General features: G+C 39.2%; 4 protein-coding genes across 4 annotated transcripts; 1 reads left to right on the top strand and 3 right to left on the bottom strand.

Annotated features, from left to right (window-relative positions):
• Nucleotides 1–722: 722 nt before the first annotated feature.
• On the bottom strand, nt 723–2,383 carry LOC100693658 (homeobox protein HMX3-A). The gene is made up of 2 exons (XM_005464460.2): nt 2,083–2,383; nt 723–1,804 (listed from the first exon to the last, which is right to left on the bottom strand). Exons 1-2 carry the CDS (start codon nt 2,276–2,278, stop codon nt 1,248–1,250), a joined length of 753 nt encoding a protein of 250 aa, XP_005464517.1. The 5' UTR covers nt 2,279–2,383; the 3' UTR covers nt 723–1,247.
• An 843-nt stretch (nt 2,384–3,226) lies between these two features.
• LOC100693395 (homeobox protein HMX1) lies at nt 3,227–6,516 on the bottom strand. The gene is made up of 3 exons (XM_005464459.4): nt 5,884–6,516; nt 5,163–5,360; nt 3,227–4,475 (listed from the first exon to the last, which is right to left on the bottom strand). Exons 1-3 carry the CDS (start codon nt 6,131–6,133, stop codon nt 4,048–4,050), a joined length of 876 nt encoding a protein of 291 aa, XP_005464516.1. The 5' UTR covers nt 6,134–6,516; the 3' UTR covers nt 3,227–4,047.
• Nucleotides 6,517–20,514: 13,998 nt separating this feature from the next.
• Nucleotides 20,515–29,216, top strand: LOC109194573 (uncharacterized). Its single transcript, XM_025900771.1, has 5 exons — nt 20,515–20,524; nt 20,936–20,989; nt 27,606–27,761; nt 27,887–27,982; nt 28,220–29,216. Exons 1-5 carry the CDS (start codon nt 20,516–20,518, stop codon nt 28,535–28,537), a joined length of 633 nt encoding a protein of 210 aa, XP_025756556.1. The 5' UTR covers nt 20,515; the 3' UTR covers nt 28,538–29,216.
• Nucleotides 29,217–48,797: 19,581 nt separating this feature from the next.
• Nucleotides 48,798–52,677, bottom strand: adra2c (adrenoceptor alpha 2C). Its single transcript, XM_005464458.2, has one exon. The coding sequence runs from the start codon at nt 52,350–52,352 to the stop codon at nt 51,051–51,053; it is 1,302 nt and encodes a 433-aa protein (XP_005464515.1). The 5' UTR covers nt 52,353–52,677; the 3' UTR covers nt 48,798–51,050.
• Between the last annotated feature and the right edge of the window lie 19,412 nt (nt 52,678–72,089).

The following is a 72,089-nucleotide window of genomic DNA, read 5'->3' as shown; positions in this document are numbered from 1 at the left end:
TTTTTTTTATATATTTAGGATTTTTCAATGGAGAGTTGTTACAGAGCCTTTAGTTAAACACCAAGAAGTTCTCATCTGTTTAAACACATTTAAGAGACAAAATGAGCGTCCTGCGGTATAACAGGGGGAATGAACGAGATGGTCCACACACACACAAAAAGGCACTAACAGAGACTGTAAAGCTTCCGCAGGCTTTAAAATACTTTTAGCAGCATGTCAACACAGAGGTGATAACTGGTGATCATTATTCAGCTTCTTATGGTCTCTGCTTTTAATATAGGGATAGCAAAAGAAAACACTAAGCAGCTAATTTACTTAATGAGCAAGAAAAACAGCCGATTATTTTGTTTTTTGTTTTTTTGTGGTACATTAGTTAACTCAGTTCAAAATGTATAATCATGAGTTGGTTTAACTACTAAATTTACAATTCGTTCACTGTAAAGCAAATAATGTGCCCCGGATTTCTCAGCTCTCCGTAATGTGTATCTTATTGAACTTTAGACTTTCAGGACTTTATCACTGCAGGGAGAAAAATAAGCTTCAAATACGATCTGACGCTGAATAAATCATGCGAAAATGAAGGAAAAGTAGGAGTATGAGTTAATAAATAAATAAAGGATTATTAAAAATGCAATCTGGGCGTGTTTTGGTGTTATCTTTTTTTGTTGCTGTTCCTGATACAAGTCAACACACATTTAAAACTGCAAATATTACACGTTTTATTGCAAAATATGATCGTCGTAGAATAACCGTCTTCACAGTTTAACTGTCTTATGAAAGTGAAAACAAAAGATAAAAGTTGTTTTAAAAAACAAAACAAAACAATGATAAGGCCATATAAATACAAACCAAGTGTTGCTCCACAGGAAAAACAATGAACACACACACACAAAGTATTATTGCAGGGTAGTAAGGCTGATGCAGCATCAGGAGTTTAACGTATGGTACATTCTTTAAGATGACATTACTGCGCAAAGGAAAACTGCTCCGAGGATTTGAACGCATGCACAATTCAAGATGATAAACTCTGTATATAAAATTCAATAATAATAATAATAATAATAATAATAATAATAATAATAATAATAATAATAATAATTAACCAAAAAGTGGCGCATGCACGTTGAATTAGTTGATATGTTGACAACTCATTTAAAAAAAGTTAAAAATGAAAAAAGGATGAGACGTATCATGCAAAATATTTGGGCTGACTGTAAGTCGGAGTGTCCACGCACCCAAGAGAGAACTCAACAGTCTGCATCAAAGAGGCCAAAGTATTTGCCAGTGTTAGAGAAGTAAATGTAAGGCGCGGCGTTTGCCGTCGGGTACACTACAGGGAACGGCATGGGTAACAAACATCCGCCCAGCAGGCTGCTGTCTTTGTAAAAAGTTGGTAATTGCACGTTTTTTCCTGCCTCTGTGAAGTGATCGGCGGCCAGCGGCCCCTCCATGTCCGTGGACAGCTGTCTCTTGAGTTTGTTGCGGCGGTTCTGGAACCAGATTTTCACCTGGGTCTCCGTGAGCTGCAGGGAGCTCGCGAGGCACGCTCTCTCCGAGCTGCTCAGATAGCGCTTCATGTCAAAAGTCGCCTCGAGCTGAAATATCTGTCGCTTGGAGAAGATGGTGCGCGTTTTCTTCTTTACCATGGCTTTGGAGTTCACAGTCTGCTGCTGTTGTTGTTGGTGGTGGTGGTGCTGATGGTGCTGCTGCTGTGGCTCCTCAGCGCGGCACTCATTTTGCGCCCCGGGACAGGATCCAGCGGTGAGCGGCGGTGCGTTTCCCCCGCGCTGAACTCTGGGCTTCACTGTGAACGGAGCGACAAGATGTGCTTTGGTGCAGCGGTAAAGGCAAACGTAAAAACACCTGCGAACAAGCTGAGCAACATTCCAGTAAACCAGACAGAAAGCGACGTCCTGCAAGCGCTTTTGCATTTTCCCACTAATAATTTGAACTTTGAGCGTGTTTTATTTAAATTTATTTGGATCTTTATCGTTGTGCTTCTAAACAGATTAATTAGCCTAAAATTCCCTTTCTTTCTATGAAATTTACAGATATGGTACTTGGTATATCCGGCAGAGTTACCTGTCTCCTCTGTCCTTCGGACGTCCCATACATCCTCACGCTCCTCCAAAACATTCTTACATCCACCGTCTTTCTGCCCGTTTGAACAGTCCAAATCTCCACTTCCTTGCGGCCTCAGGTTGAGGATGTTGTCAATTGTGAAGGTCAAACAAGTGCTCCGACTGGGGGCATCCTCTTTGCTCATATTCCCCGGCATTTCATTTGCTCCTCCGAGATTCCCGAAACACCGACGTCTCCGGACTCTCCGAGCACCATTGCTCCTCGGCTGCCACTAGAGCACAGAGGAGCCGGTGCGCAGTAAATCAACGACCCGGAAGACTGCGGTTTAGCAGCTTTTGATTGGCGAGGTTGAGGGGGCAGATGAGGGCGGGATGCAGATTTACGTCTGGCTGCCATATTGGAGGTTTGTGCGCTTTCTTTCTGTCCAGCCTGCTTTCCCGGGAAGTATGCAAAAACTAAGAGTTTGGAAGTCTCGCCAGTTACTTTATTTTATTTATTTATTTATTTATTTATTTAGATGCTAAATACTTTTTTTTAAGTACCTCTTAAAGAACATTAACATGTCATTTTGACAGCATTTTAACTACTGGCACCATGAGAATTATGTAACCCGACTATGGGTTAAGGGGGCGCATAACATAGCCAAGTTTAACACAATAAGCTGCTCTAATCTCGCCTCCAACATTGTGCATATCTCAGCTTAACCTCATTGTTCTTTTTTATTTTCTTTGAAAATGTTACTCACACTATTAAAAACTATTCATCTCATGTTATGCCCTCTTTTCTTTCTTAATTGCCCCTTGGGCATAAATAAGTTTTTTTTTTTTATTTTGAAACCCACATACAACCTAAATTCCAAATAAAGATGCCAAATAAACAGCTGATGACCAAGAAACAGGAAAGAAACCACAAAACGCCCTGTGCATAAAATTTTATTCACATGTGAACATAGAAGTGTACAAAACTCTGTATTAAAATCGTCTTAAATTAACAACAAAAAAACAAACGTGTCAGTCAATCAGTGTTGCTAATAGCCTACCCCTGATCACAGCTATCAAAAGTCACAATATCACAAACACCAAACTGGTTTCATTTCATAAATGAGCTACATTTTAGTACTCATAGGTCAGGTGTGTGGGTTCAAATTTCTGAAAGAATTCAACAGTCTAAAGCCACATGAGAAGTTGAGTGTGATGGGAAACTCAGCAGTGCAAAGAAAAACTTTTTCTGTAGCACATGAATACAAGTTGAAAGCATAAAGTATAGAAAAAAGTATATAAAAATGAGCTTTTGTCCCTGATTTTTGTCCTCAGAGCATTTTTCTATGTGTAACCTTATTGTTTACAGTAATTTGTGTTTTCATGTCCAGATTTTTCTTATACATTTACAAATTAATGAATTCCCAAAGTGTCGTTTTCTTTGTTTTAATTTTTTCACATTGCTTTACAAGCCACAAACATACTGACCCTTCCAAGTATGTGGACCAGCTACATTTTCCAGTGACAGAAATCTTCACAAAATAAAGCTTTAGTTGGAAACTACGTGACTATGTGTGTGAAATATCCTCAGTAAAGCACACAGGACAGGATGGTGGGCAGCTTGAATGGTCCAAAAATATCCATCACAATTTCCATATTTCTAGTAATACTAATTTATTCCTGATAGTGCTAAATTTGGTACTAAAACTTAAAAAATGACCTTTGCTTACAATAAATTGATAAAGGTTCTGCTAATGATGAGGAATTTTATTGCTGAAAGTAGACATCGGCACCTTGATGTAAATTTGCTTGTATTTGTCTATATTACTTCCAGAAAACATCCAAATGAAACATTTCAACAGAGGATGACAATCCTCAGTGCACTGCAGGGATTAACTTTACTGAATATTCTAACATGAACATTTTGCAGCATCATTATTTGATTCATGTGAGTCACAGGTATACGAGATCTCTTCCGCTCTTTAAATCACACCAGCCCGGTCATCTGTGGCGTTATGAATGACACTGGATGGGTGAAGTGGCCAGTCAGCGGATAGTTAACAGAGTTAGAGAAGCCAACTACTGGAGGTGACACGTGGGGCAGGTTTGTCAGTGTCAGCGGGGTGGTGACGCTCTCGCGATACAACACGGGAACTCTAACCACCCTCTGGGCGGCGTACGGTGCAGTGGCGCTGCTGGCTTCTATATCTGCCGTGATCTGCCGTTTCCACTTGTTCCTGCGATTTTGGAACCAGATCTTTACTTGGGTCTCGGTGAGCTGCAGCGACGCAGCCAGCCCAGCTCGCTCCGAGCTGCTCAGGTAACGCTTCAGGTCGAAGGTGGACTCCAGCTGGAACACCTGGCTTCGGCTGAACACAGTGCGCGTCTTCTTCTTTCGCACCACTGTGATGTCACCTGAGGCCAAGAAGAAGCAGCGTCTTCATTAAAAAGTTTCTTAACACACATCGTAAACGGTAAAAATGTTATATATATCTTTAGCGTTGCATTAAACAAACCATGTGGCTGTTAATTGATCAAATTCATGCTAACGAGTCTCCAGGTGAATATCTCCAAATAGGCAGTACTGCTTTGCAATCCAATGAACTATGCAGTGCTATTAAGCAATCTGCAATATTTAAGCTAATTTTATGTTCATATAGCATTTAGATATAAAGATTCATATTTTTATTTTAACCCATTATGTAATGTCTCCATTCAGTTACTAAATGTATAATCCTTTGCTTTTATCTAATTTGTACAACAAAATAAAAATATAATCAAATAAAACATGTTGCCCACTTCTGCTGTAACAGGCAGAGAGGGTATGGCCCTCAGACCCAAGAAATGCTAACTGCACCCCTGCTCTTTGGTCACTGCTGCTGTCAATGCACCTTATCAGAAAGAAAATGCACGTAAACCAAGAAGCTCTGCAAATGCTGCTTTTTTAAAATCGAAAAAAAAAAAAGTTCTACTTGAGTGAGTGTGTACTAGAACGGCGCATGCGTGTCTCAAATTCCGGTTGTGCTTATAGCAGAGCACAAGACATTATTTGGGGGTTTTGTGTGTGTCTTTTTTAATGAATTACGTGTACTTTGAGCTCACCTGTGTCACAGCTGTCCCCTAGAGAGACGCAAGAGGAGCGCGTGTCTTCCTCTTCCTTCTCATCTGGCAGACCGTCGCCTTCCTTCTCGGCCGGTTTGTCATTCTCCTCCGCCTGTCCCGTTAAAGTTGGGGAATCCCGTTCGCTGTTTAGCACGGAGTCTACATGTTCGTGCGAGCGGCTGGTCTTGCAAAGAAGACCTGCGAAGGATGTCGTGAAAAAGAAAAAAAAAAAGTTACTTTAAATCATCCTACACACTGTCAGATTTGTGCACAGCGGGGAATTGCGCACATTCATGCTGTCTGTCCTCTCCAAGATTATAAATACGCATCAGCTCTTCGCTGCTGGTCTATTTAAAGAACAAGAGGGAGATTGTTGTGAGATCGTTGTGTGGATGCCAAATACTGTTGGCTTCTACAAGGCTGATAATCGGAGAGTCGGGATGTTTTACGCACGGGGGAAGGGACAGTGAACCGCATTATGGACCATGTGTCATGTCCACTTTTGCCCCATTGAGACCCCAAAGCGAGATGCATAAATCATAAATGTTAGATGTGGAGGTTTGGGTGATGTTTGTTTATTAATAATAAAATGAGTTATATATATTTAACCCGAATCTTGTAAACGATAAACAAGGAACAAATCGTCGAAACAAAAACGATCATTTGTTATTTTCAGTAACCTTTTCGATGGGACGAAAAGGACTATCAGGAGCAAACTCACTTCTTGAGCTGCCATTCGCTGTGTTTGCAAATGTTCCGCTCCTGTCCGACCCGTCAGTGTCGCTCAGACGTCTCGTTTCCAGACCCGGACACATCCCCGGGTCGTGACCAGTAAGTTTGAAGCTCCGAGTCTCCGCTCGCTCCTCGGCTGAAGAACGTCTTCCTGTAGTTCCCAGCAAATTCTCAATGTAAAAAGATGAACCTCTCGATGGAGGACCGGATTTCAGTCTCGGTGTTTTATCATCCAGCATGCTGACTTTTTGAGTCCGCCCGTTACAAAAATCCCTTTTAAAATCCCCCAGACGTAAATTTTATACTGTCATTCCCGGGAAGGCGTCTTATCTCGGGCCAGAAGCGTCTTCTGCGCGCAGACCATCCCGACGCAGTCCATGTGAGGACAGCCTGCTGCAGTTACGAGAGATCCACAAAGCAAATTCGTTTCGGGTTTGAGCTGAGGGCAAAAGGCGAAGAGGAATTACTCCAGGAAAATACCCGGACACGGTCTCGTTGTTTGTAGGCTCTCGTGTGGGCTGTGCGATAGTCTGCCTTGAGGGACCGCAGAGATGCTGTATTTAGGTCAATTAGGGAGCAAACCAAGGCAGAGATACGGTGTTGTCCTCAGGGCTGGAGATGGAGAAAGCTCCATGAAGAATGGCACAGCGCACAGTACCGCCTATTGGTTACATTTGTCCATGCACACTTTATATTTACTATTCACAAAAGAACTCTGTTACACTCAGGTTTCACTTTCTTGTCCATAAATACACAGCAAAGCAAACATTTCCCACAGAAATGCTATTTTTATATTTTATTTCATTGGTTACTCACATCCAGTTATTTGGCTTTAGAAAAAACAGGGATAAACATGAACAAACCGTAGTAAAACATTTCTTTTTCTTCTTAAAATACCAAAAAACACAAGACTGAGCATGATATATAATGTATGAATACTTTTATAGGAGGAGTATGAATCGTTATTAATAGTATCATTGTGCGCTAATGCTAATAAAAAGCAGATGTTGCTGATGTGGCATTCATGCCAAATAAACAACGCGCGTGAGTGAAAAAAAAAACTCTTACTGCGCTCAATGAACCGTGTACTTCTACCATACTGTGACAAAGCGGAATCTCTAGTCAAGTGAAAAGTTTAGTTTATCTTAAATTAGTTTGCTTGTTTAAATCAGTTCTCAGTAGGTTTGCGGGTCATCTCCCCTTTTAAAAATAAAAACAAAAGAAAAAAAAAACTTTTTTCCCGAGACACCCTCATTCAAAACGTCAGTCTATGGATACAAAAATGTTTTTCACTAAAAAAAACAAAATAACAAAGTACCTACTGGACACAAAAAGCAGCCTGCTTCTTTGAAAAGTCATTTTTTGTGTGTTGTAACACCAGTGAGATGCGTAACCCGATGACGTGTCGCTGGCAAGTTAGAAAGTTGTAATGTGACAAAGTTTTACAAGCCCATCTTTTAACCTCAGCTAAACTAAGCTAACCTCAGCTTAAGGTAGGCACAGGAAACATCCAGTCTTCAAAATATGGGTAAAATGTAAAATCAGCGTTTCTATGTCCAACTCAGTGAACCTAAAAAACTGAAACAAAGTGACAATAAGAAAAACAGATTTCTGAGCAGGAGAGGCCTTTAAAGTTTCATCCCTGAAAACCACAAATTCTTAGAGAGACTTAGACTTAGAGGCTTAGAGCTTTTTATTTTCATTGTGCGGTTTCTTGCACAGCGAAATTGGGTAGCTGCACCACAAAGGTGCAAAAGTAAAGAAAACAATATACAACGAGGGGGGGAAAAGTAATATATATGTATACATATGTGTGAGTGAACTATATACATGTTGCATGCATAGAAACATTGAAACAGAAACATTGTGGGCTGTAAACAAGAGCAGTTATATAATAGTATAAATAAATAAATAAATAAGGCTGGAGGGGCTATGGTCATTTAGGGTGGGGATGGTAATTCCACTGAGACCAAAAATATTGCACATGGGCCAAAAATATTCTGTATTTCTCAATGCGGTTTGATCTGAAGTATAACTTGTACGTTTGTTTACAATCACTTATTTTCTATTTACCCATAGATCTCTCTCTTGGACATGGAAACAGGCTTTTCCTCCTCTAGCATAACCAGCTTAACCTCACCCTAACTGCATAAAAAATACAGTTTTTGTTTGTCTGCTATAATATTTTGTGTGTGTGTGTGTGTGTGTGTGTGGTGGTGGGGGGGGGCTGATTGCCCTGTGTTAGAGTTTTAGAGTTACATTTGGGGCATGATGACTTTGATTGGTGGGCAACTAATTTTCCCAATTGGTTACATGAAAAACTGGGACTGTTGTGGAGGGCTGCACCAATACACTTATAATGAGAACAAATTAGTATTGAGCAGAACTGAGTTCAGCTGATTCATGCGGCCCTCGACAACAGTCCCAGTTTCCTGCCTCAGAGGCTTAAAAGTCAGATCAGTGAGTAGCTTTATATCAAGTTCAGTAACAGGGAAACTTCACACATGACAAAAATTACTTCTCACCTACAAACTAATTGATAGGATGAGGCAGAAGTATTTGACCACGGTTAAGAACTCTTTCCAAATCCTATGAACATTCGATTATTCAAGGGGAAATAATTTATCTTTTATTGAGAGAAGCCCTGCATCACCTTGGGTGCCCATAGATGGACTGGCAGTGTGCTGTAACTTAAAATGAGTTAATTAATGCTGAAAGTGGAAAATATTTAGTCAGCTATGAAACTGTGAACAACGGAGTCAAACACGGCCGTGTTTGGAGTTGTAATAGGATTTAAACACTGTGAAAAGCTTACTTTCATCTGTAAGGAGCCTTGAACTAATGCTCAGAACATTCCAGGCTGCAGGATTTTTTTCAGGCTGCGTGCTGATCAACTTTGTCGTACTTACCCTTATTTTCTACATATTTTTGCTTTTGAAAGAATCACGCCAGAATACAGCAGATATTCAGAAACATAAATAAAGAATGTGAACATAGAAATGGAAACAAATCTTCAAATCTCTGATCAGACTTTAGAGAAGAGAAGCAAAGAGCAACAAACACTTCTCAGAGAAAAGTGTGTAACACCCCCCACCAACATTTTTAAATCTTCATAATACAGCCCAACACTTATGGTGCAGTTTCCCAGCATTTACCATGTAATGCTTTTGATTTTAGTATATCAATCTAAAATAAGACAAGTATCTAAAATACTTAGTGGTTCTTAGTGAAACAAATATAAGTAGTTTACATTTAATAATATATATATGCGGTGTTTTAATGGCCAGGACAAGCCATGTTTCCTATTCTTACCTTGTAATTACACTGTTGCAATTGGGGGTGCTGGCTGCACTATAGAGTAGCCTTCATTTTTATGTAATAGAAGAGTGCAATGGCAAAGCGTATTCTCCCGCCATCACCCAAAAATGTATCTGGAAGGTACTCATTAAATTAAAAAAAAAAAATGATTTATTTATTTATTCATTCATTCATTTATTTGTGTCTCCTTCATCTAAATATACTGTGTTGGTAAACACCAATGGAAAAAAATACAGTTTATTTTTATGTCCTTTTTAAACTCCCAGTTATTATTTATCTGGTCCTTCTTACATTTTACATATCATCAGGAACTGATAAGTATCTTTAGGGCAAAAGGTAAACCAGAAATTCTGGTAAATGTTATGAAGTTACATCTTAATTTCCATGAAGTACTACTTTAATTACCAATTTACAGTTTAAAAAATGTTATTAAATTAATGTAACAGAATGCCAGAAATGCATTTGGCTTTCTGATGATGTTCATTTACTGCTAGCAGTTGTGATGGTAACATGTCAAATCTCACAACTGTGTTCACAGTTTGAAACTGTTGTTATTAAATACATCTTAGTTTTAACATGAAAAATGTCCAATGGTATAAAAAATTCACATCCATTCAAGGAGTTACTGGATAAAGAGACATATTTCTTTGTTAATGGGAAGTTTTAAAACACCAGTCTCCAATATTTGGGATTTCCATCTCTATAAAATTCTGAAAAAAAAAATATAATTTATTAATGAGGACTCTGGTTTTTTAACATTTCATTTAAAGTAACCAAAACCCTTCACAAATGTTGCCACCTTCACATTCAAATGTTTATAAACTGGATTCTGATTGGTCCACAGGACCATGACATCATGAAGTTGTAATGAGGTCCAGCCCACTGCAAGCAGTCACAAAAACACAAGAAATGAGAAAGGAGCCTGATTTTCGTGTGAAATAACGAAAACTTTTACAACAGTCACAGAAAATGTGGCGCTCACGTGGGACTGTTTCACGTCTACCAAGCTGAAAATTTCCTTTCACTGTAACCAGTTGGTATGTTTTTCATTTCAATATCCTTTTAACCTCAACTATTCAATATTAATAAATAACATATTCAACAAATAAGCATTTTTATGTTTTATAAGTTTTATTTTTATGTTTTTATGTATGTTTGGTGAAACATTATTTTTCTACGTATTTCCACCCTTTTCATGCATGAATTCATTTAGTTATTTATTTATGACATTTTACTTACTTTGCACTTGACGGATGAGTGAATGAGATCTTATCCCTTGTCTTGTTTTGATGAGGACCCTTAATAGTGTGGCTTTGCTGTTTATATTAGGCAATTTAGAAAGATGCTGTTTTATTATGAACCTCTAGGTCAGTAGTTCAAAAGCACACGTGGAGGCTTGTCAGAGAGCATAATCTGCCTTCATCCCATTGTTCTTGACCTCCTTCCTGAGCTATGAAAATATGGAGGGCCCAAGTAATTGTGCTGATGCTTATATGAGTCTACAGGAGGAGTTGACGTATCTGGGTACCTCTACTGTTTTTCCCCAACAATGGTTCAGCCAGGTGTTTTTGTGCCAGCTTGAAAAATGACCTCTCGCCGGAACATTAACATAACACTTCCTGTCCTGTCTCGCCCCATTTTGAGGAACAGCACAGAGGTACGGTCAAGATCACTTAATTAGGGCTGGCATAAGGTAGAGATTATACAATGAAGAACCCAACCTCTAGATCACATTCTGTACTAAAAAAGATAAACAACGCCTTTTCCTGCTTCCTATATAAAGCAACATTTTGAATTTATTAATTTAGGATTGTGGAAATTTATTAGACTATTATTTGCAGTGTGAGAAGACACCTAAAAGATTTAATGCTATAATTTAATGATGTGCGATTACATGTCCTGTACTAATAATTTTACAAAACAAAACTGTTATCAATGAACTTGAAGTATCAGAAGTATTGTGGTGAAGGGCCCCTGTCTTAACATATTTAACATAGCCTATGTTAAATAGCATTTGCTTCTTGCTGTCTGATAGCTTGTGCTGCCAATATTTTACACGTCCATTGCTTTTTTATATGAAGTATTAAAAGTGACAAAAGCTGCCTGATAAATGTAGCCAAGTATAGAAAAAAATAAAAGCTTAGCATTTATCTGGCGTGAAATGTAAGCACCCAAATCCCCTTAAACTGCACTCTGGGGCTGCACTTTGCCAGTTTTTCTCTCTCTCTTTTTTCACACAAATGACCTTTTGCTGCTTGAGCAAGTTTTCAATTAAACAATAAGAAATCCAGTCCTCAAGATTGCTTTGATTTCCCCAGCACAGCCTGTCCAGAAATAAATCATCATAAAGCGTATTCAGATGATATTCCAATGCTGTATCTTTACTGCTAGTTACGTTTGTCTTTCAGTATACATCATCAGAATCAGTGCATTAATAGTCTGCTGCTGGGGGATCCTCCACATCATTATTTCTGGCACTATAATGGGCCACTGTGTCAATGCAAACTGTTGAGGTCAAAGCCATGGCCCAGAATGCAGGAGTGTATATGAGGTCAGTAAGGTCCAGACATCTTAGGTCGGCCTTAAAAGAGCCAGTCAACCAGAAGGCCCCTTTATGCCACATGGAGCGTAGAGTTATTGACGACGTTGTCTGGTCTTTCAGGCTCTCCTGCAGCAATCGCCGTCGACTGTTGATTTATTTCACCTTCGGGTTTTTTTTCATCTTTCATTCTTAAAGAACCAAATTTCTACCCATCAGATGAGATTTAAAGCATGCCGTTTCTCTGGCAGTTTGTGTCAAATGGGTCAGCGCTGGGCCCTGCATGAAAACAGACTTCCAGGCTCCCGCTGTCACTTATCAGAAATGCTTCCTAATCTGCGTTTTATACCTGCTCAGAAACTCCAAAAAGAACACTCCAGATTACAACCATCGAAACTGACACATACTTCTCCTGCTTAATCCCTATTAGCCTTCACCTCACTGCACCCTGAGCCCGATTCATTGGAACAAACCAAAAGGCATTCTGGGAGTTGTTTGTTTTATTGCAAAAGCTTTTACGCTCTCACACAAAAGTCCGTTAGGAACAATTAGTTTGCTGTCTTTAGTTTCGCTTGTTTGAATTTTTCTTGGCAGAAGCCCGAACGCAAAACAAATCCAAGACTTGGTTGAAATAAACTAGCGATGCCTGTTTGTTTAACCCTTGGACGGCAAATTAACCCCTGTTAGAGCCAGTTTGTCAGTTCAGCACAAAGGAACGAAATGCTTGATATTTTAAGCACATTGTGGGCTATTGCCACATATCCCCACCCATCAGTGCAAATATAAATGCATGAAATCTTCAGAAAAAATGCCCATCAGGACTGTTTGAGAGGTTTGTTTATGCTCAGACATGACACATTTAGGGACTATCCACACACTTCCTGTGCAAGATAAAGTAACCTAAGATAAATGCAGCCACTGGAGACGTGTTTCATCCCTCTGGGCTGGGGTGGAAATCAACCGAGCACTTCTTGTGGAGTACAAGTATCTCAGCTGATGGGACATTAGATCAATGAGAAAACATCAGCTTAACTGTAACACCACTAATGTCTTTAGCTGTAATAGGACGTGGGATATGTTTACGCCAATGGTTTATACCTGATTAGTAAATGTTTATATCTTTATCTTCAGAGTTAGTAATAAAGTAATAAAGTACAAATACTTTTTTTTAACTTTAATAAAATTTTCAAGTATCCTGTGCTATAATTGAATATTTATTTATTTTCTCACAAATTTTTACTTTTATTCCCAAATATTTTAAAACAAAAGTTTTTAGGTTCTACATTTTACATTTCAAAAAAAGCCTCATCATTTTGGATTTAATGCAAGTGAGTCGATGTATTATTTCACGTCTGTGCACCTTCCAGACATCAAACTGGTTTGAACTTACACAGAGGGAACAACGACACATAAGCGACAATCCCTAATAGGGCGGTGAAATCACCCTACCTCACACGATGAGAGGACATAGACAAAAATCTGTAATTATGCATCATTTAAAGTGATAAGACAATGAAGAGGTGATGCACTGTGATGCTAGCTGAAGTTACAGCTGCTGTATTTCTAAGGGAGAAAAAAAGAACGAGAGCTAACTTCAGCCTGGAGAAAGATGTAAGAAAGACAAGAGACAGAAGAGGAAGGTGAAAGCTTATTTGTAAATATAAGGACCGTTAGATTTAAATTTCCAGTTTGATAAATTGGAAATTTAAAGCTACCTGTTCCATAATACACTATAACGGACTTGGTGCAGAGTGGCCGTGGTGTTCATGGTCAGTGTGAGGTTACATCAAGGGTAGCAGACATCGATTTAAATTTAAGCTGATTAGCGTCGCTCACTGAAGTCCACCTTTGTACCACCCATGATAGCTCATGTAACATCTGCTATCCTGTTGAAATCAGCAAGCTAAATCCACAAGGAGCAGCAGCACAGCTCGTCTGATCACAGCTTGTACACAAAATCTGTTGGAGCTCACAACAGAAATGTGTGAGGCTTGTTCCTAAGTGCTTCTTATTCCTCACACTACACCAGTTGTAACCCATCTTAGACTTCCTCCACCCCCTGAATCCCAGTTAAAAGCCCTGACTGTATGCATTTTCATGTTTTTGGGTGCAGAGGAAGAATCACCAGTGTAGAAAGGTAGAGCTGATATTTTTATTCCCTTTAATTTTTCTTTGCCTGTGTTCTATGTCACAGATGTTCAAGCTTTGTGATTTCACTAAAATTAGAATTTTGGTTGAAATAAAATTTATATTCCCTTTTAATAATATTGTTTTTATTATTATAATAATATGGAAAGTTCTGGTTCAGTTAACTCGGCACAAAATAGCTTGTACCAGATTTAGTTTTTAATTTTATACTTTGGAAACACTTCAGAAGGTAAATTTCATCCACTTTTTTTTTTATTTTTGCTTGAGTAAAAATGTTGACTCACAACTTCAACCTTTATTTTAAGTATCTTTTTACACAAGTATCTGTACTTCTGCTTAAGTAGAAACAAAATCAAATCCCCACTGACTTGGTTGCACCAGTGTGTTGAAACAGAGCCTGTGTTTGGCGTACTTAACCGAGTGGTGATGATGGACCTTTCTGGGAGGCTGAGTAATTTAGAAAGTAGGTTACTACTGCTCAGTCTGAGCTTTTATTGGAGGAGACAGTATGTGATGTCAGTGCAGGCTCATCCATACACAACCTGATTTAGGCACTCTGTTTGAAAATAGATGTTGGCAGTTTCCTGATACTTTTGTTTATTTATTTGTTTAACTTTTCTTATCTGAATTAAACGCCTTACAGTTTTAGGGGAAGGAGACTTGACTATCTTTGTTTCATGAAAATCGCAGAAGTGTAGAAAAAAGTGCAAAAATGAGCGAATAACTCATTAACCTTAAGAAAAACCATAAGAAAAAAATGTCGACATAAAATATAAATAGAATAAAAAAGACTGTATTTAGTTTTTTGTAGTTGGGAAATCGGTGAAACGCATAAAAAGGACCTGTAAAGTTTTACGAAGACAGAAAATGTTAAATTGTCCTCTTTATTTCCTGAAAAGGACAATCAAGGAACACTTGTTGAAAACGCTCAAATTTGAATACTTTTAAAGGATCCTGAAAATAGAGCTTTCTGTCCATGTTTGTCTGCTCTTTTTGAGCAGTGCCCTGGTTGCACTCGATGTGACCCCGGGGTCTGAGCTTTGTTTTCACATGCAAACTTTAATAAATCAGTTATAAAAGCAATGGGAAAAAACCCGAAGATGAAAACCTTCAAACAGAGAAATCGCGTGAGAAAGAAGCCGAGCGCGCTCAAGGTAGCAGCTGACTGCCGTGGAGAGTGCACTGCCCCCCGAGGTCAAAGCACTTCTGTCATATTAGCTTATACACAGGGTCCATATTTTTCAATAAATCATGGCCCTGAAGGATAGCTGGGAGTGCTCAGGCTATTAGAGCTGCAGTCAGTGCAGCCTGCCGGCGATCCCCAAACCACACACTGCGGAATTACACCTAATGAGGAAGCTTACTGTGAGTGCCCGATTTTAATAGAACTATTAACTTTTATTAAAAATGTTCAAATGTTTCCAGTGATTTTATGACGTTTTCATGTAATGGAAATTAAAATGAATTTATATCAGGATCATTAAAAGAGCACACTGACAGAGATGACAGTATTTGGATAGGTAGTTATACAGTTAGAACAGGAACAGTTATATACATAATCTACAAACTTTACAGTAAATAAATAAATAAATACATTAAAAATAATAATAATAGTTTATTTTTTCCCTTTAAAAATAAATAAAGTAGAAAATTCATGTCCACTGTCTGTTTCTCTAAAATTGGGGTCGAGCTCGGTCTCCTCGCAGTCTGACGGCCGTCTGATTAAACATACATGCCGAGGGGCACAGCAAGAAAAACCAGAAGCGGTATGAAAGATGAAAGAAGTCCATAATGCGTGTCTACAGGACAGATTTCCACAGAAAGTCTCGTTTTCTCTCCTCTTATCACGCAAGTCCTCTTGGTGACCTCACTGCTGCTGCCCGGGGAATCAGACCCACAACCTGGACTCCAGTCACCGCCCAAACATGATGACGGAGGCTAATTTATTTATTTTATTGCTCTGTTTTTGGTTAGTAAGAGGATTTTTTTTCCTCAGCAAAAAAACCAATTTATCCGTGTAACATTCACAGTGTCATCAAGGCCCAACAAACAACAAGTTGAACTGAGGAGCAAAGAAGCAAAGAGCAGAGCTGGCGGCATTTAACCATTTACAGATACCGCTGATTACTTTTAGGTTTGATTTGTCCTGCAAGTGTTTGTGTGTGTTAAATGTTTGTGTGTTGGCCTTTGTGTAAGCCGCTTGACCCTACAGGTTATAAGACCAGCATCAAACTGCTACATATATGAAAAAATATTTTATTTATTTAATTTGTTCCATGGGAAAGATTTTTATTTTTATGTACTGTTTATTGTTCAAGTTGGTCCAACTTTAAAAACGTCACTCAAACGCAAAATTACAAGTGAAGCGAAGCAGAGCAGGTCAGCATTTTTACATAATACAGCACAGTACTTACTAATTTACTGCAGTGAGCATGTGGTATTACAGCGGATTGGTTTGTCGGCTCTGATTGGCTAAACAGGAAACATTGTAGCTGAAAAAGCAACAAACACTCTCTTTGATCCTAAAAAATAAATAATTAAATAAATATTCACAAGTACTCGAAAGGGGAGATTTTTAATTTGACAAAAACAACATTAAGATTTTTTAAGACTGACAAAAGCAGGTGTTATGAATTCCGTGAGGAAAATAGAAAGAAATATAAAATAACGAAAAGAAAAACAAAGAAACTAGCAAGCAGTTAATAATAATGATGATAATAATAATAATAATAATAATAATAATAATAATAATAATAATAATAATAATAATAATTTATGTACCTTTTGAAACAAGACAAATACACTGAGAAAAGAATCGAGATCAGACTTTTTATTTATTTACATTATTGGGCTTTTCTGCATTTTTTGCCTCGTATTTTATGTGTTTTTGCTAGTTTTATACGGAACAATTTACCCTAATTTATTCCCCCCACGAACACACACACAAAACAAACAAAACAAAAAAACCCCAGTGCTTTTCTCCAGTCTTATCCTAAATACGGATTTTATAGTAGCTACTATGTGGAAAGAACATAATTGCAAATAAAATAAATTAATAATAAATATTATAATAAAACTAAAAGGAATCTGAAATCCTCTTCTAGTTCACTCTAAGATTTAAAATAAATGTTTAAACTTGTGGTTAATATTTTTTAGATCGCTTAGAGAGACGTGGGTTTTTCTGCTGCTCCCTCACACCGTCAGCGCTCAACACCAGGTTGTGAAGAAAAGCTGTGAGCACATCAGTGTGTTTCATGTTGTTTGAATGAATTCCCAACATATTTAACAGATGGGACAGTTATTATGAATCTCATCGACAGTCCAACTGTGTTTTTAAAAGTTTATCAGAACTTGCTTTTCTGTCCCCACAAACACGGCTGATTCGCAAAGTTCATCGCAGCTGAACAAAAGCGCTTATTTAGCGCCCATGTGTTCCTCCTTACAGAAATCGATGAGGCCAACACCTTCACTTTGGGAATCTGTGCTAATAATTTGGATTCTGGGACATGAAAGCAATGAGCTAATTTGAGGCTGTTTCAGAGGGAGTTAGTGAGGGAGGTCGCTACAGCGCCTGGAGCCTTCTCAAGGCTGGGAGGCCGAAATCTTACTGTAATCTGCTGTTTCGAGTTATTCCGCAGTGCAGTGGGGAAAAGAAAAGAGACGCCTTCAGCTGAAAGTGTTGAAGACGAATGTTATTCTGGTTTGTGTCACTTCACGAGTTGAAGAGAAACAGAAAATCCTGATCACGCAACCCGAACCTTGCTTGGCTGCAGAGTTCAGTTTGATTAGTGTAAGTGGTGCCAGCACAGTGAGTCCTTGGAATAAAACAAAAAACGGGGGAGCAAAGAAACATGACTACAGCTGAAAAGCATTCATTGAAAAAAACAGATAAGTAACTGCTCAAGCATCGTATTACACTACACTAAACAAACAAACAAGTAAACAAAAATGCAATAAAGAAGTGATTGCGTTGTTGTCTTATTGACAGTACCGCTGTCTGCCGGATGGGGGCAGTAAAGCCCAATGTGATGTGAATATGGGGGGAAAAATAGATTATAAGCTAAGGATAATAGAAGAGAGCGATTGAAATTCTGTTTAATGTTTATCTTTCCTTTTCTGAAATAAAATTTGAATGCGCTCTAAATTTAACTACTCAATCCAGTAGCTTTTTTCCCAACACCTGATAGGAAAACTGCACGTGTGGAAAAAATAAAGGGGGAAAAAAGCAACATGTGCTGCTTGATCAGCAGACTGCCCGAGCTGATTGGATGACCAGCATTTTCCCAAAGAGAAGCTGGTGTTTTAATGAAGCTGGGGGCAAAGCAACTTCTAACACTCCAGCCCAGTCAAAGATCATGTCATATGATTTACACCCATCAGAGAACCCTGTGGATTGGTTGATGAGCAAACAGGATAGGATAGATTTTACTTTTACAGTTAAGGTGACCTCAGCTGTCTTTCTTGCATGCTCATTTATTTCATTTCAAGACATTTAGAGATCTGTTTAAAGGACAAAGATGCTGCTCGTCATCTTTACAGCAGCGATCAATCTCCAAGCAGAGTGCAGGACAGTACTCCACCGATTCATCCAGACGATGAGCCGAGTTCAGGTTTGTAATGCCAGCCTTATGTCGCAAGGTGGCAGTGTGACACTTACTGAGTCACAGCTCCTCTCGGCTCCTGCTCAAACTACATAATGCATAAAATATGTTACTGCTAAACTATAATGAGAAACTATTTTAAATTGATAGGCTGTGCACACACAGTGTTTTATTATTACTTGACCACCCAATCAGCTTTTGTATTATTACAGTGTGAAGGTGTGCTTGTTTGTTAGACTGGCTGTAGGTGTGAATGGGTGTGTTAGCCTTATCCCGGGGTAAACAGAAAATAAATGGATGGGGTTTTCACTACTGAGCAATACCAGTCTGTTTCTGTTCTTATTTCAACAAATGACATACTTTAAATGCTGGAACATAACATTTGAGCAATGCCAGTGATGGAAATTGTGCATATTTAGGAAAAAATGAAATAAGTGCTTGTTTATAAAAAAAAACAAAAACAACTTGACTTTTTAACACAATTTAAAGGTGGAACATAAATGAAACAGCATGTTGGTGACTCGACGTTTGCAGTGGCTGGGTACAGAAGCGCAGTGATTTCATGAGTACCTACAGGACTAAGAACAGGACCGGAATTAAATTTTCAAGGGGCCCGAGGGTAAAACTTGTCGCTGGGCACAGGCTAACTCACCATTATGCAACATCCATAATAAATGCACAGTGAGAGAGAGGTCAGTGATTGACTTCTGAAAAGTTTGGAAGTGGTGTTTAAACTCAGATTAGCATAGATTCACTTTTTATTACGGCATGAAAATACAAAGTAAATAAATAAAACACATGTAGCATTTTTACTTTAACTACAGTTCATAAAGCAACGAGAAGATCTAAAGGTGTTCAAACGTGTGATTAACACAGCAACACAATAAATTTAGTGAAATGTACAATATTTTATTCAGAATGAGTAAGCCACAAAGGACTTCCTTCTATAAATTTGAAACCTGTGACCCTGTATTCCACCATTAACATGCACAGTTCTATATTTAGGTCTGTACTTACATCTGGATGTGGGTCATTTCTTATGTGCTGAGATAAGAAATGACCCACTGAGAGGCTATAAAGCCCCGCTGCCATCCAAGAGTCAATCAATGAGAAGCTCCATAATGGTTCATTTACTACACCCTAAAAAATTATTCAGGGGCTTAGTAAATATCATTATAATTCTAAGTTAGATGGCCTTGATTAAATCTTTGAAAATCACAAAAGTGTTATCTTGAGTTGAAAATACTGAAAAGAATGCTTAAATTTTCAACACCAGTTTTTGAGTTGAACTGAGCTCTTTTGTTCAAGTTTATTTAAAAGAAAAAAATCTGTATTTGAAACACAGGGTGCATTATGTAAATCTACTCAATATATCTCATAGAAAGTACTCAAAATAACTGAGACACTGGTATTCATTCTTATCATTGTCTTGAACTTTAATTATTAATGGTTCAAAATCAATATAATTTTGTCCCCCAGTACTAACTTAAAACTTTGAGTAAGACTAATGACCTTTGGCATGTACCGCGCGCGAGGAGCATGGCCTCATGGGAGATTTTCTGCACGTTGAACGAGACAGACACATATCCACTGCAGACTTGGTAACGTTTTCAGGTAAGTGACCAATTCTTACATTAGCTGTCTTTATCCACACCGTTCTTTTATAACATGTTCTGAAGAAAACGTTTGTCATGGTGGCTCACTTTTCGCAGCGTGTTTGTGCACGTTAATTTAAGTTTTCAACCCGTCTTCCAGTCAAGGCGGCGGGAAACCGCGCCCTTTTATCCTTTTACGTTCTGAGTCGCTATCTGCGTTCCAGGTAATTTGACCGGAATGTCCCGGTACCAGCGACCTGACCGTTTAATCGGGGGCATTTTAGGAACCACGTGAAAGCAGGTGTGCTCAGACATGTCTATAATAATGGCCCTGTTGAGTCGCGGTGCGGGAGCTGCGGTAGTCACGCGGCCTGACTCACTCTGTCAGGTTGTTCAGGAGGAGATGAACAGATGTCATCAATGGCTTTGGTAACTAAGACCTGCCCGCGGAACAGTTCATAGCAGCAACCATGCTGCTTAGCTTTCTTGTTCTATGTGGGGTCTTTCCCGAACAGGGCCAGTTTTTGAGAGAACGCTGAGAGGACCGCCCGGGTCAGCAGATTACCTCATCCAGGGCCGGTCCAAAGTACTATGGGGCCTTAAGTAAATTTAGACTCGGGCCCCTACTTCCTTTCAGATCCCAGAAAATAATAATAAAAAAAGCTTTGGTCCTTTGGGTCAAGCCAAAAGTACCATTATTTCCAGTATAGTTACTCCCAATTTACATAAATAAATGTTTATTTCAATCCAAGCTAAAATTTCTAATAAGAGATTGATGTTATGGCAGATTACTCAGTGACATGTTTTGTAATGACAAAGTTTTGATTTGTATTTTTTCAGCACCATCTTCACCACCAGGAGAAAAAAATCTGCATCAACTACAAAGTAAAGCAGGTAATTTTACTCAGAGGACTTGATGTGTTAAATTTTGGAATGATATGATATTGTTTTATACAAGCTGAGTAGTGATGGTGATACCACCTAAATATTTATACTGGTTTTGTGGTGGGTTATTTTAGTCATACAAATGCCAAATCTAAATTTTGAGAATTTTTCAGTTCGGTAAATATATTAATGAGTAGGGCTGTTCGATATAACGATATATATCGGATGACGATATAAAAACGTCTATCGTTTCATTTTATGCTATCGTTTGTTTCGTGGTGTCGCAAAATAAACTGTTTACGGCAATATTTTTTCATCATTTTGATGGTCACTGTAGTGGCTATATTAATTTCTTAAAGTTCTCTCTTTCTCTTATATTTAATATAACCACACTACGGATGGACAAGCGCTTGTTTTTATGCTTTGTCGTTAGCAACAACGACGGTAAAACCACGGCGTGTCCGCTTGTTTATTTTCCACATAAACCTTTCACAATAAAGCTCAAGATCCTGTTGAGGCTTTTCAAAATAAAATGAGTCACGTGAAAGATGCAGAGTATTAACGGATGAGAAGCAAAAAAAGAGCCGTCAGGTGCTAAAAAATAAACCTTAGACTCAAACGTTAGAACAGGCTTTTCTCTGCAGCACGTTGTGTAATAAATACTCACAAAGAAAACGGCGGCCGTTACAACCTATGTCTAAAAATGTGTAGTTTCATGCATCAGTTAAAACACTCGACTCCAGGTACACGACGCCCAGCTGGAAACACTTCACGCAAGTCGAGCTGCCCGAGATTCACAGAATTTACAGAAAATGTTACATTTTTGTGATTTATATCGTTATCGGACGATAGATGTCTTAATATCGGGATATGAGATTTTGGTCATATCGCACAGCCCTATTAATGAGTTCATGGTCTGTCATCTAGTGTCACCATGCTATCTTTTTATTTATACAGCATGGTGATGTGATTCAGATTATTTCAATGTGGTTAAGTATTGTACTTTGTTCCATGTTGACTTATTTGTAAGTTGTATCCTCCACCTGAATTGGTAGTGAGTATTGGTTATTCAATCAGTTAATCATACAAAAACTGTGTAAATATGGTTATACACCATTCTGTCATCTTCATACTGTGAGACATATTTTCTCACAATTTTTTAGGTCACAGGTGATGAGATGGCAGTGTAAACTCTGCAAACATGAGGAGTCATCAAAAGTGTCAATACTCAAACATTATCGAGTGAAACATGGTACATTTGGTCATGGCTATTCCATACCCTGTCTTCATTTGAATTGTCCTTGCTCTTTTAAGACATGGGGTGCCTTACGCTCACACTTGTCTAGGTCTCACAGTTCGCATGAAACGGAAGAGTGTGAGGTCCTTCCAACTATTAGATGTAAAATCTGTGACTCTTTTTACCCAAACACAAAAGACTATTTTCAACATATAAATTCCCATTTGAAAAGCCATGAAACCATAGAGTGTGTTTTTGATGGTTGTGAGTTTAAGACAAACATTTGTGGGACTTATGCGACTCACAGAAGTCGAAAGCACAGATTTTGTTCATGGAAGCACTTTAAAACTAACTTGATTTCAAAGCAAACTGTCAGTACATCTAATGAAATCTTCTTACCAGCACTGGAATTAGAAGATCACGAGGACTTGGATGTCACCATTGAACTTGGTTGTGAAAGGGAAACAACAAATGAAATTTTGAAAAATATTGGTGTGCTCTTGTTAAAACTGGAAAGCATCTATAATGTTTCTGGTAAATGTGTGGATGACTTGGTGGAACAGCTCAATTATATCTGCACATTATCACTTCAGTATATTCCAAAGTCAATAAGTGATATTCTTATTAAGAATAACTGTAATATTGATCAGTCTTTTGTCAGTGAATTGGCTGAAAAAATATGTCACTGTAGTCCTTTATGTGCAGCCCTTAGTCCTGATGGTCCCTTTGCCTCAAGATATAAGAGACAGAAATATTTCAAGGAAAACTTCTGTGTTATTGAACCAGTAGAATACTGTTTGGATCCAGAAAAGAATTCCACTTTTCAGTATGTGCCTATTCTTCAGTCCTTGCAGCTGTTACTGAGTAAAGAAGATGTTAACAGTATATTAACTAGACATTTGAACACTTCACAGTTATCCTCTTTCCATGATGGACAATATTTCAAGCAAAACCAACTTTGTGCTATTGAGGACTTAAGTATTTCCCTTGTTCTCTATGTGGATGACTTTGAAATTTGTAATCCACTTGGGACTTCAAGAAAAAAACACAAAGTCACAGCTGTGTACTGGGTACTTGCTGATATACCAACTGAACTGAGATCACAGCTAACATCAATTCAATTGGCTCTTCTGTGTAAGGCAAGTGATGTTAAAACTTTTAGCTATGAAACTGTTCTCGAGCCACTTTTAAAGGATCTCATAACATTAGAGAGAGACGGGATTTTTTGTTCACAGCTTGGTAGATATATCAGGGGCACTGTTTTTTGTGTTTGTGCTGACAATCTTGGCGCTCATTCTCTTAGTGGACTCGTGGAAAGCTTTTCTGGACATTACATCTGTAGATTTTGCCTTGGAGACCATTCAGACTTTCAGCAAAAAGAAGTTCGTTCAGGAGCTTTTCCACCAAGAACAAAAGAGAACTACGATCTACATGTCCAAACCATAAAGGAAAATCCCTCCTCGGTTCATTTTTGTGGTGTGAAGAAAGGTTGTCCATTAACAGGGAAATTAAAATATTTCCATTTTGTCACAGGGTATCCTCCAGATCTTTTGCACGACCTTTTTGAAGGCATAATTCCACTAGAATTAGCATTATGCCTTCATGTGTTTATCCGTAAACATTACTTTTCCTTAACTGAACTCAATAACTTCATAACAGAATTTCCTTACAAATGGACCGATAAAACAGATCGCCCCCAAATCATCCCCCTAAATTTTTCCACTCGCAAGAGCATTGGTGGCAACGCACATGAAAATTGGACGTTATTGAGACTATTACCTTTTATTATTGGGGAAAAGATTCCCAAAAATGATGAAGCATGGCAAGTTCTTATGACTCTAAAAGATATAACTGAACTTGTTGTGTCCCCTATTCACAGAGAGGAAAGTATTTGCTACTTGGACACACTTATATCTGAACATCGCAACAGGCTATTGGAGGTTTTCCCAGAGCAAAAACTAACTCCAAAACACCATTTTTTGGAGCATTATCCTGACTTGATCAGAGGATTTGGTCCATTAGTATGCCTCTGGACTATGCGCTTTGAGGCTAAACATAGTTTCTTTAAGAAGGTTGTTAAACACACAAACAGCTTCAGAAATGTACTATTGTCACTTGCCTCAAAGCACCAGATGATGATGGCATACTATTCAGATGGTGATGCATTGAAGCCATCAGTGTGTGTCACTAAAGTATCATCTCTTCCATTGGAACTGCTTGATGTAGAAATACAGCAGTGTCTCAAGGAACTTTATCCAACACAAGCCTATGTGAATTTGACCAACTCTCTGACTCATCATGGAACTAAATATGCCTCAGGAATGGTTTTGCCTCATGGATCTACTTGTGGCTTACCTGACTTTGTGGAGATTTTACAGATTGTTGTCTTAAGCAATGAATTTCTTTTCATTGTGAAGTTGCTCAACAGCTGGTATGATGAACATTTTAGGGCATTTATTCTGGATCCTTCTGGGAAAATGACCTTAATACATCCCAGAGTACTTGGTGACACTTACCCCTTAACACCATATCGTGTTGAAGGCAAGCAAATGGTGTCACTAAAACGTCACATTGTTTGTTAGTGTAAGGGGAAAGACTCAGATACCCCCTTTCTTTTTCTTTTTTCTTGTTGTTTTTATTCTGCAGATGGACTCAGTTGCCTTGAAAGTAATTTTTGGACAACAGAGTGAGAAGCTTGTGCTCTCTTCAGGAATACCCAGGACTGTTGAGGAGTTGCACGAGACAGTGAGAGAGACATTTGGGCTAGTTGAGGATTTCACATTGCACTATTATGATGACTCATTTGGAGATTTCTTTACACTTCATTCTCCCAACCAAATCAAAGATAGGGGTACAGTCAAAGCTGTGGTCATTCCATCAGTAGTGCTTACGTTGATTCCTCAGTGTGAAAATCCCTCAGATGTAAGTTCACTGAATGAAAGTTCAAGCTCTTCAACCTATAAAACCACAGAGGACCAAACAGATGGATCATCTCTGTCTTCAGACAACACTGTCATACTCTCCCCTCTTCAAAGTCCTCTGAAGACTGCATGGCCAGATGAAATTGTCATTCCACTTTTCTCTGTGGCAACAGAGACTGTACTGAAAAATGCCAATGAAGTCTTTGTTCAAAATGGCACTGTGCTGAACAATACTTTAGTCAAGTCAGATATAATGGAAAAATTAGCTGATTATATGTACAGCTACACAGCCTACCCTACTGGCCTTCAGATTGGAGAAGTGGCAGAGGCTCTGGTCAAAAAGCACCCATGTCTGACAGAGCCAGGCAGTCGTAATGGATGGATGGGATGGATGTATAGTCTTAAATACAAGATGGGAAATTACAGGTCAAAGTTACGAAGTCTTGGAGTTCCAGAGGTTACTTGCAACTCACTGAAGAACAAGCACCCTGATGACAAGGCTCCAGCGAAGAACATAAAGAAGGCGCGAAAAGGAGAAGTGCTGTTTCTGCCACACTATCCAGGACAAGATGGTAAAGAACAGCAAGAGCTGGAGCGACAACGACTGATTGATGAGTGTAAGAAGAAAAACAGCACAGCCATCAAGGATTTAATGTGCAAAACCTTTGCACATAGAAGACATGATATTATCAGCCAACAGCTGAGTGTCAGCGACATCAAGGACAGATGGCCGGCATTGTTTGACGTCTCCCAAGTAAGTGAACATTTAAAGGGATATCCACTTGTAAATAAAATTTGGTCTGTTAGATCCCCCATCATAAGATAAGTGAGGAAAAACATGTTGCTACCATCCTAGTGATTTTGATGATGTTGCAGCAGCCAGGTTGCTTTAATTTGTCATAAGACTCTAGAATCGCTAGGAATTTGAATCAAAATGAGGAATCTGAATCAAAACCAGAATGGTTCTAATCGAAACCATTCCCAAGCCTAGGGAACAATAAATGCTAGTAATTTCCATTCACTTAACTTGTTTTAGGCTAAGCTAATGTAACCTGACTGAAGAATGACTGGGCTGATTGCAAAGTGCTTTTGTCTCACTTATCTAACTCTGGAGCACATAACGACAGACTAGATTTTACTGAAGAGTAAAGAGTGAAGAGTAATTTAATATTTTTATGAAACGTTGGTTACGTATTGTAACCCCAGATTCTATGAGTATAGGCGCAGCCCTTTAAGTGGGTATTCCCCTTTTGCACGCAGCACGCAGCACTGAAGTCCACGCTCACCTGCTGTGTGGGCCTCACCCTGGTCTAGTATAAGTTACGGTGAGACCAGGAAATCGGCTCTACCGTTTTTCTTCAGCCAGCCAGAAGCTGTCCAGCGAGACCATCCGTCTGTGTCCATCCTGCCAGACCGGCTACATCATGTCGTATGACCGACATGCCGTCTGCGTGGGCTGCCTCGGTCCTCACCATGCGGACCTCACCCGCACACCTTAATCCTATTGCCGCTCCTGTTAGCTCCTCCCGCCAGAGGAAAAGCAGCGGAGGTCAGCCTTTTTCAAGGCCACTCCCAGTTGTTGGTGCGCTGCTCCTGGATCTGCCTGGCATCATCCAGGAGGCAACTGGTGAGAAGGGACTTCCCGTCCCTCAGCCTGCTCCACCCCCATCGGATGATCTGACGGGAAGGTATGGCTCCGCTCACTCTCGTTGCCTAGATCCCATCTGGCCTCAGTTCCCGGCGGTGATGACCTAGTGCTGAGGCAGCAGCAGAGCCAGCGAAGATTAGAGCGCCGGTCTCTACCTAGGGCTTCACAGACCGGAGTTTTCCGCCTGTTCCCCCTCTAGAGCCTCGCCTCGCTTCAGTTTTTGGCACCAAAATGACCAAGGTCGTTGGACAGCGACCGGCCCATCCCGCCAAACTTGACCAGCTGATAGCAAGGTTCACTGATCGCGCACATCAATGCACTGTTCAGTCAGCTGCAGTGACTAACAACACTGCCTTGCTAGCATTTGTTATCTCCAGGAAGGTGGAGGAAGCAGAGCTGCCAGAGGAGCTGAAAGGCTTTCTCTGTAAAGCCGCTGACGCCATTCTGAATATGTGCGCCACTTCAGCGGTGTGTTCCTCTCGCATCGCTGCCTGGCAGACGATGGTTCAGAGGGCAACCTGGCTCCGCCTCTTCCCTCCAAGATTATACAATCTCACAGGGAAATGGTGCAAGCAATTCATAACATAAAATTTAGAAGCTTAGTGGAAGATAATACTTTATGTTAAGGCTTTAGTCTGCATACTGAACAACTCCACTTATATGGATTTATGTCTGGATGAGTAAATTAATTTTTTGCATGTTAGAAAATAAGGTCCAGGTTGCAAAAAATGGTAGTTCCACTTACAGATTTTTTTTGATTGAATCAGAATTTTGGCCTTTGGATTTTTTGTCCTTGGTCTTTTGTCCTCTCCCATCCAGGTCAGTGCAGAGTTTCATAGGATCACGACCCTAAACCTTGAACCAAAGTTCATGGCATCGTTGGACTTGTATTCATCCAAACTCCTGTCCTTGTTTCAAGCCAAGAAAGGTGCTGCTGGACAACGCCACAGGGCACAGTTAAACCTTCTGCTTCAGGTAAGGGAGGGTGGGTGTGAAAACAGGTCAGCAACAGAAAAAAAATAGTTATGTTTAAGCTAGAAATGGTAAGTCATGTTTTAAATGTGCAAATTTTGCCTCAGTTGAGACTTCCTGTTTTACAGAGTGGAAATTCCATCGAGAAAAAACGAGAAGTCATCATCAGATGTCTCATTGACCATCTGGGAGAGGATCCAAGTGCCTTAATCAAAACCTTTGAGGTTGGTGCAATAAATCTGTTTTAGGAATATTAGTAGTTTATTTTAGCTTGTGAGATCATAGAAAAGTTTTAAGATACTGTTCTAAAGAAAAAAAAACCCACTTCAAAGCATACAAAAGAATAGCATTTGCTCAAAGAGTTTGGAGCACAGTGTCCACATATTATGAGTACAAATGAAACTTTTTGTTTCAATGTTTGGAAATATGTGAGCTTAAAACAGTTGTTTCTCTTTTTAAAGGGCGGTGCTGATGCTGTCTTTGTTGAAGAGGCTTTGGCTGAGGAGGTGATGAAGATTTACCTGCTGCAGAATCAAGACAGGTCAGGCGAACCTACTGATGTGGGTATTGTTATTGAAGGCGTTACTGTTCTGGGCAAACTTGGGAATCTGAGCAAAGCCTGTTGCTATCTTTTGGGACTGTGCTATGCTCTGGATCTGAAATACCCCAAGAATCTCAAATGCACATTTGAAGCATTTCAAAAAGTGTTCATGGAGCTGGATCCAGGAAACCTTTCTGTCAAGGTTCAAAGACTGAAAAATGACCTCTGTTCATTGTAGACAAAATTCCACAGGACTGTTCTTAGTGTTAGACTTGTTAAGTGACATGTAATGCTCATCAAAAGGTTCAGTTGCGGCATTACATTGTGCTGACATTCCTGTTCATAAATAATGTTTTTACCATAAACTGTGTTTTTGTATTAACTTTCCAGATTCACATTAAGGTGTAAATGGGAGAGTATCTTCTGTATGGTTTTTTTTTTTTAGCGCAATCCTTTTTGAAACCTTTTTATTTAAATTATGGAAGTTTTTTGGTCACTCTTTAGTTATAATCTTCCCAATTTTTTGGAATCAAAATAAGATGTTCAAAAACTATGTCACAGTGCAAATGTTTTTTTTTTCAGGATTTAAATTTTTTTGGGATCTTAATTTTATTTTTGTCATTTGACCTTTTCTGAAAAGGTAAAGCACTGCGTTCACTTGAGCCACTTTTATTCTTTGTATGGCAGGTACATTTTTCTTGTTGTTAGCATCAATAGGCCAGTTTTACAGAGTTTTATCAAGCATGCCAATTTGGATGCAATTTTATTATATAAGGCTGTTGTGACTGAAATTTTATCCAAGTTTTATCTACTGAATGTAGAACAGATTTCAGCTCACTGTGTTCAGAGAAGGAATCTGCTAAATGTGTGATTCACAAAAAAGCTGGTTAAAATAAATCATTGTGAACAATGTTGAACTGACGTGGTTCTTTTTTCCTGTGTGTGTGTATATGTGTGTGTATTTGTGTGTATATATATATGTATGTGTATGTATGTATATATATATATATATATATATATATATATATATATATATATATATATATAATAAACACTTAATTATAATTAACGTTTTAGCTTAAGTTAACTTAAAAATATTAAGTAAATTGAACCATTATTTAAAAATAAATAATTGTAATGGTGTATGTTAAATGTACCAAGCATTTCAGCATTTCCCAATTAATATTTTATGTATTTTGAACTTTTGGTTACTGTTGTTTTAACTTACATTTTCAATTGTATTTACTCAATTTCCTATGTTGCTGTAACATCTTTAATTGTTCATAACAACTTATTCCATTTTAGTTGGATTTACTCAATTAATAAGGTGTATTTAAGAGATGTGATTGTTTTTGCATTTACTCATTATTTTTGAGTGTAAAAGTGTTGCACCAAAATATTTAAGTAATTATCAGTTTTATTTCTTAGAGTGTAGAAGATGATGGGAGAGCCTCATCGCTCACAATGTTTGTCTGAGCCACCAAAGTAACATTATCATCTGTTACCTGAGACCGCTGTGCCTGTGTGCGGTAAATGTGATCCAGGTGTATTGCATGAGAGAGGACAAACGCTCAGATAATCTTCTCAATCTCCTAATGATGAACAAGGTAACAGGGACTTCCAGGTGTCTTTTTTGGAAATCAGTCTGCAAACTACAGTGGATAGATTGATGCTATGTGGCATTTACAGGGAATGAGCACTGCTGAGTTAAGATCTTTGCCTTTAATACATTATAAAGGATGTAAATCACCAAGGTTCTTTTTTTAATCACATTTTAAATCAGCATTTCAGAAAGCAAATTGCTTTAGAGTTGGAGATTTTGGAGTCTCATATCTGAATAATCCATCACTTGACATCTCATGAACCGGTGAGAGTTATCCAGCTGCTCCGTGGCACAATAAAGTGAGCAGTAAGTGTCTAGTGCAGTGAGCTCTCACTGAAATCACCAGACAAAGGCAAATAGAGCTGTTTGGACTCTGAACAAACATGCTTTTTTTTCCCCAGCTGAATCACAAGTACCTGGGCTGAAAATTAAGACGAAAATGAGCCTGTGGCAATTATGCACGGCCGTCTGGAGGAAAGGAGAGCGAACGTCTGACACCGAGGCTGTGTTTAGGCTGCTGTGCATGATGTGCAGCTTAATTCATTACAAGGAGACAGAGAGCTCCTTCGCATGCACGCAGCACGTCTTTTGTCTCCACAGCCTATCAAATCAAATTAGTCCTTCAGAAGAGCTTGGGCGGGGAATCTCTCCTGTCATGAGGTTCTCGTGCACAGAGAGGAAGAGAGAGACAGAGAGGGGGAAAAAATAAGTAAGTGCAAGAAGCCTTGTAGGAATAAAACACTTCCATCATAATGCAAATTAGTGTTACTGGGTTTTCATATCAACAAGTTCTTTTTCTTTCTTTTCTTTTTTTTAATCAGTGTGCGGGTGGGATCGGCTGTGCTAGGCATTTCCTAGGAGTCCAGTAAGACTCGGTCATTTGCATTGCCTCCATCTGCCTTTTTCTCCAGCAGCCTCAGCACCACCATGCATAAGAAAATCTTTTTTTTATTCTCTAAAACAGAACATCTTATTCAAGCAGACACAGACCAGCACAGACTCTGCAGATTTTCCGGCCTTGATACATGAGCTGTCGTCACGTTTCTGAAGTGGCACGCAGTATGTGCTGTACTACTGAGTATCCACACTGAAAACTACTGAAGTGACAGCTGATAAAACTGATTTTCCTTGCACTCTAACTACAGTTAGAGTGCAGGATGAGTAGAATCTGCAGGTTATGAAAAAACTTCTTAACAAAAAGACTCAATAATGCACATAAATGTCCAGTTTTAGGATTTATGTTTCTAGTTTCTCCTGCCTTTTCCCCCGCTTCCTCTCTCCCTCATCAGTCTAGTTTGCAGTTACAGCATTGACTGTATCACATGCCCAACTATGGTGTCCCCACGACCCTTCATTGTTTATGCTAGTACTTTAGGGTGACCTGGACTTACTACTTTCTAAAAAGCAGATGTTGCCACTCAGGCAAAAATTCTGCATCAGTGATGGTATAGATGTAAAAGGAAAGAAACCAGGAAGCGATGCAACCACAGCATCTCCCGCTGTATAATGTGGGAATCCCTGATCTCTGTCGCTCTGCGTGTTTTTGCTGGGCACAGCGGCGACTTTGGCAAGGGGCTCAGTGTGGAGCTGCTACTGCTGCTCCTCCATATTGAAAGTTGACAGTTCAGGTGCTTCAGGCATCTGACTAGGATGCCTCCAGGGCACCTCCGAGGTGGGCATGTCCTACCTGGAGGAGGCCCTGGAGCAGACCCAGGACATGCTGGAGAGATCACATACCTTGGCTGGTTTGGGGATGCTGTAGTAGAGCGGGAGGTCTGAGGGTCTGTGCTTAGAGTGCTGCCCCCGACCTGGACACAGATAAGTGGCAGGATGGATGCTTTAATGTTTTAATTCTTTGTTCTTTACTATTTATTGCATAAGATATGACAAATATGTCAAATATTCTCCTTAAGGGTCTGAAAGATTGGAAGGAGACCTGCACCTTTGCCATAATTCATCCCTGTGTATTATTTGCCTTCTGTGCAGCTAAATTGGAAGCTTCTCACAATGCATCACAGCACCTTCCTACACTCTCTGGCTTCAGGGAACATATACAACAATGGATTTTCCCACCTTATCAGCTTCCCAGATGGTGCAGAGACTCGCCACCTGACTGTGCGCCGTCTCCTCGCTTTGCCCGGCTCTTTATTGAGGGACTTGCTCTGCCAGCTGCAGATGCGCACCCCCGCTTATCCCCGCCTCCCCAACCCCCCACCTGGCTCTGACAGAGCGCGGAGGCCTCAGGTGGCCAGCGTACCTGTCGCAGACCTAAAAGTTAATCACAGGCTCACACTAAGTCTTCGCTTTCCACTCTGCCTGGAGCAGCATTGACTGCAGTGTCTGTGTGTGTGTTGGTATGGAGGACAAGTCATCCACGATTAAAGAGCAGAAAATGTCATTTTGATTAATGATGTAGGTAAACTCCCTCCCTCGCTGCTCTAATATTACTGTATGTCATCTTGAGGATCGGAAGAAGTTTTTCTGTTTTCAATTTGTACTCTGGGTACTGACATCTCTTATCACACTCAGTGACCTCTTTTTCTTTGTTGGAAACATCTGAGAACTGCGTCCCCTCACTTAAAATTCAAATCCCGTATCTCGTGGCATTGTTGCACTTCTGAGTCTCCTCCTGTTAGCAGAGACGTTGGTATGTGTGCGTTTCTTCTCTCGAGTAGTCTGCGCAGTGTGATTGTGCAAAAATGGCGAGTCTAGGCAGAGATGACTTTGTTCTGTTCGCCTGATATTAAGAGCCTGATGTTTACCTCTCCTATTGTTGTGGACTTCGTGAAACTCTTCCTGCCATTAAACGTCATTTCAAGCCGTGCTGTGAATATGTTAATTTAATGCTTGTCATTAACATTTCCTTCATATTAAAGACCGAATATAATAATATAAAAGTGCCTTGATTTCCGCTGACTAAAGCATTTTGTAATTTTTCAATTATAATTATGCTGCATTTGCAGTTTAAATCTGTAGAAAATCTGCAAAACCCTTATCAGCGATAGATCATTTTAATGCATAATAGTAGCGTTTTAGCAGATTATCATATTTTTTTGCCATCCACTCAATCAGTCCATCCCTGCCGAGACCTTGACTTGTTCTTATCCATGCTGCTAAATTATTCATCACTGCCCTCCTATCCTGACACTGCCTGTGCGAGTGTAGGGATTATATTATGCATGAGGTAAAGAAATTGGTTTTCTTTGAGAAATGACAACAGTGTGGGAAAAAAATGGCACCAGAATCAAGTGCTTCAAATTGCTGAGCACAAAAAACAAAAAAGTTGCCTCTGATCTGGACTCTATACCTTCTATCATCTATCTTTTTTTTTTTTTTGTTAAACTAACCCCATCCTCCTTATTTGACCTTAGCAGGAAGCACTCAGTGAGGAGTGCAGAGATAACATCCACATCTGATGCAGGTGCAGGAATAATAGCTGTTCTCCAGAGGCTATGAACAAAATGAAATCCCTGACAATAGACTTTTTTTTTCTTTTACTGCTGCACTGAACAGGCACACAGCTCTTAAAGAGAGGCTGTCCTTTCCTTAGAACTAGGAGGACTTTGATTTAAGGAGTGTACACAAAAAGACGACTAAATCACCTCACTAAGAAACAGAAAGGTTTTGAGAGCTGTGATGCTAAAGTTTGAGCCTAATTATCCAAATCACCCGAATCAGCTTGCAGACACCACAAATTGACATTCACTTTATTGACTGTGAAAAACAGCACAATTACCTGATAACATCAACGATAGCAGGAACAACATGCCGCCATCAGCAGCCGCATTGAAAGTCTAATGAAGACAATTCATTCCAGCTGAGAGGGTGTCATAAATCAAAGAACGGAGCTGTAAACTGAGTCAGACCGTCCTCACAGATCCTCCGAATAGTGAAAGAGACACACTGAACACGGTGATTCTCTTTGTATTATATAACTGATATTATGTTTCCCCAGAAGTAACTGTGTTATCGAAGCAGGAGCTGCTGAGCCACGGGATGCCGTTGAGTGTTCACCAACTCTGGGGTGGGTTTTCCATCATCCTCCGCTCTCAGCGTGTAACACAATAGCCGGTGTTTTCTTTGCTGTTTATGGTCCCGTCAATTTTTAGGTGAATTATTGCGATGTAATGGTTTACAGGAGCGGTAACTGGAGACGCCGTCAGAAAGGTTTTAAAGGAGGAAAATGTAATTTCACTCGCTATTCCAGGTAATATAAAGGCTGTTTGTTGCTCTCGCTTTGTTCAGTGCCTGACCTGTACTTTATCATCAGCCGTTCCAGAAAGACTCCCAAGGTCTTGCTTTAACTTTGACACCTCAGGGTAGGGCTAAGCTATTTATGATCCGGTGTGCACATACATGCACTCAGAAGGGTAATTACTAGGAGAGAGTGTGTGATGTTAAACATTTTCTGTCTCTTACATCTGTTTCTTGAAGTAGCACCCCATTTGTGTATCTATTTTTGTGTGTAAACTTTCGCATTTGGTGCAAAATTAAGTATGCCAGTGTGAAAAAGTATCTAATTTAAATGATTTTTTTCAAAGATGTCTCTTCATAACTGCAGCAGGCCATCACCTTTGACTGTAACTGTGCTATATATCCAAAATAAAGGAACCGTCAGTGTGGTTCAGACACATGAAGCTACTCAAGTAAGCCTTAAAATTGCCTTAAGCTTTATAAATGTAAAGAAAGGACACACCAGCATTATTACAAAGATTTCTTACTGCCACAACTTTGTGTGCTCATTGGCTCAAAATTGAGATTGAACAATAATCAACTAAATTAATTAGTTTTTATTTATTCAGGATTTTGGCAGTTTTGTTACTCCATACTATGTACAGTTTCTTCCCTGTTTTTTTTTTTTCTCTGTGCGTCATAAGAGATTTGAAATGAAACAATCCAGGTGCAGTTAGAGACATTTCTTATAAATGCACGTCCTTTTGAAAGCGAGGCTCACCACTCTGCTGCTATGGTGCCAACTCCTCTCAGCAGCTGTTTTGAATGAACCAAGAACTATAACTTCAAGACGATACAATACAATACAACTTTATTGATACAGCACATTTAAAACCGAAGATACACCAAAGTGCTTCACAAGAAGGTTAAACATAACAGATATAAGACCATAACAGGGTACAAATAGGCTAACACATGAGAAACAATGGTTAAACAAAAAATACAGATAAAAAAAGAAATAAAACATCAGAGCATTTTGAAAGATAAAATTACTGAGTATTCATAAATATAAAGTGGGGATATTTATACAGTGGTACATCAATTGAAGATCAATAACATAGGGATAAAATATACAAATATAGGGAATGTGCACTAACTAACCGAAAACGCTCGGTCAAACAGGTAAGTTTTTAACTTAATTTAAATTAATAGATGGAATCAGAGGCGCGAATAGCAGCAGGAAGATTGTTCCAGAGACTCGGGGCTGCCAGGGCAAAAAGCACAGTCACCTCTGGTCTTTAGCAGGGATCAAGGCTGCTCTAAGAGTAATTGTCCTGATGATCTTAGGGCTCTCTTGGGGATATACGGACTAAGGAGTTCAATGAGGTAGCACGGTGCAGTATTGTTTATGATTTTAAAGGTAAGCAACAGAATTTTAAACTCAATGCGGTATTTGACAGGGAGCCAATGCAGGTTGGCAAGGACTGGGGTAATAGAGGCAAACCTTCCAGTTCCAGTCAAAAGGCGTGCCGCAGCATTCTGGACAAGCTGCATCATATGAAGAAGGGCGGAGTGGAGACCAAAGTAAAGGGAATTACAGTAGTCTAATCTAGAGGTCACAAAAGCATGGATAAGTTTCTATGTAGTGCTTGGCCTTGGAGATTTGACACAATTGGTAGAAACTAGATTTAACTACCTAGGATACGTCTTTATCAAACTTCAACTTAAGAGGTCACCAGAACCCAAATAATACACGTGTAGAATCACCAATCAAACCTGATGTTAAACAAATAAATAAAAATAAGGTTTCACACACAAGTAGCATTTCTATGCATGTTCTATGCTCTGTTTTCACTGCTCTGAGGTCAGATATATAGTATGGAAACATAGCAAGTAAACACCATCTGAAAAGATAAGTTTCCTCTTACTTCTGGGCAAACAAATGTGATGTAGAGGCGTTACAGTGCTGTGCGAAGAGGTTTTTAATAACTCCTTTAGCACATTAGCATAGAAAGGTTTGACGATGGCAATGGGAACTCCTGTCATGTTCACTTTAATGAAACAGGTAAATTAAACAGGTACACACTCAGCCAGCGTTTTCAGATTATCATCAGTGACAAATCACTTCTTTGACTCAATGTGCAGCTGTGTTGCTAGAGACTAGCTACAGAACATTTGCTCACCATCAGAAGTCCACACAAATAAAAGCATGAAAGCACAGCTGCTAAACAACTCAAACACCCTGTGATAAAAACTCCATCTTGTTAAAATATTAAGCGAACAATTTCCCATTTCTTGAACATGACCGTGTTGCTCCCAGCATCATCGTCGGCGAGCTTCTCTACTGATAAACAGAGCTTTGTAGGTCTTGATTAAGAGATCCATTTGTCTCACTCCGTCTGCTAAGTTTCAGCCTTCCAAGTAATTAAGGAGCCGTGGAGCACTGGATGGCCTCGAGGGTTTTCACTCTTACTTTCATGCATCCATTAACGACGTAGCCAATGCCTTCCATATGTACGTTCATGCTTGATCACTTGTTACTTCCTGCATGGGAGTCCTCATGTAAATCGCAACTGATGTTGCAATTACCCTTTCAGGATAGGTTTAAAAGTAAAAGCAGCACTATAATTATTACCTGATATGGTTAATATTGTTGTTAATGAGGGCTCACGTACAGCCTGAGGGCTGCATCACATTTAACATCTCATTAAAGTAACACAGAGGACGTGGTTTAGTCTTATTTATCAAATCTTGCAATACATTTGCCACAAAAATATCAAGAGAAGTCACTTTTAATCAAATTAGGTTTTTAGCCATTTTGATCAGCTCGGCTTTGACTGAATTTGTGTAAAAAATGAGCTTTCAGACATCAAAAGGCTCCTGCAACGAACACAGATGTCACAAACTTGGAAGTTTGGCATGCCGCTGAGCGAGTCATCTTAGTGAGCAGGTGCAATGTGAATATGCAAGAAGATTGGATGGATGTGCCCAAACTTTTAAGACCGGGACCACAAATGTCTCGATAGATTTGCATTGAAGAGACGCAGCAGGGGACCCCTTGAATTCTTCGCTGACTGACAGCTCATCAGAAGTCCACAAATGACATTCAAAAGCAAGAGAAAGTTGTCTTTCTTCTTCTCAGAGATTCAGAAATACAATTATTATCTTTGCTGCCTTATGCTGCAGCGTGGGAGAAATGAGGAAATGCTGCGCACGGAATTACAACAGATACGGGGTCTTTGGGGGAGAGCCTGGATTTCTTTTTATTATTCAATATTAAAATGTGAAAATACGCATACTGCAATATGCAGCCCAGTATGAAAGAGCTATGGTTATGTTAGCCCTAATAAATCCCAGGGGATATTCATATTGCTATAAACACAATATTAGTAAGTGCAATAAAAATAATATTAAGATTAGTAACATAATAAAATAGATGTATGAAACAGCTGAATACCAGTGTGAATATTATCCATCTTTGCATGTGCTTCGCTTCCGTCTGGTTTCTTTTTTGCAGATCCTTGTTTAACAGATGCAAACAGCTGCATTAAAGACTGAACATTAGTAACAATATAACCAATAACATAACGACAGTTTTCACTCAAAAACATTAAAACTTGCGAGAGAATTTTTGAAAACCTCCATGCACTTTACTTTCAGTCTCCCACATCGTTGTTCTCTTATTATTTTTTAAAGTCCAAGGTTGGTTCCAAACATATTAAAGTGTTATATAGAAATAAAAAGCTTTGTGTTTCTTTCCTGACACACTTTAAAGTGTAATCAAGGAAAAAACTCCTTTTGATTTTGTAATGACTCCGCTGACATCTGCGTTCATTCACTTTCATTGTTTTTCAGTAACTGATGCTTGAGAACTTCTTGTTTTCTTGTAGGTAAAACAAGGAGCTTTCTGGGCCCCTTTATTCTTTTGCTTTTCTCTCTCTCATTTGCTCTCTCTCTTTCTTTTTTAGTAGCACTAATAGCGTTGAATGACCAGCTTGACAAATGGTTCACTTATTTACTTGTTCAGCAGCTTTCAGCCTTGTCACCCAGGCTTTTATACTGTAAATGGGCATTTGCTCAGTTAGCCACAAAAATGATGTTTGAAATTTAAAGAACTTCAAGGACTTTGCAAGTTTATGTTGTTTTTTTTTCCAGCTGCTTCACTTGCATTCTCATCTCTCTGGGCCTCATGTTTCAAATTACAGTGAAAAGCTATAAAATACTAAATCTCTTGAACTGGATCAACTTCATATATTGTTTGGTAAATGGACTGATTCTTATATAGCGCTTTTCTACTCTCCCGGAGTACTCGAAGCACTCTATACAACACGCCACATTCACCCAATCACACCCATTCTCGCAAGCACTATCTCTATACTGAGTGCTTTCTAACTACATTCACACTCCGATGGATGCATCGGAGAGCAACTTGAGGTTAGTATCTTGCCCAAGGATACTTGACAAGCAGACTAGAGGAGCCAGGGATCAAACCACCAACCTTCTGATCAGTAGGTGACCTGCTCTACCTCCTGAGCTACAGCCAACAACAGGCCCTAACCTGGCCATGACACTTGTCATCAGTCAATTGCCCAATCACGAGCCTCTCAGTATGAGGGACCAAGTAGAATAAAGCCTGTACTTCCTAAAGAGTTAATGAAAAGTTTTTGTGAAGCCCCTTGAATCACAGCCACAGGAGCCTTTCCATCCATGGTGGTGTACAAAGGTAAAATCACCTAAAAAATGTCTTTATCCAATAAATCATGGACCTAACTGTACATATGTTAAACCAGACAGCAGTTTCAGTTAAAATATGTTTTGTATCATTAAAGAGCGAACCCGTGAAGATTGAACGGCCGTGTTTGGGAGATAAATATTCATGAAAAGCGGTCAAAAAACAGCTGATGGCGATTAGGTCATTTTCTTCCATTAGCGCTGCTGTAGTGTTTATACTGCTGTTGGAATATTAAGGATTTTTTTGAAGTAACAAAAAACAAAATGCAAGTACAGTTTAACTAGTTTGAAAAGGATTATTTCTGACTTCAACCCAGACAACCCACGGATATACTTCAATGCTCAGCTGATTTCCCCGATGATCCAGCCTTTAATATACTGTCTGATATTCATTTTGGGGGTGAAGCAGATGTTTCAGCAGCAATAATTCTTAATGGAAGATGAACACTCGCCCTGTGTGGTTTTGGAAGAGGTATGTTGCACTCAATTAACTTAAATTCCCAGACCAGGCCCCTGGGCTGACTCCCCCTTAGTGCAGAAAGCAGTGGATGTGGAGCTATATCAATAATTCTTCTGTACTCCTATTTCCAACCTCCTCTGTCTTCTGCAGTCATTTGTAATTTGTTTGCCCGTTGTGAGAAAATTAAATGCAAAGGCTTGAGTCAACAAATTTTCTCAGATAAAAAAAAGAAAAGACATGTTGGAAATGATCCTGTGCACAAAAGTCAGCAGCTGACTCAGACTAATGAGATGAGTTTGAGTCAACTCATCTCATTAGTTTGAGATGAGTTGCTTTAATATTCATTAAGTTTCAGGGAAATTTGATTAGACTGAAATCTAACAAACAAGCTATCGTGCTTTGTGCTGCTTGTCAGAAAGAAGCTTCGTTGTTTATTGGATTGGAGGCATAAGGCAGGAAACCATCGCTGCAGCGGTGGATGTGCAGGTGCTGAAACAAATCCAGTGATCAAACGGCAAACATCGCGTGCCGCAGTTAAATTAATGACTAAGTCAGCTGAGACAGGATAAGACTCCATCCTCTGTGCGGGTGACAGGTTACACACAACTTTCCACCACTAATACGGGATTGCCTATGCTGGGATTACAGAAATACGGCTGTCATGAGTCCACTTCCACCAGCATAACCACTTTATGATAGGGATATTCATATACTGCAGTGTTTATCACAACGTTTCCCCCCAACATCAACATCAAGCTCTAAATGCTCTCTGTTTTAGTATGAAACAGATACTTGAAGCCCAAATACATTTTTACATCTTACATTTTTATACCATGGATTTTTTTGGATATACATTTATATCATAACAAAGTTCTGCAGCATTAACCCAGTTTTAAAGTTTGAGTATCTGTGTCACCCTGTTCAAAATAATCTGTTTTCTTTTGTTGGTCCTTGAAGTTCTTTTGAATTTCAAGACTCCGATAACTGAACATAGTATACATTTTTATTAAAGGTTATGAATGATTGTGATTTACAATGAATGGATCATTGGGATGTTACAAAAATCATGTATTTTGTCTGCCTTTTTTCAGCAATAAAGCTGCTCACAACATCTCTTCATCTATTTGTGTTTTTATTGTATTTTTGCCTTTATTTTGGGAGCGCTATTATAAGCAAGAGGACAGAAGCTGTAATATCCTCTGATTTTTCTGGGCAACTACAGAAAAAAGAAAAGAAAACAAGAACATACCAACTAACATCAATTATATATATAACAGTGAAAGAGATGACTTTACATTTCTTAACAATACTCGGCTTTAAGAGGCCAAGTGGACACGGACAGAAAACAACATGGAAGTGAGTGAGAAAAATGAATGAATGAATGTTAATGATTAATAGTACATACAAAGAAAGGAAAAGGGCAAACATGTAACACGAAATGATAAAAATTGATTGTAAAATAAATAAATAGTCAAAATCTTGCGTACTTGTCCCAGTGTTGACTCCATGGTTACGGCCTTGCTTATCGCCATGGCTTTTAAAGTCATTTTGTTGCTGCTTTTGTTATTTTCCTTACAATTGATTTTTTTAATAGTTTTTCTTTTCCTTTTTTTTTTTAATAAAGTTTGATTTTATTTCTGCATAGACATGGCTGATGAATTGCAGCACTTTGTGCTTGTAACCTGGCTACAAGCTTGCACAGTTATAGTGTTTGACTGACCTTTTTGGTCCATGTAGAAATGCGACTCATTTTCTGTTCTTTCTCACTTGTACCAAAGCAACTCTGTGACCTTGGGAGAAAAATCCAAGCATAGCCTCTCTAACTAATGAACACTGTGTTAAAGGTCTTAACAGGTTTATTTTTATTCTTAAATCAGAACTGGTGTAACACAGAAGTCCTGACTACAGATGCTAAATGGTAGCACATGTATACATAAATGGAGACTCTTTCTAACTGGAGCCAAAACACACACACACACACATATATATATATATCTATGTACACAATGTTGGTGGCAATCGGACATAGTGGTGGTAGACAAACAGAAGTAGTAGCAGTCAATACTATCGATGTAGCGGTTCCGAATGACTGCAACATAAGGAAGAAGGAACACAAGAAATACCAAGGGCTCAAAGAAGAGTTGGAGAAGATGTGGAGGGTGAAGGTAACAGTGGTCCCAGTGGTAATCAGACTCCCAAACTAGGCGAGTGGCTCCAGCAGATCCCTGGAACAACATCGGAGATCTCTGTCCAGAAGAGCGCAGTCTTAGGAACAGCTAAGATACTGCGCAGGACCCTCAAGCTCCCAGGCCTCTGGTAGAGGACCCGAGCTTGAAGGCTAGACTGCGCAGGGGGGGAGTGGGGAAGACGTTTTATTCATCCTGATGCAACTGAAAGGCAAAATAAATCAATAGTTTAATCAATTATTAAACCATATAGTAACAAGGACTTAATAGATAGTGGCCAGGTTTGATAGCATTTAACTGTTTTGCTCATTCATGTAGTTGAAAGTCTTATATTTTTTAAATTTTTAGGTTTTTTGTGATATTTTGTTTATTCTTTGGTGTGGGAGCAGATGCAGTCTCTGGGGTTGGGATTTTGGGGTTTGTGGTGGTTTTTCTGTTGGAATAAACAATTAAAATCTCTCTTAAAATTAGTTAATGAATTTGCACTTGCATCCAAACTGCCAGTGTTACCTTACAAGCTACAAGGATATCTAACAAACTTTTTATGGTCTGGACAGGATTATTTTGTTTTGCTGTTTTCTGTCTTCTCCCTCTCTCGGTCTCTGTTTTCGTCTCCTTTCGCTCTTGCTCTCAGATATAGGTTAGCTCTTCCTCACCGTTGTCTTTTCTCAGGCTTTCTCTCCCGTAGCTGCTGTTCACTGGCTAAACAGCTCATGGTATTTAAGGATCAGCTGATGCTGCTACTCTCCGGCAGATTATTGTCTCAATCATAGTGGTAAATAGGCTTTGTGACTTACTAAATTCTTGTGTGGTTCGTCAAGCTTTCATGTGTTGTCTGGTTGTGTGCCCAAAGCCCGTGTGAAACTTCCAAGTGTACTGACCCGGATTAACCAGACGAGTTTAAAAAGCATAACAACTTTCACTTCTCTGAACCAAACAACCAGTAGCCACCGCAACTATAAAACCAAAGACTTACCTGCAACTCACCTGCCTCTCCACCGAATCCCTTGTTTCCTCACTGGAACTTGCCTCACTGGAAACAACAACTACTGCCTCAGAGTCATATTACAAACTTTGCAGGATCTTACCTGTCTCATCTTGGCTGTTAACACCTGCTCGCCTCTTCGACAGAAACTTCAGCCATGCTTCAGTAGTGAAAACTCCCTCCTGAGCCACTTCCCAGTTCTCTGATTGCTCAGTCCTCCTTCTCAATAAACATTATCTAGTCTTTGGGCCCAGATTGCAGTTAAGCATGACACACATTTCAACATTGAATAACCATTGGCTGATGGCTCTGACACTTTGACTACTAGCCTTGGTTGAAAAGCAGTTCCAAAATTAAAGTAAATAAAAAATTTATAGAATTAAAAAAAAGTGAATAAAAGTGCATAAAACATCAGAGGCGTAAGTTCAGGGTCAGCAGGTATTCTACTCAAACGTTGCCTGGATGTGCTTTTTAGGCTTTCTAGCAACAGAAACCTGGTGTCAAAGAATTATTTAATATTATTCTGTATTAACAAAACCACATAACACAAATGTGAGTCAAACAACTTTAGGCCAGCGCTCATCCTGCTGATCTAACCGAACACACGCTGAACTGTTCCAATCAAAGTTGGGATCGGGAGCAAGCCGCACTGATTCTAATGATCCAGACAAGTACAACATCCATCTAATCCATCTCATCAGATGCAATTTACATATAGATGAATGTAAATGTAAGCAGGCTCTGGTAATATTAGCCTGTCTTTGATAATCATCAATCTTCAATTCTTTATGACTTGAACTATATCTTTGTCTTCAGGAATAAAGGTCCTGAATTCATTTTTGGTGACTGCTACAGTTTTGAATGGGATATTTCCTGGGTGAAATTCCCAGATCGGCGTAGTTGGGATTTCTCTCGTAATCTTGAAGCTTCTGAGCTCTCAGTCACCACCACCACCACCGTGTGTGGGTGTGTGTCATCACTGTTTTCTCTCTCTCGCTGCCACACTTTGTAAGAGACAGTCTGACTGACCTACATTGAGATATTGTCAACAACACCTTTAAGCATCCAGTGGGGTAGTTTTTGAGTTTTTGCAGACATACCAGGCTAAGTTTGACCTGGGAGATAAAGTTACTGCCATGTTCGTCAAGCGATATGCGTTTTTCATTTTCTTGTTTTCACTGCCCTCAATGGGCCAAAGCCTCAGCCAGAGAATAAAGATCTGGAATAACTACTTAATATTTAAACTTTTATAAGTTTCACTGTAAAAAGTTTGCAATTCAGATCTGCTTTCAAAAACAATAAGTGAACACACTGGCTATCCAAAGACTATAGCCGACCTGCTCCATTTGTATTTACTGATGTATTCCAAAACTGGTTTTATAGCACATAAGATAGAAAACCAGTATAGATCCTGCTGAGTCCTGCCACTGGCTCTTGATTTGTATTCATTTTGTTATTGCTGTAGAGCTAAACTCCTACCGCCTAACCCTAACCTTATCCATACTCCCTAAGCTATAACCGTTGCTCAGACACTTAATTTACATCCAAGTGCAGTTCTACTACACTGAGAGCATGCAATTGTGCAACAGAAAAGAAACCACCTTCAGTTTCCATAACAGCTCATGTCATATCAATCAGTAGAGAGAAGGGCAGTACATTTACAGGATGACATTGCTTTCTATGTGGAGTTTGTGAACATAGTTTTACAGTACACAGAACAACACCAATAATCATGCAAATAGTTTTTCCTTTTAAATAAAACCCGTTTTGCCACTACTGCCACAGCTATAACTGCTTTGGTACTAGTCATGTTGTTTGTTTTCACTCCCTTCCCTGAGGCTGGATGAGCTTGCAGGCGTAAACAAAAAGCCAAAAGTGACTTAAGGTGCGCTTAAAGACCTGCGTGCTCTCCCACGCCTCAGAGGCACTGTTGTTCCACACGAACACGAGTCATCAACACAGTAAATGTAGAGAAAACTAACATTTTGTTTGCTAAGGAAGTGTTCATGAAGTAAGGAAAAAAAACAGGGTTTTTGGCTCCAGTTGTCAAAATCTTAAAAGCACTGGCTATGTGTTCATCCTCAGCTGTAATTATTTAAAGTGCAATACACAGCTGAGGTATTAGAGATGGTTCTTGGAGAGGTTTGTCATTTAAAGCCTCAAACAGTAATTTCCACTGAACAGAAAATCAGTCGAGTCTGTTTCCAGCTGAGTCATTTACATATCAGAGCTGTTTGACAGGACGGCTTTCTGCGCAGGCAGCGAATTGTGAGCTCAGCTGTGAGGGAGTTAGTGAACGCCGTCTGAGGTGTTCTCCATCATTATATATGACAGCTGCAATGTGATGCATTATTGGCCATAATGAAACAGGCTAATTCATCACACTGAAATGTGGATTTAAGTTCAGAACGTTCCGCTGCTGGTTCAGCAAACACCATCGTCTTACATCAAATAATAATCTAACGTCAAACACTATTATGCAGCATCTAATAAATCTCACGGAGGAGTCAGTGCGTGGTAAACACAAAACAGCGACGGTGTAAAGACTTATTAGAAGATTGTGAAACGTGTCTTCAGTTTGTGCAGATGCCGAGAGATTCTTAAGTGAACTGAGGATTTATGCATTTGCTGTTCAGAGAGTCAGAAAGTAGGAAACTTTTTTTCAAAGGTAAACATAAATTTGGATGAAACAGGTTTCCTTTTTTCTTTTTTCTTTTTTTGGAAGAGTTCAGTCACCAAAAAGGGTTTTGGGAAAGGTGTGCTCTTGCAATCTCGTGATAGCCTGCCCATGTTTTCTCACTGCTGGGGTCTGATGTCTGGCAGAAAATTGAAGCCGGTCAGGTGTGGCGACATCATATCCACAAGACTCTGAGGCCTTTCATCTTCCACAAAATTTGCCAGGTTTAAAGATGACACGAGGAACCCTGCCTGCTTTATCTTGAGTACAAGTCTCTTTCTCGGCAAATGTACCCGTAAAGCAGCTGAAAACCACTCGATATGCTAATTACTCAGACTAGATATCTTCATGTGTTTAAAATGTGTTTTCATGGCTGTAGTCTTTTCACATCTTGCGTTATGTGGTATCTGTTAAAGCGCTAAAAAATACGTGTCCACGTTCTTGGGTTTATGGATTTTTGTGTGAGCTGTCAGCTGTAAAATTTAAATTTAATGTCTTTGTAGTTTCCACACAACACTGGACGCTGACATCTGACTGAGGAAAGATGCTGTAACACTCAAAACTCTCGCTCAGAAGCAAAGATCGATTACAAGACGGAGAATATTAACAAGGAAAAGAAGAAAAACAGAGTTCACAAAAAACAAAATATGTAGATTGACCTGAAATAAATATTTATCTGTATGTCACGTGTTTGGGATCTATCTTTTTTATCTTACTTAAGTCTGGGGCTGTCTTTTTTTAATTCACTTTTCACTTTTATAGAGCCATAAAACTGAAATTTGAACAAAATCTGATACAAACTAAGTACCACAAAACTGTCCGCTACAGCCAAGAGAGATGAGACATCTGCCGATCCTAAAATCCACCAGATGAACTCGTTCTCATATCTACCACAGATGCAGTACTGTGCATATAAAGCAGAGCCGGGATGCTTTAAAATATGCATGTCTTGGCAAACTGAAATACATAATCTAATAATAATAAAGACAAATGGCATTATTTCACCACTTAGAATCTCTGCGTTAGTCTCTACAGAGTGAGTGTCCCCTTTTTCAGAACCTCACAGTTTTGACAGTCTGTCTGTGGAGGTGTAGTTACTGAGTGGAAACAATGGGAAGCAGATTTATTGAAAGCAAAAATATACCAGCAGGGTTGGGTATGCATCTAAAAAGACTTTAAAAAAATGAGTCACAGGACTAATTTGGTTTTCCTCACTGTGGACCAATATGAAGGTTGTTGCTTTTCATGACAAACTCTGAGAAACTCTGACAAAAGTACTTCATAACTCTTTATTTCCCCTCACTTCTAATAAGCGTTTTAGTGTCTTTTAGCTCCTTGTTTTGATTTTATGACCCACAGATTTACTGTCTGTTCCTTTCCCACGATGTATGCCAGCCTTACTGTTTCCCATTTAATACTATGATAAAAATGACTGTAAACTACCTACAAAACACCAAGCAGACAATATCTATTGACTATCTGGTGAACATAATGGAACGACCTTCAGCTAAAGGCTGAGATATTTCCCTCAGGAGGATGAATATTGGACTTACATTCATTATGTGGCCAGAAAATAAACTCCAATTGATTGCTAATGTTGATGTTTGTCTGCTGGTTGTTATTTTTGGTTGTAAATGGGACCAGCTATTAAAGACATGTGAGCACTGTGCAGTCTGACAGGTTCGTTGTAGAATCGGTTCAGTTGCTTTGCGTTCTGCTGATTATTTTCTCTCAATGTAACCAATAAAATGTATTTAAAATGCAGTTTAACGTGTTTGAGATACCCAACCCCTCATACAAATTACAAACCACAGAAGAAACAAATGACGTTTTCCTTTCACAAATCAGTTTTTTTAACTGTTGACTTTTAAAGCAACATTGAATCACTAAAATCAATCACACACCCCATTAAGCTACTTTGCTTTTGATTCTTGACGACACATTTTATTTATCTTAGGTAGGAAAGCAGTGTACTTACCAAACTTACAAAACAGAGACAGAACAACACCAATGGAGTTCTTTATGAGGAAACCCACGAACTATGTTTTATAAAAAAAAAGACTAGCATGGTGCCATTGCAGGTCCTCACAGAGGTTTGCTCCTTCGTCCATTCTTGTCTTTCAACTAAACATATTATGTAAATGATATGCATATCTTACCCCACAAAAGCTGAATACTCTACCGTTTGTGTCCCAACCCTAGATAATGGGTGATACAGTGACATAATGTTCCCCCACCATTTATTATTTACATAAAACTTTACAAAAACTATGTAAAAAATTCAAATATGTCTTCATAATTCCAATAAAGAAACTTGTTTTGGCTTTCCCATCCCACTTAAATACAGTTTGAAGGAAGGTAAAAGATTCCTGGTAATTACAAACAGTCCAGTCAATGATAATGTCAGCTGGACATCAGCAGATTAAATATGGCTTGTTCTTTAATTTCTTGCATCACTTCACACTGCTATTGGTGAAGTTCACAGCTATGCCAGGTTTTCTCCCAGCTTCTCAGTTTATTGCACTACTTATTCATAAACCTGATATTTTAGATCAGCTTTTTATATATTTGTTCACTCACTTTCTTGAGATTTAGTAGAAATATGAAGAAAAAGTTCTGCAAACCCACTCCCAGCCTTTTTTCAAAAGTAACAAAAAGGGTGTCTTTGCTACTACAGCAGTTCAGTCAGATATTGCCTGTACTCGTGCTATTGTGGCACTAATGCAAAAAAAAACTTACTTTTTTTGCTTGGCACCAGTACATCCATCTGGTGATATATTTGACTGTTGTCTTTCATCAACCACTCTGCACCTCCTTGCGTATCCTCTGTATTGAAACAATTACACAGGCTGGGAAACTGCTTTCTTGTTGTGTTTTTTCGGACATAAATCTCTCGTGGCTGCAAACAGCAGATGGGCTCGTAACCCGTTACAAATGGCTTTTGGCTGTGCACACTCAGCCACGGCACAAAAGCAGCAGGAAAACAGGACTTTGGTGTGTGGAGAATTCAGTTTCACCTCAGTCTTGCCCACAGGGTCTTTGGGGAGTATTAGATTATGACGCTGCCAGAACCAACATCAAACCTGTTGTGCAGAAAGGTCACCAACACGCTGAAATGAACATGGCCTCAGTCCATCGGAGGGACTGAACACTTTTTATGACACCCACCCGTTGCCATGTTCAGGGATTTCAAGCTGCTGAACGATATGTGGATTTGGAGAAGTTTGATTGAACACGTTGGGGCTAAATTCTCTGGGTAAATAATGATAATGAGCAGTTTTGGAGTCACCAGTTTGTTCTGGATTGTGCAACTGTTCCACCTAATTAGGACTCTGTTTACACGAATGCTGTACAACACAGTCAAACAAAACCCTGGATCTCGCTGGCTTTGCATAAATGGGGATTTTCTTTATTGGATGGAAAGTAAACTTCTCGGATGGATCAACTTTTGCTGAATTTGAATCTGATCAAAGAATGCATTTATAGATAGAAAGACTATCGTGATTTACTATTGTGATGTTGTCAGTAAGTTTAATCCAAAAGTGGTCATCTGATTAGAATATAAATGTTTATATTCAAAAATAACACAACAACATTTATCATTTCGTGATAGCTTCTTAACTATTTTTCCCCAAGTTTTTGACCATTAATGAGACTCCATGTTGCAAAATCACAACATCAGGTGACTTCGTCATCTTTTATTTTTGCACAACAGCAGACAGCTTAAGCAGAGGAAAATATGCACTTTGCAAGATGTCACTCCAAAAATCAGCAGCAAATAAACAGAGGTAGTTTCTCAGAAAATAAATGCAGAATGAATGCATTGAATCTGAAATGCTCAGTCATTTAGGGCTACTGTGAAAATAATTACCCTTTTGCATGGAACTATTTTTTAATGTCAAAGCTAGTAATCTGTAATCTGCAGTGATTTATCCTGCTGTTGTCCTTTAATATTTCTCAGTGTGACTTGTGAATTACCATGATGACAACCAAACCCAAGATAGCGCCAAATCACAACAACAGCTGGCTCACAACGCTTTGTATTGTAAGGTAAAGACCCTACAATGAGACAAAAAGAGCTCAGTTTAGAGTCTGTTTTCAGCAGAGATGTTCAAAGACTGTCAAAGCAAACATGGCCAACAGCATCAAGGAAACTGAACAAACAAACAAACCAAATGGTTGAATTTAAGCTAATGGTGTCCAACCTGCTTGCCTTTCTCAAAAAGGTCAAAGATTCAAACATGTTTGTACATAAATATCACTTCAGACTTTTCCACGGTAGCCCTCGTTGCCTTAAAACAGTAAATTTGTCCTTTAAAAAGGCAGATAAGAAGGGAGAATCATTTTGGTTTCACTTCAAAACAAACAGCACATATAAGCAGAAGTTTGTTTGCAGGGCGATGAAACAAGGTTGGAAACCACAGGTGCGTGAGTGTATGAGGATTCTTAACCTGGGCCAGGTGGACAGCCTCCAAAAGGCTTCATCATTTCAGGGAGCCAGAAAGTTCCAGGCACAGTGGGGGTGAACTGTTGTATGCTACATAAATTTAACCTTCTTTTTTTTTTACAGATTAAAGTGCAGCACTGACCACACAGGCATTAACACTAACAGTGTGTTTTGTTTTTCGTTTGTTTTGTTTTTTAAATAACATTTTAAAGAATAGTTTGACATTTTGAGAAATATTCTTCTTTGATTTGTTGCTGGCTTGGATGAGAAGATCAGTATCACTTTAATTTCTATGCATTAGCTACATTGTATCAGCTAACAGCTAGAAAGCTTAGCTTAGCTTAGCTTAGCGTAGCTAACCTTGCTATCTCTAAAAGAAGCACATATATCTTTTTGATGATGGGGGGGGGGCAGTTTTATTGCACTACTAACTTTCTCTAGTTTCCACTTGTTACATGCATTGAAGACCAGCACAGGCTCCTCCCAAGGAGAAAGCCTTCTTTTTACCAACTAACAAAACCTATATAATGTGCTAATTTCAGTGAGAATTTGTTACCTTTCTGTGTCAAGTTATGCTTATGAACAAAAATGCTACATATTTACAGAGATCTTTTCTTCTTATCTTCTCTTATGTTGTCCATTAAAAAGAGCATTAACGTTTCTCTTTCCTCACTGCTAACCAGTTTCTGAAGATGACTGCCTGACCCTGGTTCTGCCAGACGTTTCTTCCTGTGAAAAGGGAGTTTTTCCTTTCCACTGTCACCAAATTTTCATTGTTGGGGTTTTCTTTCTAATATTCTGGGATCCTTACTCTGCAGTATAAAGCTCCTTGAGGTGACTGTTGAGATTTGATGCTATCTAAATAAACTTGAATTGAACTGACTCTGTTGGAAAGTCTATTGAGCATATTTCTCAAAATGCCACACTAAGACTCTGTCTTGTCAAGGATCTGGTTTTGACATTTTGTGCTTGTAGGTTGCATATTTTTATATTTTCAATAATGCGTAAAATAATATTAATAGGTTAAATCTAATTACCCAAGAGAAAATCTGTGATGAAGAATAATCTTAGTGTTCAAAAAATGGAAAAGTTTCATGGAATGGAAAAAACAGAGCTGAACTGGGGGTTTTGTCCTGGCACATAAATCACCCGTGTGTGCATCTTTTATGGATGTACAGGGAGCTTTATCGATATCGGTCCTTTAATACAGAATTACAGCACAGTTCATAAGGAATAAGAGAAATGTGGTGCACTTTAATCAAACTGGGAAAGCCTGTGAGAAGTCTGTAATGAAAACATCTATGCTGAAGCCTGAGGGGACTCCTTGAAGGGTGCACACTGTCATGACTGGAAAAAACAGCAGGACAATGAGACATAAGTGCGGCAGTAACAAACACAACAGATTTCCTTTTTTTCCTGTGTTTTTTATAAATTCAATTTGATATATCCTGTAAGATTGTCACAGTGATGCAGCAGCTCTGCTTCACAGCTAAAAGGACTTTTTCCAGGACTTGCAGAGGATCTTATGGAAGGCATGTCTGAAGTCCCGGTTGAAGATGGTGTAAATGGCAGGGTTGAGGGAGCTGTTGCAATAGCCAATCCAGAAGAAGAATTTAAAGAGGGGGTCGGGAATCCTACAGGGTTCCCTGCACACGCCATACAGGCTGTAGCTAAAGAAAAAGGGAAACCAGCAAACAACAAACACTCCCATGACAACAGCCAGGACAAATGTGAATCTCTTCTCCCTGGCTTGGGAGATCTTCTTCCTGGCTACGGAGCTCTTACGGCGTTTCCTCCTGGAGGCGAACAGATCCATGGACTTGTTACTGACCCTGGAGATGCGAGTGGATTGCTTGGAGAGCGAGCTTTTCTTGTTGCTGGTCCTCTTTGCGCTCTGGGACTCCTGCAGCTGGGGCTTGTGACCTTTGCCCTCTGACGAGGAGCTCTCCTCCATGTCAGCCTCCTCAGTCTGTTGCCCGATGGTGACGGTGCGTTGGCTGGGCGTAGGCGGGCACTGACAGTGACCGTTCTCCCTCTCGCCGTGGAAAGGGGAGGTGGCTTTGCTCAGTCCATTCTCAGTTTGTGTAACGCCATCTGGCCTGGGTTTTTTTCCCGACATGCTTCTGGTTCTGGTTTTGGCCACCTGGTATATTCTGATATAGACCAGGATCATGATTAAACAGGGAGCGAAGAAGGACGCGATGCTGGAGGAGAGGATGTACCAAGTGTCATCATTCAGCTCGCACTGAGGCTGAGAGCTGATCTCACTGTTGCTGTCGATAGATATGAGCGGCGGAGAGGAGATGAACGCAGATATAAGCCACACGATCAGGATAATGCACTTGACGCGTTTAGGAGTCCGCTTCAGGTTGTACTCTACAGCTTGCGTAACGGACCAGTACCGGTCCAGGCTTATTGCGCACAGATGCACAATAGATGAAGTACAAAACAAAACATCCAGAGCCAGATAAATACCGCACCAAACTTTTCCAAAATACCAGTAACCCATGAGTTCATTTGCCAAAGAAAACGGCATCACGAGAGTGGCGACCAGGATGTCCGCTGTGGCCAGAGACACCAGGAAAAGGTTTTGGGGGGCTTTCAGTGCCCGGCTCGTTAACACAGCGATAACCACAAGAATATTTCCAACAACGGTAAAAAGAATGAGAAAACTTACGAGAGCGGCGATGCCAGCTATCGCTGCTAAAGAATATCCACTGTCCAGCGTCCAGGAGGAATTCAAATGGATCACCGTGAACGCATCCATTCCGCTGGCGTTGAACGAATCCATTATTACATATATTTGCGTGTGTGTGTGTATCCTGGATGGATTTTGTCAGTTCTTTTCAGATCTCTAATGCTCCTGTCATTAGAGTCCATCAGAAACGCTCCTCCGTGGTTAATTTACAAATCTGACGACATGGATACGGGCGCACGCAAAAAATAAGATAAAATCCCAATTAACGAAGTCTCTGGAGGCTCTTACAGCCTGTTGATCGGGTGTGTCTCAAGACAACTTGCTTGAATTGGAAAGACACCCCTGGTATAGTTTTGTCACGGCTCCTGTTCGTCAGGAGTTGAATGACATCCAGCCGCAGCTCTCCTTCCTTCAGCATGGTGCGCTCTCGCTCTTAATGATGCCCCATGTGTTGTTCTCATAAAACTCACCCACTGCCGCCCCGCCCCCGGCACACATTATTTTCATATTGTGGGAATGTGATAAGGCTGTGTCCAGATGATCGCAAACCGATGTAAAAATATTAATGTTAATAGTATTAATAACATCTGAAAATGTATAGGTCGATAAGAGAGCGAGAGAGAACTCTGTATATTGACGTGCTGGTTGAGTTTTAAGTGTCGATAAAACCTGAAAGACTTCCTCTCCTCTTTAATAAACCTCAACTCACTGGAGGTCAGTATTGCTGCACTCATCATCAACTATTTCCCCGCTGCAGAGTCCTAAAGGTTGTTTATGGCCGTTAAGGGAAGAGACTGTCAGCCAGGCCGTTTGAGATGAAATGAAAAAAAAAAAATAGAAAAAGAAAGTGTGATCAAGAGTGGGACAGGATTTAATTTGTGGAGCACCGCGCGCGCGCGTGTGTGTGGCAGCAGTTTTGAGGAGATCACGGAGACGGAGTGTGAGAGTAGGTGTGCTGAGGGGAAGTTGGGGTTTTGGAGCTGAGCTCACTGCTGAGAGGCAGGCTGCTAATCCAGACACACCGCCGTGTAAATCAGGTATAGAAGATGGATTGGATTTTCTACAGTCTACTGCGTTTCACCTCTTCGTACACACCTCCACGCTACATCAGTCCTCCACCCCCCCTCTCTCAGGCGCACACACAAACCTGCATGCACTGGTGTGGGTTGTACTTGAACATCTGGCAGTACCACTGGGGGATGCACAGCACGCATGTTAACAGGTTAAAAAAAAATAAAAGATGCCTGGAGCTATGCCAGTGTTAACATTTCTGAGCCCCATGGGATCTTTTTTTTTAATACGAATAACACATCTTGGCTGTGAAGAAGCTTTAAAAAAATTCAAAATGCCAGCTACTTCTACCAAAATATACGAAAACATGAGCGCAAGAGACGGAATTTCACAGCTTTAATTCTGTTCCGTGGGGCAGCAGTGTTATACTCACGTGATTTCCTCAGCAGATTGCAACGGAATAATATTTTTCAACCTCAGTTATCGCATTTGTATGCACAAAAAATCCTGCAATCCTTCCCACATACACCAGAAAAACAAACGAAATATAAAACATTGCAGCAGCCGAGTGTTACATCCACCCTATTGCACGCACGTATACACTAAAGAATACATCTGAATAGGTTTAAGATGAAGAGATGCCTGAGTTGATGATCATGACATCCGCTGATCTCGATCAAAAGCAATCATCACTCAATTATACTTTACTTTATATTCAAGACCAGACAGATGTGACTGAGTCTGTGGACTAATAATATGCCAACTGTTGAAAATCCAGTAGAAACATAACCTTTAGCCAAAGCATCTGAAGTAAAATGAAAAGGCGCTGAAAATAAGTTTGAAGTTAACTCGCTTTACAAATGTAATAACATGATCAGTGTCTTTAATATCTGCATCGATAACTCAGCAGCATCCCAGTGATACACAGTCATCCTCCTTAGAAGTACTTCATGCACTAAGTGTCTCTTCACAGCTGACTTAAAACAAGTAGATTTAAATAAATTTGTGTTTTATACATCGCTGGTTATTTTTAATTAAATGTTTGAACAATCAAAGTATACTGAATGGACAAGGAAAAAAACAATACATCTGTCTTCTAGCTTCTCTGTGTTGTTTCTTTTTCTTGTTTTTATGAAACTCAAGGGGCAAAAAGGGGGATGATAACATGTCTACCCATCTATTCTATGTCTATCTATCTTTAAACCCTCCTGTGTCTTCCTTCTCAGTTAAAAGTTTTTAGTTTCTTCTCAAAGTGAGCCCTGAAATGAGCCCTTAACATGTCATTTTTTGATGGTTTCAGTTTCATTTACTTCCCAATGATAGTAATAAAAATAATATATTTAGGGTATAGCATCCATTTGGTTGGTAAAGATGTAATCATGCAGCTTTAGTACATTAAAAAATGGCCTCGGCAGTGTTTTAGTGGTGGTTCCAGAGGGAGGTGAGACCATGACTCATCATCTTACCTCATTCTAAAAGTTCGCCCAGGGAGTCAAACCAGTGACCTCCTGGTGACCAGGATGCCTCTGTCAGCGTCATCACAGACCTCCAAGCAGCTTACACAGCTGCAGCAGCACACCTCTAGTTCAAAGCTCCACTTCACCAAATCCAGAAATCCCAAATGAGCACCAAGAAATTATAATTCATTGCCTTTACAGGAGAGGAAGGACAGTAGTAGCAAGTTTGCAGCACTTTCACATTGTCTCCTACTATTGCCTTGAATCTGCATGAATATTTCAGCAGTTAACCTGTCTTGCACTCCCTGTTTCTCAATTATTGACTGGAAACTCTTATCAATGTGATAAGAGCTTCCAGTCCTCGCTGATGAGTGGGCGCACATCTTATCAATGCGTGCCTACATTTTTTGGGGGAAATACCAGACAAAAAACAAAGAAAAAACTGCACTGTATTTTAAAAATGTGCTGCAGTGTTCACTCTCAGGTAGCAATGACCTGCCGGGTTTATATGTGTGCAGTGTCCAAAGGGAGAGATGTGCTGACAGCAAAGATGATTCCTGTTTGTTTAAGGAACTCGGTGATGGTGGGGAATGATGCCTCTCATTCAACCATAATTACTAGGAATTCCTACTGGGAGTAGGAATGGTTTTCCTTTAAAGGGGCGTATTATGCTTTTCCTTTTTTTCTGTCATGCAGTATATGCTGTATTTTCTTTAGTGGATACTCATATTAAACATCAAACAAGTTGCAAAAAGCTGCAGACTGCTCTAAACACTTAGTTTCACAGGTCTTTTCTTTTCTTTTAGCTCCATGTGATGTCAGTGAGAGCGGACAGTGTTAATTTAGTCATCTCAGACCTGCTGTTCAGACCTTTTTTCGGACGGGCAGCCAATCAGGAGAAAGTTTAAGCTTAATCTGAGCTAAAACATCTTGTTTCCTGGAGTGGGTGAACAGAGGAGGACCAGTACAGAATAAACAAGGACAATTCTGAACTGTGAATGCAATAGCAATTTTATACTAGTCATTCTCTTCCACTTATCCATATCAGGGTCATAGGGGGGGCCTATCCTCCTATCCCTATCCCAACTTGCCAGCCTGACGGAGGGCGAACACAAAGAGACAGAAAACCATTCACACTCAAATTTACACCTATGAGCAATTTAGCAATCACCAGTTAACCTAACCCTCACTAACTCCGTGTCTTGGGACTGTGGGAGGAAGCTGGAGTACCCGGAGAGAGCCCACACAAACATGGGGAGAACACATCCACACAGAAAGGCCCAGCCAGATGTTGAGATGAACCCAGGATCTTCTTGCTGTGAGGCAACAGTGCTAATGGTCCCACCATGCTGCCCTAAAAAGAATAAAAACGTGGAGTTGCAAATGAGCACAATAGACCCCATTTAGTTTTGAACAATGAAGGTCTTAAATGATATTTTGCAAAAGACAGCGGTTAAAGGGCCTGAGAGTCTGATGTGTCCTAGTGACACCTTTTCAGCCACACCCCAGAGAGATGAGCTTATTCCAGCACTTGTAGAGCTGTCAGACTGTGATGTCTTTTTGCAAACACAAATGCAGCGTCTGTATCTCCTGTATTTTACAACTGAATAAATGACACAGAGAAACATAAAAAGAAACGAGGTTATAAAATCCCAAATTTATGTCGCATGAAATTAATGGGAAGCAATCGCATCAAGTGCATAAAATCCAGTGCACCTTGTAGTCACTTAGAAAGCCTTTTTTTCTTAATTTTACATGGCGTAACATATAAAACAGTTGCCCTTGCTTTTAAAGAGTCAACTGTCTCATATGAAAATTACTTGTGCAGCTTTTACTGGTTAAACAGTATCTTAAGGTGCCTCAAAAAGAAAAAATAACTTCTGTTTGTCCTTTGTTTTCTTTCCTAGTCTCAATGCTTTTATGACTAATGGTTATCCGTCTCTGTGAAATTGTTGACAGTGTAGAGTTAGTCAGGAGAAATAATTCAGTGCTTAATCTTTGCCTCGAGTTGAGTTGCAAACTGTCAGTGCCGCTTCATCACAAACATCCAATTATACTGACGTTTACCTTTTATAAAACTGGGACACATTTAGGACTCATCCAGCGTGACGGATTTTCTTGAGCGAGTCCCTCTGTTCGGTGAGGTAGTGATAGTGTTAGGTAATTGCCTCTTAGGTGTTTTCTGATTTACCTCTGTGGAAGCCTGGCTGACTGTTGTCTAGTTTAGAGTACAGTGGGGGAAATAATTATCTGATTCCTTGCTGAATTTGTATGTTTCCTCAATTGCAAAGAAACGAACGGTCCTTAATTTTTTGGTAGTTTCATTTTAATGAAGAGAGACAGAGTATCAACTAAAAATCCAGAAAAAAACACACATCTCATAAAAGTTATGAATTGATTTGTCCCAATCAATCAATCAATCAATCAATCAATCAATCAATCAATCAATCAATCAATCAATCAATCAATCAATCAATCAATCAATCAATCAATCAATCTTCCAGTCTCTCTGTGGGTGAGACCAGAGCTGTCAAAGGGACAAAACTGTAGCGCTTCACAAGGCTGAAATGGACTATCAGCGAGAAGCTTGTTGTGTTGGGAAGTTTACTTTTAAAATGTATTCCACTACAGATTACAGAATACATGCCCCAAAATGTATTTTGTAACATATTCTGAATACTTTGGATTACCAAATATATTATCATGCTTTTTACAACTACATGAATGTACTATTGCTGTGTGATTTATTACTATTACTGATGGTTACTTGCCAAACCAACACCAACTAGATGTTTAAATCTTAATATAAAATGAGTAACAGTAGGGTGGACATTAGGTAAGGCTGCACTTTTTGCAGCGATCTCATATAGAAAACTATTCCGGGCGTATATAAAACAGGTCCGCGGCTCTGAACCGTAGTAAAGGGACCTCTGGCTAATACGTCGGGTTCCGTGTCGAGCTCGTAGCCGAAAACTAGCTTTACTTTGTTGTCTGGGTCAACTTTGCTAACGAGAGACAACTGGGCTCGTCAGACACTCTTTTTGGCTGCAGTGCTTATTATTATATTTACATGCTTCCATCTCCCGTTTCTGGTCGGTGACAACTCGTACTTTTCGACTCTTTTTCTCCCTCCCTCGCGCTCACAGACACATAACGAGTACGAGGCTACATTCTTTAGGGCTATGCCTGTAACACTCTGCCTATTCGATTCATATTAAATAATTTTTTGAATAATAATTTTTAAAAATATTTCTTCACGTCATTATGCGGGCTGCAAGTAGAGGTGACATGGGCCGCGAGATGGAGACACAGGCATTAGAGCCTCTTAATGTGTGTTTTGTTTGGGTTTCCACCGGCGTGTAATTACCAAAAATAGAGAGGGCATAGTCTAACATATGAAACAGGAAAAGACTGCCGTGTAATCCATTTATTTCAACAAAGTAACTGTATTCTGAATACCACCTTTTTAAAAGGTAACTGTAACGGAATACAGTTACTCATATTTTGTATTTTAAATAAGTAATGCCGGTACATGTATTCCGTTACTCCCCAACACTGGAAGCTTGGTGACATCGGTGTGATTATTCGGAAATGGAGCAAATATAAATTGATCATCAATGCAAGATTTTGCCTCATGGGATGAGGATGATCAAGAGAAATTTGGTGGATCATCTAGAACTACACAGGAGGAGATTGTTAATGATCTGAAGGCACTTTGGACCACATTCACCAAAATCTTATCTTATAAGGGTACAAGACAACTTCACCACATTGAGGCCCAATGGATGGAACCATGTACTGTAAAATCTTGGAAGAGAACCTCCTTCCGTCAGCCAGAACACTGAAGATGTATCGTGGGTGGGTCTTTCAGCATGACGACAACCAAAAACATACCACCAAGGCAATAAAGGAGCGGCAAAAGAAGAAGCACATTAAGTTCATGTAGTGGCCTAGCCAGACTCAGACATATACAAAGTCTGTGGAGGGAGCTGAAGGTTCAAGCTGCCACAGGGCAGCTAAGAAAGGATTTAGCTTGGAAAGACAAGCGTATGGATTTCTTTAGGTTTCTTCAAGATGTTTCACCTCTCATCTGAGAAGCTTCTTCACAGATTAAGCCCTATGGGAGTGTCCCCAGGAGGGTCATGGACCCCCTATTGATCCTCTACCTAATCACCTCTACCTAAGGTGTGAAGGTGTGGCTTGGTGTGGTCCATAACCCTCTTGGGGACACTCCCATAGGGCTTAAAATCCTGGACTCTTCACCAATTGCTCTGAGAACTGAAGAAGGTTCTCAGATGAGAGGTGAAAGATCTTCAAGAAACCTAAAGAAGTCCAGAGGCTTTTCTTTCCAAGCTACTTAGGCTATGATGACCTGGATGACTGAGAACCATCACAGATTAAAGGATTTCAGGAGTTTCTGTAAAGAAGAGTGGGCCAAATCCCTCCTGAGATTTGTGCAAACCTGGAGACCAAATACAAGATACATCTTACAGCTGTGCTCACCAATAAGAGTTTCTCTACCAACTACTAAGTCATGTTTTATTTAGGGATGGAAAACTTAGTTTCCTCAGCGACATGCAAATTAGTTTATAACTTTTATATAAAGTGTTTTTCTGAAAATGTGGTTTCTCTCTCTGTCTCTCTCTATCAAAAAGAAAATGCTATTAATTAGAGATTTCATTTCTTGGTAAGTGAGCAAACTTGCAAGTTCATCATTGGATTGATTATTTTTCCTTCTACATAGAAAGAAAACTCTGTGTGTCAGAATATGATGATCATACGTATGATCATCTCTCTTCTCCATGATATCAAGTATTTCCATCAAAAGTTTACACTTCACATCTGCATCTCCTTAAAGATTATTTCTACATGAGAAATATTTTCATTATTACCATAAACAGTCTTGATGTCACAACAAATTATTAAGACTGGAAAGAGAATATTCAATGTGTGAATAATCTATTATAGCAGCTTCAGTGTCCTTACAACTTGGGGTCAGCAGCGTTGACTGGACTCCAGAGCCCAGCAGCCCCTTAAGCAGAGTAAAAATGGTCTCTGCAGAGCTGCAGAGGAACGAGCAGCGTATTTTTAAATGAGCACAAAAGGCATCGGCGAGGTGTGACAAGAAATTGCGAGACTGACTGAAAGCCCAGCGTGAACCCTTTTGTGGGCCAGTCATTATGGATGGCAAGCCTTGCAGCCCTAATTCAACATTTATTTGCAGATAGTAATTCAGGATTATTTATTTAATTTACATGTTTGGTGTCAGGAAAGAGATTTTGACAATGTTAATGTGTCACTATTATCCACGAGAATAAAGAGGCAAAAAAAAGCCCATTATGGTTCTTGTGGAACAAGATTCATTCTCCCTCTGTGCTTGATTAAAAATCGACCGGTCATACGGTGGATTTAACACTTAGTTACTTTTATCACAGTAACCTGTATATAAACTTCCAATCACAATTCTCCAGTCTCTTTGTGCTTTCAGGTGCAGTGCACAGTTGGACCTAAATCTGACTTTTGCAGGAGGCGAGTCCATAAAGTGGATCTTTTGTGCTCATTTCCAGCTCCGTACTTCTGTCTTGGATTCTGTAGAGTAGCACTACATAACTCACACTTCAAAATAACCCTCATTTCTCTAACACTGGGCCTTGTCTGTCTGAAACTAGCTATTTTACCTTGATTGACTTATTCTAAATGGCCACTCCTCACAAGCAGAAGGTTTGGTTTGGTCATCAGTCTTACTGACATCATACAGATCATACAGTGAAAAAGGGATCATTTAGAGTACTCTGAAACTGAACCTTTTGGTTCACAGGGATGAATATCCCGTCATTATCATGTCCCTGCCCCCCACCTGTCCTCCAGGTGCAGATCTGTCTTCTCTCTTTCTTCTATCAGTGTGAATGTTGGTGTGGGTGTTACTAACCACTCTCTTCCAGTGGTGGACGTGGTCTCAGGAAGTCTCCAGCTGGTGCACCTGTTTTCCACCCACAATCGGTGGCAGTACTTAAACCTGGCTTTCACTTCCACTTGTTGCCCTATTGTTGTTCTGTGTATGATGTAGCATCAAGTTCTGTCTCTTCTGTACTTTTCCACCTGTCTTTTCCCTCCTGCTAGGAAAGCTGTCCGAAAGCATGCCTAATACTTACCTGAATGCCTGCATAGAGGTCAGAGTGGCCTGAACCTTTGTCCCGTGGAAAGAAAGAGAACTGTAAATCCCAGCCTGAATACTTTCTTTTGAACACTCATTTTTACTGAGTTCAGTTTATTAGCACTGTTAAACTATCTGACTGTGCCCTTCGCTTGAGCCCTTCAGATTAACAGCCAGGATTTGTAAATGAAGCTTGAAATATAATTAAATAATTACGTTTTTTAATGGAAACTAAGCTTTGAGGGGCTGTTTGTTGTTTTCATGGATCAAAAGCAAAATTCGCATTTCTGAAAACTTGATTTTGTTTCAGTTCAACTTCTTGTTGAGTTGAGTCGGTCCAGCAGGTTTTCAAATTTGTTACTGTCAAGTTTGCTTTTGTTAGAAGTTTCAAATTATAATAAGATTTGAACCCCATAGAATTACAACAACGATCACTGTGATTAGTTCAAACATATTTAACTTTTAAAATGAGCATCCATGATTGTAACAGTATATACTCAAACATAAAAAAAATTATAGATTTTGAAAAACATATTTTTTCCATAATTTAATTCAAACAGGGAAACTTGCATTTATTCTATATTCATTAAATAGAAGAGCGACTTCGGCAGGGTTCAATCCTTGTGGGGTTTTTTTTAATTTTAATGACTTTTGCTTATAGCTCATGACAACCACTGAGTGAAAAAAAAATCACCTCTTGTGAGTCATTTAGGTTTAATGACAACTTTTGTTATGAACAGTAGCATCGTGTCAGGAAGGCTCTCAAACATCTTCGTCATCCACATCCTCCTCGAAACAAACCACGGAGTGCTTGAAGCTGCAGTTTTTTTCTTGCATATAAAACTCGTTATTTTGTCCAAACGTATTTGAAAGGAATATGATTCTGTGTTTAGCTGTTTGAGATTACATACCATCATCTAACCAGTTTCACAGATATTTTGCATGATAACAGTCTAGTTTTTCTTAGAGTTTATAGAGTTTTAGAGTTTTATTTCAAGCATGTAAATATAACACAAATAACAAGAAAATCATGTATATCTTCATACTTAAACAAAAAGGACTAAAATAAAGTATACACTTATTTGTTCCTATCCACTTATTTTAAATTCCATAATTTATATACAAGTTTACATTCATATAAAATACACACATAAAACAATTTAAGCTCACAAACCAACACCCTGTGATTAACACCCCACTAAATCTTCTAGTCTTCACACACAAGAAGAGCAGGAGTCCCTAAACAGGTTATAGAGACCTAATCTTAACAGTAAATGTCAGCAGAAGAGTCCAAAAATAAACTTGAATGAAAACTGAACCAAAAGCAGAGCCCAAAGGCTCTCAACATCACAGGCAAACAAGGTCTTTGTAATTTTGCAAACATAGCTCTAATTTGGATCTGAGCCCCAGTGGAGAGGAAGATGGTGAGTGCGTGAGAGTGGCTGGCTGGCACAGGATGGAGCACAGAGCTGCGGCTGCTGAAGGGAGTGGAGAGCGAGGATGGCCAGTAGGCGTAGAGTGGGACGGGCGATCTTTACTGAGAGAGAATGGAAAATGGAAAGCTGGGCAAAGCTCGTCTACTTGTCAGTTGGCAAACTGAGTAGAGGAAGAAAACCTGAGACCATGAAGTGAGGATAACGCTGAGGTCAAAGATAACTCGAGGAAAGCTAGACAACAACAACTTTGTACCACATAGGAAGACTGAACAACTTGGCATCAAACGATGAGACGTGCCGGGTTTTAAATACTGCAGAGCCCTGTTGAGTGGATGAGTTTCAGGAGTGCTGTTTGACTGGCCTGACAGGAAGGAACTTGGCACCGCGCCTAGACAGACAGATACAGGCAAGGAGAGAGAGAGAGCCAGGAATACACAAAGGAAACAGAAAGAAAGAGGGAGAGATACCGGCAGCATCAGAACAGCTCTTCGTGATGGGTGTGTATACTTCAGTAGTCGTGTTGGAGAGGCGAAGAGATATCAGCAAATCCCACGAGGATGTAAAGTTACCAAATAAGATGGTCAAGTATGTGATATAACATCTCAGGAGCTTAGTTTTCTTTGCCTTGAAGAGTACCAATAACACAGTCAAACTTGGTTTCCAGTATGATAATCACGACATTCAGAATCAGTGTTTTAATATGTTTTTAATCATGACTTTTTCTTTCCAGTCATAAGTTTTATACATTGATATTACAGCACACACCTGGAAAATAATATTGTATATAACTTGATTTTGCATTGAAAAGTTGAGATTAAATGTGTATTTTTACACAAAGAGACTATATAAACTTAGACTTTAGTGGCACAATTTTTAAAAGCATCTTCATTTTACTTTTAAAGCCAAAAACTTTCTTTTTGAAGAAGTAGAAGTTATTTTGTTAGACTTGTGTCCTATAAATGTAACCGTGTGTCTGTGTTAACTTACAAAAATATGTAAAGAAACAACATTAGCGATCTGCATTTCAACTACCAATGAAAGAAAAAGAATTAGACTTTTCTCGTACATTGTTTTATTTACCTACAGTTTAAAAAATGCTTATTACAACCTTAGTTCTGAAAAATGTAAGTAAAAACAGAATGGAGTCATTTGTGAATCTTATGAACCCATATTTTATTTACCATAGATACAGAAAACAGGCAACATGTTTAAACTGTGAAATTCTGCTATTTCATGAAAAATATTACTTATTTGGAATCTGATTGCAGTAACAGTTCACATAAAGAGATGAAAACTGAAACAAAAAGCTAACAAGTAAGTGGTACTAAAACAAAAAGACAGAGCTGGAGAGCTTTTGAGACTCACACAACAGTAACATGATCGGGGTTAGAAAGAGCATCTGAAACAATTTCATAATAATGATCCTCAGCATATAACTGCATGAAATCTCATCATCTACAGAACATGTTGCAATCAAATATCTACAAAGATCACTTATTTCTACAAACTGACTGCAGATATGTTTCTCTTAAACTGAATATATTTCATTTTGAGCATTCCCAAAAACTTACTACTGGATGAAAACAATCTGCTGACCTAGACAAGAGGTTTAGTTTCTAACTCACACGTGTTGATGATCCGAGCCGATTAATTTAATGTACTAATAGCATTTGAAGCGTTTGTCTTCAGCATAGTCAGGAGTTATGAAAGAGTAATGAATGAGCTGTATTAGAACAGTGTTCGCCGGTTTCACGCCTGCCTGGTGTCAGCGTGAAAATCAAAACAGAAAGCATCGTCGAACATCCTTATAATCCATGACATGTTTACATAGGGAAATATTTAATGACTTGTGTTTACAAATTTGGTTTCATCTTTGTTTGTTGCTCATGTTAAGGATAGAAAAACGTGGTTGTATGAATGGATATGAATGTGGCTCGTTGTATAAAGCAGTTTATACAATATAAGATATACAATACATAAGAAAGTGTCCATCTACCATGTCTAATTTTAATATACGAGCCAAACTATTTTTATAACTGTCCAGCACAAACTCCAAACATTCATTGTTTTTTCCTTATTATTTTCTTTGCTTGAGATTTTTTTCTCTTTGTTGTTGTTGATGTTGTTGTGTGATTGTACATGAATATATTTTTCTGATAAGCTAAAAAAAAGCTGCCATGTTAGGTTATGTGGAAATATAACTTAATTATACCTCTTACAAATCTGTCAGAGGCTTTTTTAATAAACCAGTTATTAAAATTAAGATAACCGTTTGCAGTACTGAAGAACATTTTAGATACAAAGTGATTATTTTCCATATAACTGACATATTTAAAAATCTAGTGTTTTAAAAGTGGGCGTTTTAAACCATTAATAATCTGTAGTAACATTACAGCCTTAATGATGCTGTAAATGTTTATGAAATATGATGCCAAGCTGTAAACGTCATCTTAGTCTGCCTTGTAAAGTTTTACATTTATTGCTGAAAATTTAGTGTTTCAATTAACTGTTGGCTGCATGTCGTCATTTCTCATAATAAGTGTGCCGCAGCTCTTAGCATTCAGCAGAGTGAAACTGGAGGATTTCATGGATCAGGGAAACAAGGACATGTGGCACGAATTTTGTGCCTTCTGAAGTATTGCAGTTGTAACCTGCAGCAAATGCAATATGCATGCAGTGTTCATGGTCAGCAGCTGTCATCCCTTCCATATTTTGAAAGTCTATGAAAAGCATTCGTGTCCGACATGGAGCTGCTCCAGTTTTCCCTTTAATGCCCCGCACAGCGTCCGTCATTGTGCCAACAAACCAGAGTCTGACATTAGATCAGAAAATCTGTCACATATGCGGGAAAGAAGTGCTGTTACACAGTGCTGTCAGTGTTGGAGCTTAAAAAACATTTGTAGGAAGATTAAAGTGTTTTTGACCAGCCATAGTGATCAGTGACGTTATATTTTAATACTTTGTATTCCAGGCAGGAGATGTATCTCTAAAACCTCTATCATCCCAGACTGTAGGTTTGTGGTATTAAACTGAGCTAACAGCCACATCTAGTCAGACTGTGGTCAATTAAAGTAATTTTGCATCTTAGAGAAACTCAACTGTGAGCTTTAAAAAGTCCACATGGTGTGAAATCACACTGAAACATTACACTTGGCCCTCATATACTTGAAGCAATAGTTCTGAGTAAAATGCATCTGAAATATATCAAATCAAAGGTTTATTTATTCAAATAATCAATCATTAAGAAAACTGTGCCTGCTATAAACTGAATGTATACCCATCAAGTAAATTTCATTTGACCAACTTACAAATGATTTACACTGTGTAACAAAATTACATGGACAGTTTAAATGTAATCAAATTACTTCGAGTCGGCATTTTGGGCACAAATATGTTTTTGGGTCGTCGACTATGTGAGTTGGGACTGCACTGACATGTAAATATCTGGTAGTACATATATCACACATCATGATAGTGTTTAAACCTGTGTCTTTTGCACAGTGTTCCTATTTAAATAAAACAGTAAAACTGGAACATCATTAAACTGGAAAAAAGTTCAAGCACAAGCTCTTATCCATAAAGGAAATTTCCTCAGATATTAGAATTCACTCACTGCGTCCAGCAAAGAGATTTTTCATCACTACAATCTCTGCGAGGAACAACACTTTTACTTATCTATCTCTGGTTTCAAATATTAGCCTAACTTATAAAAAGCATCATTAATTTAGAGCTCAGTGTGAGTCCAGAGCACCATCTGAATCCAGTCTTAATGATCAATGAGCTGACTGCCTAGCAGCCAATAAAACTAATAAGTAATGAGCTATTCAAAGCATTGTAGCAGTGTATTCAGCGGTGCCATGCACTTTGATGGGTGTTTACTGTGAGCGAGTAGTCCAGCCCTACTTCCCACGAGTCCAGTCTCGTGCTGGTTTCACAGGAATTTTGCACTGATTCTTTTTAGCAGGACTGGTGGTATAAACTATATTTCAACAGGGGGTTTCCAGCCCAACTGTTTGGATAATTTTTTTTCTTGTTAATTCAAATGAACTTGTTTCTAAGTTTGGGAGGAATTTGCGCCAAACGTCTAATACAAAACGACACGGGGTCTGCATCGTTACTTCATTTTTTGCACCATATCAAAATATTGTTTTATAACTTAAATCTTTTGCTCTTTTCCTCTTAATGCCTACTGTAGACCTTTTTAAAATATCAGGGTAGATGTACATTTATTTTTGGCTTTTATTCTGTGATCAAACAAAAGTTTCATCAATACTTGATATTCATTTTGGAAAGCACATACACCGCATCTCCAATGCTGTGGAGATACCTACAGGAGCTGAACTGTCATATCAACAGCATTTGCCAATCTAACACCATCAGATTGTAGATCAACATAAATGCCCATCTTAAACATCTTTTTAAAGTAAGGAACACCATGCTAAACCACACACTGTATCCATTACAACAGCATGGCTTCATAATAGAAGAGTCTGGGTCCTGAACTAGCCAGCTGGCAGTCCAGACCTTTTACCAACTGGAAACATTTGGAGCATCTAGAGCTGCTAGAATCTTGTATCAGACAAGAACGGGACAACACGCCTCTCCCAAAACTCCAGCAGCTGCTCTCCTCGGTTTCCAGATGTTTTCAGAAGGTTGTTAAAAGAAGCGGGCACGCTTCACAGCGGTAAACAAGGCTGTGTTCCAACTCTTTTGAGACACGTTGCTGCCATCCAATTAAAAATAAAGGTAAAATTTCTCAATTTAAATATTTTAAATATGTTTTATGTGTTCTGTAAAAGGCAGGATTATGGGATTTGCAAACTCCATTGGGATTGGGAGTGTAATTGTTCTGGCCATAATCTATAATTAGCAGAAAACCTGCAAGCTGTGTAAGATAAGAACATAAAAACCTAGTTTTGGTCAATTTTCTTACCGTGGAAAATATTTTTTGCATAAAAATCAATATTTGCCTGAATCTTTGAGACTTACAGCAACGTGCAAATCATAGACATGTGTTTGCACTACAAGGTTTACATAATATTTTTGAGTGAGTCAGTGTATTTTTTTTTCTAAAGCATATAAACAAAACATCCAATCAGGCGGTGGACATGCCTGATTAAATGACATCCCTTTGAATGCAACCTCAGCTTGACTGTGTGTGACAGCTCTTTGCTTTGTTATGATAAATTTCTCCATATTTGTTCAAGGACTAGCATGCAAATGAAATGTCAATAGGTTTCTTGTTTGGCTGCACATTAGCTAATGGCTGTTTACGCTGTCTATTGCCTCCCATTGTTTTGAAGTAGACTAGTTCAAGTGGGTTGAGTTTTGATAAATTTATTCAGCAATTTTCTTTTTTTTTTTTTCCTTTTCTATTTTTTTTTTCTTTTACTTTTTTTTTTGTGGTTGTTATTCAAAAGCTCAAGCCGGCCATGATCTGCAGATCTGAGGATAATGCATGTCTTTCCATTTCAATCAAACACATACAAACTGTCCTTTTGCAGTGTGAGTCATAATGTGCAAAAAAGAGAGATGGGATGAAGGAGCTATGGGGACTCCTCAGTTTCATGCACTCTTTATGTATTTTTCCCTACTATGTTTCCTGTTTTAAACCTCTCTGATTTCTCACTGACAGTAAGAATAAGCAAAATTTAACATTGTTTTCTCTGCTACTGACATCACTACCAGCTGTGACGTCAGCAGAGATGAATAAATTGTAATTATATAAATCAAATAAATCATAATAAAAATTATATAAAAATAAAATAAATTCTTTTGTCTCACTAATGAATAAATCCTTGTATTTTATTTAGTTTTTTAGTCAAATAAAATATACTTACTAGTATCCCTAGCATGCAAACTTAAGTGAAAATTGTGTGTTTTTACATCCACTATTTTCCCATGAAACTATGAAGTCTTTTTAAATCTTAATAAAAAAGTATCAGGGCCATGTTCTGTTTTATTCTTCGACTTCTTCTTAGACGGACACTTACCATATGCTCTGTCTGATTTCATGACCTTGTGAGGCATTCCTGTCACTCAGCCTAAGCCGTGCACAGCTTGGCAGCCAGGGATAAGAAGTGCTTTATGAAAGAATAAGAAAAATGCATAGCAACATCAAATCTTCACAAAATACATTCATCATTTCATTTGTCAATGGCAATAAAGATCATTTTTCCACCAACGAAGACATAACCAGCACTGTCACTATGACTGTTACCCCCTGTGAAGAATTGCATGTTCAAAAAAGTGCACCATAAACATTACTACATCATACAGTCCTGTGAAACTGAGAGTTTTTGAAAAATTAAGTACATTCCACAATTCAGTAGCTGCTAGAACCACCTTTAGCAACAATAACTTGATGCAACTTGACTTTATCAGTCTGTAGAGGAATACTGAGACACTCTTCTTTACAGCATTGCTTAAGTTCTTGGAGGTTTGCAAGCATTTGTTTATACACAGCTCTTTCTTTAGAGTCCACCACAGCATTTCAGTTTTGTTAAACTCTGACTTTGACAGGATCACTGCGACACCATCATTCTTTTCATTTTCATCCATTCTTTTGTAGATTTGCTGCTGTGCTTGGAATCATTGTCCTGATCATAACACTCAGACAGATGGCCTCACATTAAGTCTAGAATACTCTGGTATACAGAGGAGTTCATGGTCAACTCTGTGGCTGCAAAACAAGCCAAATCATCACTGCTCCACCACCGTGCTTTACTGTTGGTATGGGGTGTTTGTGCTGATATGCTGTTTGATTGCTTTATGCTCAAACAGCTACACTTTGGTCTTATCTAAAGGACATTGTTCCAAACGTTTTTTGGTTTGTTCAGATGCAACTTACCTAAGCTTAGCAAACCTAAGCTGTGCTGCCATGTTCTTTTTTTAAAATAGAAGTTAGGTTTTCTCTTAGTAAATGAGCTTTCTAAATGAGCCATATTTATTCAGTCTTCTGAAGGCCTGTAGAGTCTGACATGTAGCTCTTAGGCTGCTTGCAATGGCTCTGAGCACTGCACGCTCTGACCTTGGACTGAATTTGCAGGACACATTGTCTTGGAAAGACTGTGGCACTTGTCAACATAAGTGTTAACAAAAGAGTTCCAGACTAGGAAACTATCAAAACTGCTTTTATAGAGGTGCTCACACTGCTACTTAACCTATTAATTCCTATAGAAACACAAAGGGTATACTTTGTCTTTTATAGGACTGCATAGTCCTGTGAAAACTCTCTTCCTCACATGACTGTACTCTGAACATACCAACAAACCTTGATTTATAATCATCCATATGATTATGTCAGCCTCCCCTCATTCACTCATATCCCACTGATGAGCTAAAAGGTAATTAAAGTAACTGAGAATGAAATCTAGGATGTATCCAAACATGTAAAAGTGCCAGAGAGAGTGAGCTCCATAGACACTCTGGTTAGACAGACATTTACGATTATAACAAACCATTCGCTGTCAAGTTCAACCAGTGCATCTTACATCACTGAGTGTAAACCGAGACAGGACTTTCGGACTTCAGCAGGAGCTTCAGCATCAGATTAGCTCATCATTTGAATCCAGTGGGCAGGAAATGGGAGCTAAATAAAATCAGAAGCACATATCAACATCCTTAAACTATCTACAAGTGAGCCAGGTGATGTGAGTGCAATTCAGCGCGTGGTCAGATGAATTTCACTTGCCTCACCGAATGACATCCACTAATAGGAGCAACAGGTGGTAACAGTGATACTTGAGCTACATTGCAATAAATGCACTGTTAAGTGGTACAATTTGGAGACAGATGTAGAACAAGATACTTTTTTTTATCTGCGGTATAATTGTACATAATCTGACTGAAGTTGTCCTGTCAGTCAGCAGTATTCTTATTTTTTTAGCCGACATAGGCTAAAGTGTGTAACAGCACGCCTGTAAAGATTTAGCTTGTTTAGAATTATTTTTAAGAGAGTTTGAAGTGCTGTGGGGTTTATTGCTTTTGCAAACCCCAACCAACAGGAGCAAAAGCGGTAGATATGTTTTAGACAAGCTTCTAATGTAGCTAAACTTCGGTCATTAGTATTTAGTCCAACTTACCAGTTTAGGGACCAAGGGTTGTTAGCAATTCCATCATTATCCAATGGGCTTAGTTTGTGGGTTTACAAATTGCAAGTTTTGAAAATGCCATGTCACGTCCACATCCACTCTGCTCTGCTGCTCTCACTCGTATTGTGAGAGCAGGTCCTGAGAGAGAGCAGGTCCTGGATCCTGTTAGAGTGGGAGCTTGTTTTGCTCTTGATTAGATTTATGTACACCGTCCAAAAAATCCCGGCCAAATTTGTGTGAAGTGGAGCAATGCTTGTAAGTCGCACTCCTCATCCTAAGAAATCACATTTCTTCAGATGTCCTGCTTGAAAATGCAAAGTAACAATGTCACATACTATATTATTCTGTCATACGCTGAATGCAGTAAGAATGCTGTTTCTTTATTTCTTTATGGATCAGTACTAGCTGCGGCTTTATGAGTTGGTCAGTGTGTCCGTATGTTTCATCACGGTAGAAATGAGGTCCTGGGGAAACAGAGGCGCTCATGAGTGCTTTGGCAGGTGTTTATATGTGTGTCCGTGGACAGATTATGTTACCATATGGCCTGCAAACTCATCTGTCTCGACTGTATTATGGCTACCTCGAATAAGTGCTGCGTGACACCGTAACACTCAGCAAGTGCAGGAGCGCTCAGGGGACAGCGCCTTGCACGCAGTTCTGTAATGTGGGCAAAACTTTTAGAATGCATTAACACCTCAATAAGACACTTCGTGATCTGAATACTGTCCGCAGGATGAAGGAAACAGAGCTGTAGAGTTTCACATCAGTACATCTGTTGACCCTTTAGATGGAACATTCGTGCATGGGATTATTTTTAATCACAGCTCTTTTAATTGAACATATGCCAGCATTAGAGATGCACACTGAAGAGGAGGCGACTACACTGACAATACGCCGGGTTTTCCCTCGGCCCGCCGCAGATAGCAGATTAATATTAATTTACTTGTCTGTGGTAATGGGCTGTGTGTGCTGGCTTGAAACGCTCTGCTGCAAGCTTCAGAGGATGAGTTTTGTCAGCAGTTTAGGAGTTTTGTTCTGTATCTGCAAAAACAGACACTGATCATTTTTGATAGCTGGCACTTTATCTCTAAGTGGATGTCGCTCTTATCGAATACCGAAAGAGAGAAAACAACCCTGAATTCGTTTAAACTGATTAAAGAAACCGTTGTAGGGAAGTGTAAACAATCTAAATTGAAATAGACTGCTCACAGAACATGCTGACTATGACTTCCAAGAATATTTTTCACTTCTAATGGAACGCATTTAGATTTGGGGAATTTCAGGGACCTCACAACACTGTAAAATCTAATTAGTTCCCAGAACTCAAAAAAATTATGGAAACTCGTTGCCTCAAAAAAATTGAGTAAAGCTTAGCTAAAAATGACTAAGTTAGGACAACTTATTTACTTTGAGTACTCTGTACAAGCTCATTTGTTCCCAGAACTCAAAAAAATTGGATCAAGTTTACGTAAGATGACCAAGTTAGGACAACTTACTCATTTTGAGTACACTGTACAGCCTTGTTAGTTCCCAGAACTCAAAAAAATTATGGAAACTCGTTGCCTCAAAAAAACTAAGTAAAGCTTACTTAAGATGACTGTTAGGACAACTTATTCATTACAAGTCTGCAGTATTAACAATAACTTGATATTTCTGACTGTACAATACTAATTGTTTAC

This window comes from Oreochromis niloticus, linkage group LG3, assembly GCF_001858045.2.
Source record: "Oreochromis niloticus isolate F11D_XX linkage group LG3, O_niloticus_UMD_NMBU, whole genome shotgun sequence".
NCBI lineage: Eukaryota > Metazoa > Chordata > Actinopteri > Cichliformes > Cichlidae > Oreochromis > Oreochromis niloticus.
Note: the sequence above shows the minus strand (reverse complement) of the source record. Positions and strands in the feature narration are given on the sequence as shown.

What these genes read in the sequence shown, in the direction of transcription:
- LOC100693658 (XM_005464460.2), bottom strand. Translation starts at nt 2,278, where the DNA reads ATGCCGGGGAATATGAGCAAAGAGGATGCCCCCAGTCGGAGCACTTGT. An exon ending in CCGAAGGACAGAGGAGACAG is followed by an intron (nt 1,805 to 2,082) that starts GTAACTCTGCCG and finishes CTCCGTTCACAG; the next exon opens with TGAAGCCCAGAGTTCAGCGC.
- LOC100693395 (XM_005464459.4), bottom strand. Translation starts at nt 6,133, where the DNA reads ATGCTGGATGATAAAACACCGAGACTGAAATCCGGTCCTCCATCGAGA. An exon ending in AGCGAATGGCAGCTCAAGAA is followed by an intron (nt 5,361 to 5,883) that starts GTGAGTTTGCTC and finishes CATCCTTCGCAG; the next exon opens with GTCTTCTTTGCAAGACCAGC. An exon ending in AGGGGACAGCTGTGACACAG is followed by an intron (nt 4,476 to 5,162) that starts GTGAGCTCAAAG and finishes TCTTGGCCTCAG; the next exon opens with GTGACATCACAGTGGTGCGA.
- LOC109194573 (XM_025900771.1), top strand. An exon ending in TCAACTACAAAGTAAAGCAG is followed by an intron (nt 20,990 to 27,605) that starts GTAATTTTACTC and finishes TCTCCCATCCAG; the next exon opens with GTCAGTGCAGAGTTTCATAG. An exon ending in CCTTAATCAAAACCTTTGAG is followed by an intron (nt 27,983 to 28,219) that starts GTTGGTGCAATA and finishes CTCTTTTTAAAG; the next exon opens with GGCGGTGCTGATGCTGTCTT.
- adra2c (XM_005464458.2), bottom strand. Translation starts at nt 52,352, where the DNA reads ATGGATTCGTTCAACGCCAGCGGAATGGATGCGTTCACGGTGATCCAT.